The sequence below is a fragment of the Phoxinus phoxinus genome, assembly GCF_949152265.1.
Source record: "Phoxinus phoxinus genome assembly, chromosome: 18".
NCBI lineage: Eukaryota > Metazoa > Chordata > Actinopteri > Cypriniformes > Leuciscidae > Phoxinus > Phoxinus phoxinus.
In genome coordinates, this window is record NC_136893.1 from 21,257,689 (window position 1) to 21,329,777 (window position 72,089).

Below are 72,089 nucleotides of genomic sequence, written 5' to 3' on the forward strand. Positions count from 1 at the left end.
GTTAAAGACTTAAAGGGAAAAGTCCATATTGTATTTACAATCATGGGAACTGCTGCTAGCCTTGACTCAGTTGGACCTGGCTGAGCATTTATTAGTCGCTGTGTCCAAATCTCACACACTCTCTCTCTCTCTCTCTCTCTCTCTCTCTCTCTCTCTCTCTGTGTGTGTGTGTGTGTGTGTGTGTGTGTGTGTGTGTGTGTGTGTGTGTGTGTGTGTGTGTGTGTGCACGCTAGACAAAATTTTGTTAATTAATTAGAAGTACAATCAATAAAGGCAACTTCATGATTTGTCGATTTAGAAATTCTTCTTGGCCTTAACAGCAGGTTCAGGTTTATTGGAAATTCATCCACAGAATGTTAATGAACTAGCTGCCTATTGGAAAGATACATATGATAGTACAGTAAGTTTAAAACATTGCACATTTTTTTTGCCCCTTTCAAAGTCTGCTTGTGTGTGAAGCTAATTATTTAATGTCTAATGTCTTTTATGACAATTATTAAATATAATTAGAATTTTAAGGTACTATAGGACTCTGAAATTGAATATCAACAGATTAATCTTTGCACTTGATATTTTGGTATTCACACTGTTTAATGAAGCTCAGAGGTGGAATGAATGCATTTACACTGCAGCTACAATTTCATAAATAATGTTATGAGATTAATGTAAAAAAAATATATATTGTGGACGTAAAAACATGAAAACTAACTTCCGAAATACGAAATACGAAATGTGCTGTTATTGGTTAGCTGTCCCAGTTTGTTTTTTTGGGGGAAATATCCCGCCTCTTTTTAATCGCGAGATCTACTCAGATGAAAATATTAACGATGGCGTAAGACATACTTACAAGTTGCGATCCATAAACAACAGATTGTCCCCACAAAATGGGAATGGATACGTCTTCCAGGAGAATATTTTGTGCGTAGCTATAGCCTGCATTGTACTCTCTTCTGGAAGCTGTTCTCCGTAAAATATGCAGCACCAATAACCTCAGTTTGTCAGCTTTTGGACACATTTTTTCCGGAGTGTAATAGGGATCACGCTTAGGGAACCTGTCTTCTTCGTACTACTATTAAATTAAGCCAATTTAACATTGGCGTGTGCATGATTACACGCTCCGCAGCGCGGGTATAAACACGGAAGTGGACGCACACACCAGTTGCCTTTCGGATGTCTCTGAAGTGTACTATTGTTTACACAACAATCGAGTGTGTCGGTGTTCTTGTGGGAAGATCTCGCAGAGTTGGTGTTTCTACTGTCAAGCTCTCAACTGCTGTTTTAACAGGATCAAATTTCTTTTTGTTTGTGTTTTTGGCGGTTGGTTAGAGGGCGAGAAGTGAGTGCTTCACTGCTTCAGTTCGCTGATTCAGTGTTGCCACGGTCATTCCCTGTGTGCTCCGGCACTGGTGACGGTCCCATTTCCTAAAAGAGCAACACGGGTGCTTTGCATCTTAAAAAAAGAAAGAAAATAAAAAAACAAAGAAAAAAAGATGTCATTCCGCCTGTGCGTTTCTGGATACATTCGTTCCCTGTCTCTCTGTAACGGTCACAATTGTTGCATCACGTGTTTGGGCTTACAGCACGCTGAAGCAGCTTTTGTGGACAGTTTATGTTCTCATTGCGGGAATATGACTGTCGCGGTGTTGAGGTCGAGACTCGCCTTTGTCCGCGAAGCGCGAGTCCCCATTACCACGCCCCGCCTTCGGGTGCCGCGTGGGGTCGCCCGGTAACCATTCCCTGTGGGCTCCTCACTCACTCCTCCCTTCCACCGCACGTTCCACCGGGGCTCCCCCATAGCACAGGACGCCGATTGCAGCATCGTAGAGTGAGCTGGCCACTGGAGATGATGACTTGACTGCGTTATCTCCCTCTGGGAGTGTAACGTTGCTTGAACCGGATCCAGAACTGTCAGCTATGCTGATTTGAGCCGCGGAGGCTGTCGGGCTCGAGTGGAACCCTCCAACGTGTCCCGCTCAGTCTCGGTTGAATGATTGGTATCTTGGGGCAGGCCGTGCTGGTTCTCTGGTATTCCTGGGTCCAAAGAGGGCCAGTCTGGTGGTGTGTGACCCTGCATAGCCTTGCACCCCTCAGCCCCATCTTGGTCGCCAGCCGGCAGGTTGGTGCGGGGTCGAGGACATCCGCCTTCTCACGCATCCCCTGCCGCCCAGTGGAGACAGGTAAGAGTTTCACTGCACACTCACATCTTTGTCCTACACCTCGCTGCCCCACCTCGGGTACATCTGTGGTCTCCTGGGCCTGGGCTTGGTTTGTAGAAGCGAAAGAGCTTCCCAACCGGACCGGACCAGATTGTTATAGGCTCAAGTTCAGAGATAATCATCACACTAGGTGTTGAGCAGATATGCTCCTGAAAGCTCAGTGATATTCATCAAACCTAGTGTTGAGCACTGCTCCTGTCTTGTACTGCCTACTGACGAAGGACACGATATAGCCACTCTCTCTAGCCGATATGAAGGCCAGTTTTTAAAAAAATAACTTGTTCTTCATGTACCTTGAGGTGGGTCGTGACCATCTTGGCCCTGTGTCACTTGAGACGGCTCTCTGACACTTCTCGAAAGCCTCCGTCCAAGTTACTACACAGAGAGGCATCTCAGAAAGCCCGCCCCCAAGCTGGGTCTGCAGCGTTCGACCTGAATGACATGTACTTCAGATGTCCAAAAGAGGCACAGTAAAAATAAATATATAATATTATTATTAAAGACGTGCTTTTTTTCCAATAAAATTTCAAAGGTAGTAGTTATTAGGTCTATAGACGACTAAAAACAAACAAATATTCAGCAAACAATAAATAAGTTTTATTTATGGTTGCGGTTGCGTATGCTGGTTGCGTATGCAACCCACCGTTCCCTGAAGGAGGGAACGAAGGACGTAGTCCCCTGCCACTAACTGCTGGACCACCGCTGACTCCGGGGGCCGCTCGGCTCCTCAGTGAAAAAGCAACTGGTGCGTGCGTCCACTTCCGTGTTTATACCCGCGCTGCGGAGCGTGTAATCACGCATGCCAATGTTGAATTGGCTTGATTAAATAGTAGTACGAAGAAGACAGGCTCCCTAAGTGTGATCCCCATTCAGGGAACGGTGGGTTGCATACGCAACCAGGACATTCTTAAAAGTGATTTCTGTTAAATAAAATATATTCCTTTGCATTGACCTTTAAGCGTTGAGCAACATTACACACTAACTAAAGTTAACCCCTTTAAGCCTGGTCTTTGAAACCGGGGGTTTAAATGTTAAACTTAAACCACCAGTAGGTGGCGGCAAATCACAGTTTTAATGAGTGGCTCATTGAGGCGTTCATTCAACCGATTTGTTCAAAAACACATTTTTATTCAGCAACAAAACAACAGTGTGTTGCTCCGAGACATGCAAACTCTCCCTCTCTCGCTTTAAAAAAAATTCCCCCCTCTTTTCTCTTGTTGAACTACCTTTTTTGAACTAGCTTTTGAATCATAGTTTCCTCCGGCTCCCATCCGATACATATCTTATTTTTCCTCATTTGTAAATCACTATAGTTAAATAATTTTGTCAAGTCTGCCAAGTGATTAAATGTATAGCATAAAACTCTTTCTTAAGAAAGGAACTAATAAGCATCAATCTGTGAATCTTACAATATGGAGTCACAACAGGACACAAACTCGTATGTTAAAATGGCATTTAATGTATAGCTTATTTTATGTAAACAAAATATTATGTAAGAAATCAGTTAAGCAGCTTACAGTACACTTATAGCACAAACTCTGCCTGCAGTAACCTTGATGTAAGTGTTTGTTTCTAGGGCAAAATAGGGACAATGCTCTACACATCATGGTTACTGGATTGAGTTTTATTAAGATCAGTTGTGCAAAGAACCCTAGAATATAACTGATTATAATTTTTAAAGATAACTTATTAACCTTTTTTTTTTTTTTACAGTTCTAGCTTTCTTTAGAGTGCAATGTTGCTGTTTGAGCATGAAAAGGGTCATGAAAAAGAAAAAAATCCACACCTAATGGAGTTATTCTTTATAGAGGGCATGCATTGAACCTTCAGCCTGACTGAGTGGCAGAAGATAAGAGAAATCATAAATTCGTGGGTTTGCTTTATTTACTGCAAGCTTATTTTTTCGTGCTCAAATGGGGTCCGAACAGACCCCAAAGACAATATAAGGATTAAAATGATGTATCTTTTGAATCTCGTATCTTGCAGCAGGTCACACGGAACGAATTGCTAAATGTTATCATTTCATATTAAGTAGATGAATAGGCTATGCATTTAATAAATGCAACTGAAAACATAATGGCATTGTTATGACAATTGAATACAATAGAATCAAAATATTAAAGCTATGATTTTAATATTCATAAATAAAGATTCGTACACATTGGTACGTCTAGGTTGTTCGTAAATAATGTAAGTTTTAATGCTGTCAATAATCAGCAATACAATACAAAATCAGTATTGTACATTTCAGAGTCTATGGAAACATGAGAAAATGTATGTGTGGTACATTACACATAAAAATACATACAAAAACACATTATAGATCACGTTGGAAAAATTCGTTTTTTGAACATTCAAGCATGAAAACCTATTTTAGACCCCAAAATCAAAATCAAGACTTTGTAAAAGGGCATTATATGGACCCTTTAATATAATTAAAAGTCTATGCAATATCCTAACATCAGGATCTAAAATATTTTTTTAAGATATAAGGAGAAGATATAAGGCTCAACCTAAGGAATATCTTGATGACATGTAACCCGTCCTATTTGTCTGTGTAGATATGTTTTCTCTCTCTGTGAGAAGGATCGCAGGGTCATTTGAGCCGAAACACTCTCAGCTCAGAATAATAAACTGGAGGAAGAGGGCCCTCAGGGTAGCCAAAGAAAACAGCTCTCTGTTATGGATGAGTCGTGAATGCATGAAGAAGTGTGCATGATGGATGTTAGGCGCAAGAGTGAAAGGGCGAGCAAAGTTCAGCGACTCGAGGTACTGTGAGCTCAAACTTTTTGTGTTCATGTATGCGACAATGCATCCGTGCATGAGTTTTTAAAGGAAGAGTTTAACGTCTTGTGCCAAAAGGTTATTCTTTTGATTCATTGATATGTGTACTTATTTCTCCAACAGGAAATATTGTAATTCTAGAGTCTCACTCTCAACATGACCGCAGTTTACACTGGACTGAACACAAAAATTCCTAAAAATCGTGATCGTGAATGAGAGGTCACGGCTAAATATTTTGTCAATAGCCGACAGGTAAGTCAACTCTTTACTGTGACCAATTACAGAAGCTATTTGGAGAAAACATCTTTGAGTTGCCCAGAAGTGAGTGATTCATTTCTTGAGAGTGACATCTTTTATATTGCATTCTGTCACAGTTTGAGACACTAATAAATCCTGTCAGTCCCTGTAGCGTTCTCCTCACAAACTCTTATGCCATAAAAACGTACTTGACACGAGTACACAGACACGAATACTTGGCCAGCACATTGCAAATGGACAGTTGTACATTCTTCCACACATGTGGTTGTAACAAACCTCAAAGGGCAATAGAGTCTTCACATGCCATGGACCCTTTTCACCTTTCTGGGGTTTCTGCGGAGGGCTTTTCACACTTGAAATAGTTAACCCTGGGTCATTCTAAACCCCAGATAAATTGAATCCTGGGATATCTTGTTTAACGTTGCTCCACAGGTTATCTTGCACTCTGGGTTAACGTTCTTGTTTGCATATTTGTGGGATCAGTGTCATTGATTGGATGAACACAGCACGCGACCTGTTTACAGAATGCACATCCTCGTATTGTCGACTGTACTTTTGAGTTTATACTGAATGGATGCTTCGGATTATAAAGGTAAGAATGAAACGGTCTTCACTCAAATCGTCACGTTTTCTGTCAGCATTTGACATTTTTCTTCTCAAACGCTGAATTTACTGTTGATATAATATGTGCAGTGCTTCCGTGACTGTACAAAGCATGCAAATGTATACCCGTGTGGTGAAAAAAATATATAATTTTTGCTCCAGTAACATAAGAAAATATTCACAATAGCATTTCTATGACTTAAGAGAGAAAAATATTTAACATATTGATTACTTTGGTCAGAAAAGAGAAAATGTCAAATTTTCTGTCACTCTGAAAGTGACATGTTAAGGCTAAGTATGGTGTCCCATATTCGGAATTTGTCCTCTACATTTAACCCATCCAAGTTAGTGCACAGTACACACATTAAGAGTAGCGAGTAGTAGTACACACACACACACACACACACACACACACACACACACACACACACACACACACACACACACACACACACAGCGGGTTAGTCGGACTCTCTAACCTCTAGGCTCTGTCAGGGTTATGTTTATCTGTGTTTTAGATTTGGTTTTTCTTGTTTGACCTTGAAGGGGGTGGATTTTGGAATAAACTGCTGCTTCAATGTATATGTAATGAGTGATTATAATCAAGTTATTAATCAATATTTTTCCTTCTAAATATCAAATGAGTTGAGTGACTTCTCTAGGCTTGTGAGATTTTACTTTGTTATAGAAGTTGGCAGTGTAATTACTGAAATGTTCTTTTCATGTATTCTCTAATGTCTGTATTTGATGAATGCAGTAACAGTGCTTGCTCATTTAGCCCGGCTTCCAGAAATGAAATATGGAAAGATGTTTTGTTTGAGAAAGGTCTTCAACATGTGTCAATACATACATCTGTTTTTTTAGGGTTCTCTGACAGCTATGGTCACAGGGGTCAATGAAGTCTATAGTTTAAAAGACCATCTCTTTGTTAAAGCCTTACTTTCCAGTTAGACTAAAGTGTTTGAGAGAAAGATTGTTTTATCTTGATGTTTTGAGAAAACTCTCCTGTTTATAGTTAGAGCCTGGCCAAATCCAACCTTGGAAAAGCTGTCTGTTGGTGTGAGTGTGTTAGTCTTTTTGGTTACAGGAACCACTGGCATTATTGGAGATTGACTGAGTTGTTGATCGGGACATGCTGGCGCCTAGCAACCCAAATCTGCGACCTGGAAGGTCACGACGTGCCCAACTTCAGTGTCCGAGTGTAATCTGCATAATCGATGGAGATATGCTTCAGTCTATCTGATATGTGTGGAAAATTACTGTTTATCTTTTTCTTAGCCAATGAGAATCACTCAACCTGAAGCAAGGACGTAGCTTAGACCTAGGGTATAACTACTGTGATCTTTGTTACTGTAAGCGGGGCGGCCTACTAACTCCTGTGTGAGTCTTGAAGCTGACTTCTGCTGGTGAAACTGCAAACTATCTTCAGTAAAACTTTTCTTAAATGTATTATAATTCTGATTCCTGGTCTTCTTTCAAACATCTGGTCATTGGGTCCTAAACTGTTACCCCCTAACAGAGGGTACCTAATTTCTAGGTCTGTTTCAATGTGTGTGACCCAATTCGCATACTATCCGTACTAAATACTATTCGAAAGTATTTCATCCCAAATCGTAGTATGTTGAAATGATACCCGGATGGTCTACTATATCCAGTCAGAATCCGAAGTGCAGATCGCTGAACACTCTAACGGCTGATATTGCCCAACTTTAATCATATAAAATATATTACTTACAATAAAATGATCTCTTGTGTGAAAGGACAATAAAAAAAGTAAATGTAAAAGAAGGATTATGGTTTGGGAATAGAGGGTGGAGGGGAAAAGCACAATATTGTGTGTGGTTGGATTTGCTTTCTTTACCGAAGGAAACTTCCTTTCTATGGGCCGTCTCTCCCCATTAACCGCAAAAGCCAAAGATAACACTTGAGAGTGCTGCTTTTGGCCTCTCCTCCATCCGCGTGCTGAACTGATTTCCACTGGAGAAGTCATCACAAATTGTTAAGTGATCTTTAAAATAATAATTGGTTGATCATTTACATATTTTCATGCCCTTAGGATTATATTAAGTCAACTAAAGAGAGGATTGCACAAGTGAGTTTAAGGAAATACATTTTTTACTCAAATATTAGTATTTGATATTAGTACAGTTTACAGATACATTTTCGTATGTTTGGACATATGCTGCTGTGCATTCATATTTTATGAATCCATTACATGCATTAAATATATTTGTACAGTTACTGTTATATTGATATTGTAATGTCAAGTTAGGTAAACGTGTTAAGGTGACACTGTACAGTATATACACTACTGTTCAAAAGTTTTTGAAATAAATCTATTCTCAAGGCAGAATTGTATTTGTTTAAAAGATAGTAAAAGAGTTATTAATATATCATTACAATTTAAAATGGTTGTTTACTATTTGAATATATTAAAAAATGCAATGTATTCCTGTGATAAAAAATGAATTTTCAGCATCATTGCTCGAGTCTTTAGTGTCACATGATCCTTTAGAAACCAGTCTAATACGCTGCTCAATTAACATTTATTCATATTTTCAATGTTGAAACACTTTTTTCAAGATTCTTTGATTAATAAAAAGTTACAGTATTTGAAATATAATTGTTCTGTAACTTTATAAGTGTTCAACGCATCCTTGCTAAATAAAAGTTAAGTAAAATGCAATAATCTATGACTAATCTGTAAAGTTCAGAATACATAAAGCTGTTCATATGTTATAAGCTTTAGATGCTGTCAGTGTGTTAATAATGTAAATTGGTGTCTTCAACATGATCTCATGAAAGTGCGTATCTATACCACGAATGTTATTTCTCGTACCATTTATACGCGTACTAAATTTTTTTTTTTTGCGTGAATATGCTACGCACTGAAAACCCTTGGGTAGGATTAGGGGTGGGGAGTGCGTGCATATTACACGTCATAAAGTGCACATCATATGCACACAAAAAATAATTTTGCCGTATAAATGGCACGAGAAATAACATTCATCGTATAGATATGCACTTTCGTGAGATCGGGCTGGTATCTTGCACTTGAACCATATACTATATACTAATGTTTGCGATTGGATATTCCTAAATAACATATGTTTGTTTCAGACAGACAAGACAAAAGTGTGCCTATAATACCTGTAACAAAAACTCTAATGATGGCGTGTCCATCAAATGAATGCATGCGGCACATATTGTGACAGACTTGTTGGAGGCCCCTGGAGGGCCTCCTCTTTTCAAACAGGACATGCTCGTAATGGTCGTAATGTTGTGCATCTGTGCATGATCACCCCACCTCACCATCTGAAGAGTGTGAATGATGTATTACTAGGAGTAACACATTACCCAGCTGGGCTGTATTTGTCTGGAAGGTTTGGTGTTGACTCGTTCTCTGTTCTGGTCTTTTGATATGTCACATTCTTTGTAAAGCTCAAAGGCTAACCCCTAACCCAGGAGAGCTTTAGGAAAAGTTTGTTTCCGTACAGACTTTTGGAGAACTGGAGAACAGTGTTGATTTTGGTTGAAGAAGCAAAGATCCGCCTGATAAATGTATTCCGCGGTGATCCATCTTTTCTGTCTGTTTCCATGAATCACTCCCTGTTCTCCGGGTTCTGTAGTCAGCGGAGTCTCAACAGTCCACGTTCTGCTGTTGTCTTCTCCAAAAAGTCCCCTGTCCCCACAGTTCATGCTTCAAGTCACGTTCAAGTACGAGTAGATGGGAAATTCAAAAGCTAACATTTACACAAAGAATACTGATAGAGGAATAGCAAAGAGAGGAAAAAAAATTAAAGATCCGCAGTTTAATCCAAGTTGGAAAGGACACGGCCCAAAAGGCAGGTTGTGTAAATGGTGTTGTGTTGGTGTTTATAGGTTACTGGCATGCTGAAAGGTTACACGCTGCCATTTCCTTCTCCTTCTACAGCTTGACATTTCCTGACACCCTTGACCAACTGTCTATTAATTGCGGTGACATTTCAGGCTAAACTGGCTGTCGAAAAATGCCAGAGGAATCTTAAGGCATTTTACTGAATGGGAGGATTTTTAGTTGCAGTGGTAACATCAGTCTCCTCTCTGGTCAGATGATCAGTGATTAGAGACTGAAGGTCATTATTGATCGTCATGCTGAAGCTTCCTGTATTGATGTGATCAGTCAATCTTGAAGAACGATTATGGGTTTACAGCTCTGTTGACAGCATTTGTGGCATAATGTTAATTACCACAGAACAAAATTTTAACCGGTCCTTCACTGTTTTTAAGAAAGCAACAATTGCTATTACAGTAACTCCCTTTCATGTTGGAAGTACAGAAATAAACAGCGGCATCATTCCCGTAGGAAATGTGAAGCTCAAGGTTTTGTTAAAGCACTTATTCAGTAAAACGCTGTTTATTATTTGATCTGTAAAGTATTGTAAATCATTGTTTGGTTACACTTCATTATGTTACACTGTATTTACTCAAATAAGTACTGAGTAATATTAATTAACAACATGTAATTACTATTGAGTTTCCATACATCCATCCAACATCCATCCATCCAATCATGCAACATCCATCCACCCATCCACCCACCCATCCATCCATCCATCCATCCACCCGTCCATCCATCCATCCATCTATCCATCCATCCAACATCCATCCATCCAATCATCCACCCAACATCCATCCATCCATCCATCCATCCATCCATACATCCATCCATCCATCCAACATCCATCCATCATCCATCCAACATCCATCCAATCATCCATCCAACATCCACCCGTCCATCCATCCATCCATCCATACATCCATCCATCCATCCAACATCCATCCATCATCCATCCAACATCCATCCATCATCCATCCAACATCCATCCATCATCCATCCAACATCCATTCATCCATCCATCCATCCAATCATTCAATTCAATTCAATTCAAGTTTATTTGTATAGCGCTTTTCACAATACACATTGTTTCAAAGCAGCTTTACAGAAAATGCATTTCAAAAATATACATACAAAAATACAGTTAGTTAATCATGAAATTTAGGGCATAACATATCGCCGGCGTTGGGTCGTCTCTTCACAGGCGTCGAGTCGTCTCATCACAGGCGTTGGGGCATCTGAAGTCTCCATGAGAGGCTGGATACATAACTGGAGCTGACGAACTATTTGAGTTATCTCGGGACAGGCGTCCCGAGATAACAACAAAAAAGGCAGATGGGAAATAATTAGCGTAGCTGCTGTTCTTAATATGAATGCATTTGATCTGATTTAACTGTAGTATAAAAGGTATGAGATGCATCATGTGAATGCTTGGCTAAAGAGATGCGTCTTTAATCTAGTTTTAAACTGGGAGAGCGAGTCTGAGCCTCGGACAGTATCAGGAAGGCTATTCCAGAGTTTAGGAGCTAGATGTGAAAACGCCCTCCCTCCTTTAGTGGACTTGGATATCCTAGGTACGACCAGAAGCCTCGAATTTAGCGATCTTAAAGAGCGCGATGGAATATATGGCGATAGAAGATCTCTTAAATACACAGGAGCTAAACCATTTAGGGCTTTATAGGTCAGTAACAATACTTTGTAATTGATACGGAACTTAATAGGTAACCAGTGTAGAGATGATAAAATTGGTGTTATATGATCATATTTTCTTGACCTAGTAAGAACTCTAGCGGCTGCATTTTGGACTAACTGTAGCTTGTTTACTGAGGATGCAGGACAACCAGCTAATAGAGCATTACAGTAATCTAGTCTCGAGGTCATGAATGCATGAACTAACTTTTCTGCATCAGAAACTGATAGCATATTACGTAGCTTAGCAATGTTTCTAAGGTGGAAAAAGGCTGTTCTTGTGACATTTGAAATATGATTTTCAAAAGACAAGTTGCGGTCTAGTATAACACCCAGGTCTTTTACTGTAGAGGATAAAGTAACAGGACGTCCATCTAGATTAAGGTTGTATTGTAAGAGGTTTTGTGGGCAGTTTTTTGGACCAATCAGTAATACCTCCGTTTTATCTGAATTTAATAGAAGAAAAATTACACGTCATCCAATATTTTATATCTTTAACACACTCTGTCATTTTAGATAATTTAGTGTTATCATCTGGTCTAGATGAAATATATAATTGAGTGTCATCAGCATAACAGTGGAAACTTATTCCATGTTTTCTTATAATATTACCAAGTGGCAGCATATAAATTGAGAATAGCAGGGGGCCTAATACAGATCCCTGTGGCACTCCATAATTTACTGACGTTATCTTTGATTTTTCCCCATTTAAATGGACAAAATGGTAACGGTCTGATAGGTACGATCTAAACCAGCTTAATGCCTGTCCCTGAACACCAGTGTAATTTTGAAGTCGATCTAAGAGTATTTTATGATCTATAGTGTCAAACGCAGCACTAAGATCGAGTAAAACTAGTATTGAGATACAGCCTTGGTCAGAAGCTAAAAGTAAATCATTTGTAATTTTAACCAGCGCAGTTTCTGTGCTATGATGTGGCCTGAATCCTGACTGAAACTTTTCATAGATATCGTTTTCTTGCAAGAAAGAGCACAATTGAGCGGACACAACTTTTTCTAGTATTTTAGACATAAATGGAAGATTTGAAATGGGTCTGTAATTTGCTAGGTTATTTGGATCTAATTGTGGTTTCTTAATAAGAGGTTTTATAACTGCCAGCTTGAATGTTTTTGGAACATGTCCTAAAGATAGAGACGAGTTAATAATATTGAGAAGAGGCTCTTCCACTACAGGTAACACTTCTTTCAGTAGTTTAGTGGGTATTGGATCTAATAAACATGTTGTTGGTTTAGATGCAGTGATAAGTTTATTTAGCTCTTCCTGTCCTATAGTTGTAAAGCGCTGTAGTTGTTCTTGAGGGGCGATAATTGAGGCTGAATCATAAGACGCTGTCAAAGATTGTACATTTACAATTGTGTTTCTGATGCTTTCTATTTTCTCAGTGAAGAAATTCATGAAATCATTACTATTAAAATGTAACGGAATATTTTGTTCAGGTGATGTCTGTTTATTTGTTAATCTAGCCACGGTGTTAAATAAAAACCTTGGATTGTTTTGGTTATTTTCTATTAGTTTGCGGAGATGCTCAGCCCTGGCTGCTTTTAGAGCCTTTTTATAACGTGACATACTGTCTTTCCACGCGATTCTAAAGACCTCTAAATTAGTTTGTTTCCATTTGCGCTCTAAGTTACGAGTTTCTCTCTTGATAACATGCGTAGCACTGTTGTACCATGGTGCTTTAGTTTTCTCTCTAACCTTTTTTAATCTAATTGGTGCAACAGTTTCTAATGTACTAGAGAAAATGGTGCTCATACTGCTAGTCATTTCCTCTAGTTCCTCTGTTTGTTTGGGTTCACTGAGGAGCGGAGATAGATCAGGTAAGCTATTCAAGAATCTATCTATAGTGGTTGGAAGGATTGTTCTGCCTGGTCGATAACGTGGCGCAACATGACACATTTCAGCCGTACGTAGTATGCAAGTTACCATGTAATGATCAGTGACATCATCACTTTGCGGTATAATATCTATATCGGTTGGATCGGTTCCATATGATATAATTAAATCTAGAGTATGATTAAGACGATGAGTGGGACCACTAACGTTTTGCTTGACCCCAAAGGAGTTTAATAAATCTGTAAACGCAGCCCCTAACGCATCATTTGTGTTATCAACGTGTATGTTGAAATCTCCAACAATTATTGCCTTATCGGCATTGACCAATAGATCTGAGAGAAAATCTGCAAACTCTTTTAGGAAATCAGCGTAAGGCCCTGGCGGTCTATATACGGTAGCCAAGGCTAGAGATAATAGGGATTTCTTTCTTACATCTAGGAGCGTAACATTTAGAACAAGTACTTCAAACGAATTAAACGTGTGGCCTGTTTTCTGAGTAACATTAAAGGGGTCATGACATGGTTTTTTTTATTTTATTATTATGTTCCCTTAGGTGCAATTATAGTATTACTATAGTTTTTTTTACAAATTTTTTTTAAAATGTAGTGATTTATGACCTTTTCCCACCCTGTTTCTCATCCTCTGATTCAAACAGTCTGTTTTGGGTGTGTTTCCCCTTTAAGAGTTCAGTGTTAACGCCCACTGTTATGATTGGCTAACGTCAGTGCCTATGCATCTGACGTTAACGCCCCCAGCCAGAAGGTTTGCGGATTCGGCGTAACTGTTTAATAGCGGGTGATGCATGCGAAGCGATGGCTCTTGCAATGATAAAACCATCACCACAACAACGAAGACTGGATCAGCCCGTGTCCACATGGAAAGTGAAACTATTTTGAATTAATAAAAAAAAATTAACCCGAGACACTTGAAAACGGATTATTGTTGCCTAATTATCCTATAGCTTCATTTGCTAACAGTTTAACATTATTTAACTAATTCCAATGAAATGATAGGGTGTACCACGGACAAAAATGCACAGACAGGCCATCTTTGAAGATGCAGCATTGATAAAGGCAACATTTTTAATTTTCTATCACATGTAACTTAACGTTAGGATTTTTTTCTCAAAACAGTCATCCTTAAATGTATAGAACACTGCCGTGACTGAGACGTCCGCAAAAAATAAAGTGCATCCATTTTTCCCTGACGACTGGATCTTTCAGCGTATTTAAAAATGAGTTTAAAGTTTTAAATACATTAGCCTACTTACAGTTTGCGTCGTCGTTGTTGAGCCCAGAATAGACGGCACGGACTTATCTTTGAGCAACAGTTTTCTGGCAAAGCTCAAAACAGTCATCCTTAAAATGTAAGTTATAGAACAAACGCTTAAACTAACACAGCCGTGACTGAGATGTCCGCAAAAAATAAAGTGCATCCATTTTTCCCTGACGACTGGATATTTCGCAGCGTATTCAAAGATGTAGTTTGTCCACAGCCAGGAAAAGCACATCTGCGGCGTCGTAATCTCCCTGTACACAAACCCACTCGCTGTCCGTCGACTGAACACTTGTGAGGCGCGCGGCGCGCGGGCGCGACAATGATACGAAATGAGCGTAGTTGTCTTGCGCTTAAAGCGTAGTTGTCTTGTGCCTGGAGGCGGTCTATATGCAAACGCTGGTACGTCACTTCGTACCGTGACGTCACTTCTTACCATGAATCCAGAACGAGCTGTATTTAGAGCTTGATTAAATAAATGATTCGTTTATAATGGGGAGGACGTCTTAAGCTATGAAACTTGCAGGACGTTTTAATGGTACAAAGACCTCTTATATACCAAAAGATCAAGGCAAATTTGGTTTCTCATGTCATGACCCCTTTAAGAATATCTCTATAGATTGTTGCAACACCGCCGCCACGACCAATCAGACGGGGCTCATGTTAATAACCGTATCCTGGTGGAGTGGACTCATTAAGACCGAAATAATCATTTGGTTTAAGCCAGGTTTCAGTAAGGCAGAGTACATCAAAGCTATTATCAGTGACCATTTCATTTACAATAACCGCCTTAGGTGTAAGCGATCTAATGTTTAGAAGACCTAGCTTTAGAAATTGTTTTTGTTCACTAATATTGAGATTTTCTGGTTTAATCACAATTAGATTTTTCTTAGATCCTGCAGTAGATTTATTGTTTGGCCTCACTAAACGAGGAATAGACACAGTTTCTATCAGGGCCGGCCCGAGGCATAAGCAAACTAAGCGGCTGCTTGGGGCCCCGTGGCCACCAGGGGGCCCCCAATCGAGTTTTTATTTTATTTTTTACACATATTAGATAACTTAAACGAGTGACATAAATGAATGAATGAATAATTCATGACAAGCGAATTCTGATTTTACTATCAATAGGCTATACCTGCTACAACTGCTGCTGTGTCTGCCAGCGTTTGAGTCAAGCGCATAATCTCTAGACACCTCGCGTGCATAGACAATTCGTGGGTGGGGAGACTTCTGTGATGAAAATAGACTTTAACTTTATTAATATGGTTTTAATAATCTTCATAATGTAACCGGGCGTTCGTATAGGGTTCACCTAACACTAACAGAAATAAGAAAATAATAAACGATAGCAGTTTGAAGTCTTCTCCACTTTATTATATTCCACACATCAGATCACTAACTCCAAACCCCCGCGACACTCCAGTACCAAGTGCGCATCTACGGCAAGCCCCGAGGGGAAAAATACATTGCATAGGCACACATATACAACTAGCGCCAGTACATCATTATTATTGTAACAGACTTTGTTGGATTCTGTCATGATGCAATCCAACAAAGTCTGTTACAATAATAATCTATAAATAAATTAAAAAGATTTTGAGGACAGTTACACTGTCAATAATTGTTATTGTTGTTGCTGTTATTATGTTTCTGATTTCTAAGTTTTGTCATTATTTTAGCAAATAATTGAGAGAGTTAGTAAAAGATTAAAGTAAAAGTTAAACGTTTTAAAAACAAAAGTGAAAAATGTATGCATTTCATTATTTAAGTATAATTTTTTTTGTAACATTCTATTTTTGATTATATCCATGTTTGTCTATTTTGGTTTTATTTTGTAGTTGAAGACTGCACATTTATTGCACATTTATTGCACATTTGTAAATAATTTATTTATGTTTTGTGGCAGTGTGTTTTCAGAAGTTTCAAAGAGTTAGTAAAAGAGTAAAGTAAAAGTTAAAACTTTTTTATTTAAGTATCTATTTTTTGTTAAGTATTTATTTTGTATTAATACATAACCTCACTGTATTAATTTATAATGTCGCATTATAGCGTGACATTTGTGTCAATAATCGTCAAGCACAGGTGACTCCGTGTGGTGGGAGGGGGCCCCCAAATCAAATTCGGCTTAGGGCCCCCAAAAGGCTCGGGCCGGCACTGGTTTCTATATAGTGTTCTACACTGGTACTTATATCAATTAATTTGGGACAGCAAAGAATGTGATTTGGACTTTGACTTACTAGTCATATGGTGTGTAACGTCTTGGAGATGTTGTCCGACAGAACAGCCGCTCCGATTCTGCTGGGGTGCAGGCCATCAGCACGGTAGAGCCTAGGTCGCTCCCAAAACAGATTCCAATTATTTACAAAGAGCAGTCTCTGTTCATTACACCATGACATCAACCATTCATTTAGTGCAAACAATCTACTGAACCTTTCTTGTCCTTGTCGGTACGTGGGAAGCGGTCCAGACACGACGATCTTTGCTTCAGGCGATGTTCTGCGTACCGTCTCGATCAGGCTCCTGTAGTCCCTCTTCAGAACCTCCGTCTGCCGCAGCCTGATGTCGTTCACCCCCGCGTGCAGCACGACAGCTCCGACGCGCTCGTCACTGTTCAGGATCTCGGGGACCTGCGCAGCGACATCGAGAACACGAGCACCAGGAAAGCAGTGAGTGCGCACCATACCTTTACCTGAGGTAGCGCGGACATGCCGGACCATGGAACTGCCGATGATCACAGCGTCGTCGCGTTCCGTCTCGCGAAGAGGGGAGAAGCGGTTCCGGGTGGACATCTCGAAGACCGGGAGGGGCGGAGAGGTCCTTGCTCTGGTCCTGGCTCGTGTCTTCCGCTGTGGCATCATCCAGGGTCCATGGTGCTGTGTCGGTGTCGGGGTAAACGAAACCAGGGGTGCTCGGGTCCTGTGCAGAGAAATACACGGAGTAGAGGAGGCCGGAGTCGAAAAGTTACTAACCACTGACTTGTGAGCATCGGCGCGTGATGCTTCAAGCGCTGATCGTCGGTCTCGCAGCTCGGCCTGCCTCCCCAGCAGATCACGGATCTGCTTCTCCACGGACTCCAGCTCCAATGCAGCTCAAACGTGTCCTCACCTGCACTCAGAGGTAGACACACATCCGATGTATTCGCCATTATGACAGATGAACAATAAATTAGCAGTGATGCTACCAATATCACTACTAATTTAGGACTGAAATCATGGATAGAACCCGTATCCTTCCAGTGATTCGAGTGTAAATAAGACGGTCGATAGGCGAGACCACGCGTGCAAATGCTAGCGGGCTAACTTAACGTTAGAGATAGTAACGGAAGTTCGAAAAGTTGGATATAACCAGCGATATCAAAGCAATCCGATTGTTTTTTATAGAGAGTAACGTTAGTATCGGAGATATGTTCACATGCTCACAAACTAACAGTTAAGCGATTCGAAACACAAACTCCAAACACAACCAAAGCGGTTCGAACACAGACACAAACTTCAAACACAAACAGAGCGATTTCAGTGATTCGAGTGTAAATAATACGGTCGATAGGCGAGGCCACGCGTGCAATGCTAGCGGGCTATCGTTAGAGATAGTAACGGAAGTTCGGAAAGTTGGATATAACTAGCGATATCAAAGCAATCCGATTGTTTTTTTATAGAGAGTAGTATCGGAGATATGTTCACACGCTCACAAACTAACGTTAACAGTTAAGCGATTCGAACACAAACTCCAAACACAACCAAAGCGGTTCGACCACAGACACAAACTTCAAACACAAACAAGCGATTCGAAGCACAAGCACAAACACAAACTTCAAACACAACAAGCGATTCGAAGCACAAGCACAAACACAAACTTCAAACACAACAAGCGATTCGAAGCACAAGCACAAACACAACAAGCGATTCGAAGCACAAGCACAAACTTCAAACGCAACAAGCGATTCGAAGCACAAGCACAAACACAAACTTCAAACACAACAAGCGATTCGAAGCACAAGCACAAACACAAACTTCAAACACAACAAGCGATTCGAAGCACAAACACAAACTTCAAACACAACAAGCGATTCGAAGCACAAGCACAAACACAAACTCCAACACAAACAGAGCGATTTCAGTGATTCGAGTGTAAATAAGACGGTCGATAGGCGAGGCCACGCGAGCAATGCTAGCGGGCTATCGTTAGAGATAGTAACGGAAGTTCGGAAAGTTGGATATAACTAGCGATATCAAAGCAATCCGATTGTTTTTTATAGAGAGTAGTATCGGAGATATGTTCACACGCTGGAAAAATAGAAAATGCTCGTTTCTAAATTAGTGTAAAGAACAAAATCAACGATTTATGAATCAAGTCGACGGAGCTTCAAACACAAACACAGCGCTCACTCGCGACGCATCATCCAACAATCCATCCATCCAACATCCATCCAATCATCCATCCATCCATCCATCCATCCAACCAACCAATCATCCATCCAACCATCCATTCAACCATCCAACATCCATCCATCCAACCATCCATCCAACCAATCATCCATCCATCCAACCATCCAATCAACCATCCATCCATCAAATCATCCATCCATCCAACATCCATCCATCATCCACCCATCCATCATCCACCCATCCAATCATCCATCCATCCAATCATCCATCCATCTATCCATCCATCCATCCATCCATCCAATCATCCAACATCCATCCACTGACTCACAGCCACATAGCCTTCACCTTGTTCACTTTTATCAACCATTTTGGCTTTATGTACATGTATAAAAGATGGCTCCATTATGATGATTAGTGTTCCCATAAGTTGGGCACTTGGCCCTTGACTTTGGTTGAATTATCTTTTAGCAACTGATGAAAGTGCATGCTATCAATATTCCCTACAATATGTCATGCTTCTGACATGCAATTGTAAATTTTTTGGAATCAGTGACTAACAGCTGGATTTCGACACGCGAGTTCTCAAATGAGCATGAAAATCTCTAAAAAAATAGCACACTTTTCATTTTGAGCTTTCATTATTAAGTTGAAACTGTCGCATTGAAAGAGCTCTTCTCATAACCCATGCTAATGAACAAACTGCTTATGATCATGCTGTTATTTGGCATTTTTCTTTGGGTTTGCAAGCTCTTTTTAACTTCAGTGATTTGTGAACAGATCCTTTGAAGCAGGAGACAAATCCTTTAAAATGTTTGATCAGTGTGAATTTTTATTTTGTTATTCAAAACATCAGATGACATTGATTCATAATGGTGAACCAGCTTCATCAGCTCCAGTTTACTTGAGAACAGCATCACCTGACCAAACAGGTTGCCGGAAAAATCCGTCAATGGCAGGGAAAGAGTTAATCAGAACCAAACCCTATATAAAATAAAATATTTGAAATATAATTTTTCAAACTTTGAATTGACTTTACAAAAAAAATAGACAAGTGAAGATTCAGTATAACAAGAACAAATAATACATTAAACAGAATAAAGGTGTACATGAAATAAATAGCATGTTACAAGTATCTAAGTATTCATGTAAGAAATAACACAGAAATTGAATAATCAAATATAAAATAACACTGCATAGTCTCAACTGTATAAATAAAATATAGATTTATCCTTATTAAAGCAACAAAAGTTATTCAGTCAAAAGCAGTGAGTGATTTTCTCTTTTTTTATTTTGTTGTTTGATAAAAATGTATTGATAAGAGTGAATTGAACACTACTTAGCCTTAATATACTCCTGGTAATGCATGGTGATTGCTTTGTGCATTCAGCAACCACAATCACAAACAATATGGCCTCGCGAAGGAAGGCATACTAACTGTTTCACACATTCTTTGGAGCAGAATTTCACAACAAACATGGCTAAACTCCAAAATACATGTTTTTCGGTGTTGACAGACCATCAGCGCTTTTTGCAGCCCAGAGAAAGCATGTGCACAGTAAGAGAGAATAATAGATCATTAAAAACATAACTTTTGATTTAAACAAACTAAAAAGTAAATATTTCAGTGACTTCTTCTTGGGGGGGGGAAAAAAGTCTGATAACTTTTCGTATTTCAGTGTTGTTTGCACAGGAAAACTAAAGTTGATCCTAATAGAAGAAAAACATTAAATGGGTTGTAATGTATTTTCAACCGCAAACCAGAAAATTGACTTTCCTGCCGGGTTGCAAACAGCTATAAAGATAAAATAGGAAATATAGAGCCAAGGCATTTATGCACATCATTAAGCTACTGCATGAAGTTTATTAGAGTAAACAGTGTGCTAAAATAAGGTAAAGCTGCGGTGCCGATAATCATGTTTACAGTTCGTTTAAATGTGACTCATGCCGCTAATTGGTTAATTCTCTCTGACATCCAACATTTCGTTTCCTCCAGAAACGAAGGCACTTAACCTATGTGACAAAGCAAATATATATAAACCTATAAATGCACCCGCTGTGTTTAAATTAGTAAAACGGTGAACTAAAGGGGGGGAAAAAACGTGCTGTTCAGATAAATTAACATTAAGTGTTCATGGTGGAATGTGTTCATGATGTTATCAAACAATGTCAAAACATTTAGCAAAGTTGATGTATTTTAAAGGGAAAGTTCCCCAGAATGAAAATGATGTAATTTGCTCATCCATGTCGCTTCAGACCCATAAGCCTTTCGTTCATCTTTAAAGCAGTAATAAAGATATTTAATGAATCCAGGGAGATTTCTGTCCCTTCATCTAAATATTCAACCAAAATGTTGATGCTTTAATAATTCATAAAGCCATGGTAAAAAAAATCCCTATGAACATAGCAGTTTAAGACACAATCTTTAGATCTCTTTACACAATGAACAGATTTAATTTAGGCTTTTGTTCACATATAAACATTAACACACATAAGTAGAGCATATCAAATGTGGTAAGATCAAACGTAATTGATGAACTAAACCTGATTAACTAGCTTTACAACAAAAAATAATTTATATTTTATAACTAAAGAGCTTAACTATCCTCCGTCAGATAGAACAGCACCAAACCGGCACTAGCCACCATAAACCAGCATTCATGCTATAGTGTAATCTGGTCTTTTTTCAAGCATTTTGATCTTCTTATACATTTTCCTATTTGACTAGATTTCCAGAAATGGAAATTCACACACTATATTGGGCAACTGAATATATTTTATGCAGTTTGAAAATGTATTTAACAATTTAACCACATCTCATGTTGTTACTATGGTGAATGTTTCTCAAAACAGCCACTGAGTAAAATGCCGCAAGGCAGGGCCATTTGTTCATCCTAATGAGTAGATGAAGTAAGGTTAGATGAAGGTTCATACACACACGGTTGGGAAAATTTGACTTTGAATGTGTGTTCACTCTTTTCAGCCCCTCTTTTACATTCACCTATACGTTTCTGTGCTCTAGAGGGTTTTGTTAGATGATTTTTAAAACCCTCGTAATTCCGCCTGCTCTTTCTCCTGTTAATCTCCTCAGGGAATGATCTGATTAGCATCTCTGCTAATACAAAGATGTTGTTGAACAAACCGGTCACATCTACATACAGCCCAGGCTGAAGGAAAATTAGATGTGCTCTGAAGACAAACGCCCCAAGCTGCAGCTCTTAACGCTTATTAAATTCAGGAGGGCAAGGTAAAATAAATATATAAAACTAATTATCATGTCGCATAACTATGGTAATTTTTGCAGCAGCGAGTCAATGCTGTGGCACAACGGTTGGGTAGATGGTGCATAATGTCCATGGGCTTTTGTTTTCATTGATACAGGATTTTAGTTGAAAAAGTATATGAAAACTTCACTATTATGTAAAGTTTAGGTGCTCTGACTTGTCACGTTTTCTTTTAGTCACCATTTTTACCTCCTAGTTCATTTTAAATGGCCTTGCGGTGTGACAAATACATTTTTAACAGCATATATTTTCCATCTAGTCTCTAAATGAATATAATGAATCACTTTATATGTATATGCATGTGTGTGTGTTACAAAAGGTATTACAGCTAACAGTTACAGACTGCTTTCAACCATTTTTTTCAGTTGGACTGTCGAATGAATGTTGTGTGTTTTCATATGTTTTTAATAGTTGCTTGTGATGTCATACTTACAGTGGGGAGAACAAGTATTTGATACACTGCCGATTTTGCAGGTTTTCCTACTTAAAGCATGTAGAAGTCTGTAATTTTCATCATAGGTACACTTCAACGGTGAGAGACGGAATCTAAAAATAAAAAATCCAGAAAATCACATTGTATGATTTTTAAATAATTAATTTAGCATTTTATTGGATGACATAAGTATTTGATCACCTACCAACCAGTAAGAATTCCGGCTCTCACAGAGCTGTTAGTTTTTCTTTAAGAAGCCCTCTTGTTCTCCACTCATTACCTGCATTAACTGCACCTGTTTGAACTCGTTACCTGTACAAAAGACACCTGTCCACACACTCAATCAAACAGACTCCAACCTCTCCACAATGGCCAAGACCAGAGAGCTGTGTAAGGACATCGGGGATAAAATTGTAGACCTGCACAAGACTGGGATGGACTACAGGACAATAGGAAAGCAGCTTGGTGAGAAGGCAACAACTGTTGACACAATTATTAGAAAATGGAAGAAGTTCAAGATAACGGTCAATCTCCCTCGGTCTGGGGCACCATGCAAGATCTCACCTTGTGGGGCATCAATGATCATGAGGAAGGTGAGGGATCAGCCCAGAACTACACGGCAGGACCTGGTCAATGACCTGAAGAGAGCTGGGACCAAAGTCTCAAAGTAACCATTAGTAACGCACTACGTCGTCATGGATTAAAATCCTGCAGCGCACACAAGTTCCCCCTGCTCAAGCCAGTATATGTCCAGGCCCGTCTGAAGTTTGCCAATGATCATCTGGATGATCCAGAGGAGGAATGGGAGAAGGTCATGTGGTCTGATGAGACAAAAATAGAGCTTTTTGGTCTAAACTCCACTAGCCGTGTTTGGAGGAAGAAGGATGAGTACAACCCCAAGAACACCATCCCAACTGTGAAGCATGGAGGTGGAAACATCATTCTTTGGGGATGCTTTTCTGCAAAGCGAGAGCCCCGAAACCTGAAGGATCTGGAGAAGGTCTGTATGGAGAAGTGGGCCAAAATCCCTGCTGCAGGGTGTGCAAACCTGGTCAAGAACTACAGGAAACGTATGATCTCTGTAATTGCAAACAAAGGTTTCTGTACCAAACATTAAGTTCTGCCTTTCTGATGTATCAAATACTTATGTCATGCAATAAAATGCTGTATTTAAAATGCAATAAAATGCTAATTAATTACTTAAAAATCATACAATGTGATTTTCTGGATTTTTTTAAATTCCGTCACTCACAGTTGAAGAGTACCTATGACAAAAATGACAGACCTCTACATGGTTTGTAAGTGGGAAAACCTGCAAAATCGGCAGTGTATCAAATACTTGTTCTCCCCACTGTACATCTATACACTTAATCACATTCAGTTTCATTAGATAAGCTTCAAATTATACTAAATATTCTCTTTTTCCCAAAAAAACTATTTTCACTTGGACTATATGTAGCAAAATTCATCTTCCGTGGTCTGTCACTGGACTTTGAAAGTCCTAAAGCACAGCTAAAACTAATCCACCCTAATTCAACTCCCAATTGGACTGTAATTGGATTGGAATATTTTTTTCGGGATGTGGAGCGAAAATAAAAAATTATCATAGGAATGAGGCACAGAGATATGGATTGGGAAAAGTGAGACAGTCTCATCCTTTCACAAAAAAAAGTTTATATTTAGAGGACGTATTGAGTTTAATTACCTGAATATCTTTGAGGTAAAGGCAGTTTAGACACATTCCTTTTGAGTATGTTCTGCTTCCAAAAACAACTCTTTTATATAGATGCATTGTCAGAATGCTATGAGAAAGACAGTCTGGATGCTCAAGTTGGAACATTTGTGAGTTTGCCCATGAGAAAACCAACAAATTCCACACAATTCAGATAACTGCTTATTCCTGTGGCCAATTATACTCCTCTTTTTCGATCGGTCTCAGTCTCTGGAGATATTCGGTGGAGGGCCTTTCAGCTCTATTGCACAGTGAAGCGAATGAACGTATCCTCAGAGAGAGGCTGCTTTTACTTTCAGACCTGTCTCATAGGAACTGAGCCAGAACCCAGTAACTTCACCTCCAACTGTCCCACACTCAGGGTTACTAACAAACCTTGACCTTGATTTTATAACACATTCCCACGCTCATTCCTCTGGCAATAGTCACGATTTGAAGTGATTTTGAATGAAAGGCCACTGCAGATTCCACTTAAAGTCCTGAAGGACTTTAAAAAAGCACTTCCACGGATTTAACTTTGAGGAAAATGGTTTTATTGTCAGACATAGAGGCATTGAAAATTAAAGGCTGAGACCTTGTTCAGTTTAGTCAAAGGTCTGTCTGTGTGACACTAACTTGAAGGTGATTGTCCTGTTGGGGTGCAACTGAGAGGAGCTTTAGGTTGGAAAGCTTCAAGGCTAGACTGTGAGCCAAAACAGAGTCAAATCTGTTAAAAAAATTATCACAGAGTATTGAATAAGATCAAATGGAGGTGATGAACAGAAAAATCAATGAATCTGATGTTAGAGAGAATAACAAAAGAAATCATGTAATTTTCAGAGAAGAGTGTGGCCCAATAGCAGGCTTTCTGCAGGTTAAATCATCATGTCTTTATGAGTAAATAATTGAATAATTCACTCAAATGATTTGTTTAAAACACACTGATTACCGTATTTTCCTGACTATAAGTCGCTCCGGAGCATCAGTCAAAAAATGCGTCATGAAGAGGGAAAAAACATATATAAGTCGCACTGGACTATAAGTCGCATTTATTTAGAAATTTATTTCACAAAATAAAAGACCAAGACCAAGAATAAACGTTTAATTTGGAAAGGCAATTTATTCAACTACACAATAGCTCACAGAACAACAGGCTGAATACTGTAGGTGTCCAGTATGTTAATGTAACACATTAAAAGTTATTCAGCTACACAATACCATAAAGAACATATACCTGGGAGGCTGAATAGGCTAAATAACATAAGCCAGCGAGTCCAACAAGTTACCGGTAAGCAAGTTCACCAAGCTCCCGCGATCTCATTCCACACAACACTGAATCCATTGAATTCTTCCTCGGTGTCGTTTCTGAACAACTCCGCCAACTAGAGCGCCCTCTCGCGGCTGTAGAGGCTAATGTTTTCTCTTAGTTCATCTCAGTCAGTATGAATTAGTCTTGATATATAAGTCGCAGGACAAGCCAAACTATAAAAAAAAAGTGTGACTTATAGTCCGGAAAATACGGTAGTTAAAAAAGTGCATGTTTAATGAGTGTTTGAATCAAATGATTCCTTCAAAAACGCTGATTAATTCAGAAATGAGAACAGTTGACTGTCTTTAGGAGCGAGTGAGTGATTGAGTCATTCATCCGATTCTTTCACAAATTCTGATTCGTTCAGAAACTGAACATGTGAATAGGTGTGTACGACTTCATGCGGCGCTGCACAGACCGATCGCCAAGAGTTGCCGCTTGCTGTCGGGGGCGGAATTGAAAATGCAGCAGTTCAACTCGGACACTCTCTGCTTCCTGCAGTGACGCTCCATGGTTTTTCCTTGCTTTATCACAGACGAAGTGGATTAGATGCAATATTTGTTAAATACACCAACGTTTCAGATGTTTTCATGAAGCAACAGAAGCACTTGTCATGTACTGCTTAATACAGTGCCATCTGTACAAGAATAAAGTAAAACATAAGCCTATTTAATGAAAAGAGCTTTTACTGTTATAAAAATTTGTGAGCATTGGAAGAACTGTCAGAATAAACATATAACACGTCATTGTTGTCATCTGTGAATCCAGCAAATCGTGGAACATTTTTGTCGTGGAACAAATCATGGACAAAATTGAACCATTGAGTGAGTTATTGAACCATTCATTCAATTGATTTGTTCAAAACCGCAGATTCATTCAGAAATTAAACAAGTGAAGATCTTTATAGTGAGTCATTCGCTCAAACAATTTGTTCAAAAACTTTTAATTTACTCATCACTATTTCTAGTTAGTTACTATACCCAACAGTGATGGCTAATCTTAGGGCTGGCAAGTAGATATTAAACCACATTGGTAAAACATTGAATTCGTTGGATATACTGGATTCATGAAGCTTAGTAAGCATATGTTCTTGCCTGCAGAGAGCACAAATGGATTGTAGTTCTCAGCAAATCTGTCTCATGTGCTGAGCTGTACTATTATCCATAATGGGCAGGTGCATTATGGGTAATTTGTTTGGGTCAGACCACATAGACCTTGGCATACTGGCGTAAAGGTTCCATTAGTCTGGAAATTGAGCATAGCATTGATCATTGAGATAAATACTCCATGCTCTTACATGCTCCTGTTCTTTCCCCTGAATAATAACTTTAAACTATGAAGGGGGGAAAAAAGTTCTTGAGCAAGTCAGTGAGTCTAATGATTAGACTCACTCTAGAGCATTTCATTAAAAGTTGTAATTTCATTTAAAAATTGCAATGTGTAGCCATAATCAAATTTCAGGGCTGAAAGTTTTATTTCTAGCTTTGATTATTTTATTCCTTCATGATTAATGCACCAATCCCATCACTCTTTTGAACTCAGCACCTCACTTCTTTTTGAAGGTGAAGGAGTGTAAATGGCTTTTTATTGGGTAATGGGATTTGGGTGACAGTTCTCCTGACCACATGAGTGTGTAAGCAGTGCCGTTCTGGTGTTAAGGTCAAAGAGTTGATGTCATAATTATTGTGGACTGAAGCTGCATGTCACATTAAAGTGCAGTGAAGTCAACACAAGAGAATGAGCTTTCAGGATGAGTGCTTTCAGCTGCTGTGTCCATCAATAACAACATCCTGACACTGATATGGCAGATGTATGCATACGCTTCCACATTGCAGCCCAGAAGCAACAACATTGCATTTCTGCTCTATAGATGCTGTAAATAAGAATTTGAGTTGTGTGACCTTTAGTTCATGTGGCTTTTGGTTTAGTCCATTTGGAGGAAGTCAATACAACTAACAATCAATAATATTTATTTAAGCATTTATTAATCTTGGTTAATTTTAAATGATCAAAGTACATTTGTTCAAAAAAGAAAAAACATTAAAAGTAAAATTAACTATTATGAACTAACAACATATAATATAACCATAAATTATTTAATAAATAATTAATCTGTTGTGATAAATGCAAAAAAAAAAATAATAATAATAATCTGTTTATGGTTGGAAAGATTGTTTAAATGTTTCTGAAAGAATTTAAAATAACTTTTTTTATTTTGATATATTTTAAAATGCAATTTATTCCTGTAATATAAATACTGGTATTTCAGCATCATCACTCCAATCCAGTCTTCAGTGTCACACGATCCTTCAGAAATCATTCTGAAATGTTGATTTTCAAGAAACATTTATTATTATCATTGTTGGACATTTTTTTGATTATTAAGATATTTGTGGAATCCTGGATACATTTATTAATGTTAAAAATACTGTTCATTGTTCAATATAAGTAGGAAACCATCGGGGTCATTCATATTGTCACAGTTATGGACTTTTATTTTGATATTCTGTTTAGTTTCCTTTAGTTACTGTTTCCCTGCTCTGTTTAGTTTTGGTGTCCTGGGTTTCTGATTATGTCCTTGTTTGTTTTTATAGTTACCAATTATCCCCAGCTGTGTCTCATCTAGTTCTCAGTGTATTTATACTCCCTGTTTTTTTATGTCCTTTGTCGGTTATCGTGCTTTATTTACATGTGTAGTTTGCAATTGATTGTTCTCCTGTGTTATTCTCTGTGTTCATTAAATAATTTGTTTTTTTTATTTATGTATCCTGCATTTAGATTATTACTACACGCAGTTACAGAATAACCAAACCTTAAAAAACAAAAACATGGACTTACCAGCAGTCCGTCTCCTTCACCTCGAGAGAAGAACTTTAGTGGAGTATTTGAGGTGGGTGCTCCTGCACAGAGGTTGCCCTCTCACCGTCTGTGAGGCAGAGCAGGAGGAGCCCACCAGCCCCACATATAGTCGAGCCAGAAACAGCCACCCAGTTCATCCCAGAGCCAGGAGCAGACCTCTGCATGATAGACCTGTGGTCCGTGGATCCAGTTCCCTCTCGAGTCCCCACTCTCGAATTGACGCCTTCTCCACCGGTCCCATCCGGTTGTTTGGATACTCCAGTCCCGTCCGGATATCTTCCTACTCCCATGTTCCCATGTTCACGCCCGACTCCCTGATTCCATCTCCTCCTCTGGTTCCATCCAGTCCCATGGATCCGCCGTCTCTGCTGGTGCCGTTCGGCTCTTCGGCTCTGCCCCGCTAACTCTGTGCAACTCTCCGGCTCCGCCTCGAGCTTCCCGATTTCTAGCTCAGTACGATATTATGGATTCCCCAGCTTCACCTCAAGCCTCCAGGCCCATGTCTCCACCTTGGCCCGTCAGCTCCGCCCCGGCTCTGCGCTACCTTGGCTTCGCTATGGTCCATCAACCCTAGAACTCCTCCGGCTCCCTCGTCCCTCCGGCTCAGCCTCAGTCAGACTTCCGGGTCTCTGACTGTGCCTAGACCCTCCACCCCATCGGATCCACCTGGCTCCTCTTTTCTTCTGCCTTCCCCGTCATCCTCACTCCCTCTGTCGTTGCCCTGGTCTGCCAAACCCTTGCTCGCCTCAGTCCCGTGAGCCAGCGGCTTTACCTTGGGCTTCCAGGCCGTAGATGTTGCCCTTGTCTGGTGATCTCTCAGCTCCACCTGGATCTCCATCACTGGATCTCCATCACTTTGACTCGGCCTCAGTCCCCAGGTTCCTCCCAGACCTCCACCATGGTGTCTCCCTCTACCGGCTCCTCCTGCTCCACATCCCTCCACAGTTGGAATATCAGTTACGCCACAAGGACGCACCTTCCGAAAGGGGGTTCAGGGTTCATGTTTGGTTCCTGTTAATTTCCTCCCTGTTTGGTTATGGCCTTCGCTGGTTAGCATGCTTAATTTGTGTGTAGTTTGCTATTGATTCTCCTGTGTTATTCTCGGTGTTCATTTAATACGTTGTTATTTCTGCGTCCTGCGTTTGGATTACTACTACTCTCTGTTACACATATAAAATAGCTTTGCTGAAAGAAATAGTCTAGACTAGATTCTACTTCTCTTACTAGATTATTGCCATCATGAGCAGATCAACTTACTGCAGTATATTTTGTGTTTTATTTTTATGTACTGTATGTGTATGCACTGATATTTTTAACACCTTATAAAATAATACTCATTCAAAAAAAAAATTATATCCAGCATCATTGCACAGGACCCTCGGATTTTATTAAATTGTTCTACAATGAAGCTTTGGAGATTAAACTACTATCACAACATCAACTTCAAAATAGGAGGTTATATTATTGAGATTATTATTAAGTCAACATGATGTCTGGCATTTTTTCTCTCTCAGCAGACCTTGACGCGTCTCTGAAATGAGAAACTTATTTCCGCTTTACCACCAGGAAGTCATAAACCTGTCAATCAAATCTGATATATATTTGCCTGGAGGTTACTGTAAACCTGCATGTGTCTCAATGAGAGGAGATATGGTGAATTATTACAGGGATTGTGACGGATATATAATGCTCTGTAACTATATTCAGTTGCATTCAGAATCGCAGCTGTAATACGGAGACCTCTATTAACCTTCAGTGAAAGTCTAATGCTCGCAAACACTACCAAAAGAAACTCCTAATATGAGTAATGTGCTGCATAATCCCATCCTCCTTTCGAAGATTGGACAAAGGTTTGTATTAAACAGTATAAGCCAGGTGGTGACACTGTGGATCATCGGGGTTTATAAATGTATTTGTTCTGTTTGCAGTAGAATAATTCAGTGATGGGAGAGAAGAAAGCAGAAAGACACGCTGGACGATCCTCAGGCTCTATTGGCTGCACAAGCACACATTAGGGCTGCAACGTTTTTGAACATTCACAGCTTAAACCTTATGTATTTTTTATTTGATTTTTATTGTGAGCATGAAACATTGAAAAAAATTAAAAACTGAGGAACAGAGGAAGACATTGCTTTGTGGCCTTAACACAAATTAAATATGGCTGACTGAGGTCTATTATGTGGTCCCATTAAGAAAGACGCTGTTGCAGAGCCAATGGGAGGAGCTTGACCAAGTCCAGCTCCCCCTCACTGGATGTAATGGGTGGAGCTAGATGGTCCAACCATAGCCATAACCCTATCGCTAATCATATCTCAAACAATTAGGTCCACAGAGGTGGAGCTGGACTTGATCAAGCTCCACACATTACGTCCAGAGAGGGGGAGCTAGACGTCATTTGGCTCTGCAGTGAGTGGGCGATGAAGGGCGCATATGTATAAAACCTTTCAGAATCAGAAATGTTCTTAAAGTGATAGTTCATAAAAAAAAAAAAAAGTCGTTTCAAAATGGTATGAATTTCCTTATTCTGCGGAACACAAAAATAATATATTTGGAAAAATGTTGGTAACCAAAAAAATGCTTAACAGTTGTCTCTCCACAAAAATGAGTTTTAATGTATGAATTTTACCATGATAGTTAATCCTGAGTTATCTTGCTTCAAATTTCACACTACTCATAATTTACCCGGGGTTAACAATTAATCCTGATTATTCACATGCTGATGTTTAACATTCCTAAACCCGGGGTTTAAGTTCATATTCTTTAAAGCAAAATTATGTAATTCTTAAAATTTTGTCACACTTAAAACTACAATTTTACTGGCCTCATAAAATGGCTTCATAAATACCACCCGCATTTCAACCCCAAATCTAATGAAGAGTTGAAGTTTCTCATGAAGTTTTTTTGCTGCATTTCTACTTTATTTCCATTAAGCATGTTTACTTTTCTTCAATATATTCAAATGATTTAAATTATATAATATTTAAAATAATTAATATTCAGACTCAGAGAGGACGCACACAATTGATTAAAAGTGACAGTAAAGACTTACATTGTTACAAAAGATTTCTAATTTAATTTCTAACTTTCTATTCATCAAAGAATATAATCCCGATTCACACAACAACAGAAGATGCCCATTACATGTTAAGGCTTGAATAAAATGTACACTTAACAATTCACTTGATCTTTAAACTCTAGTTGGTCCTGACACGCACGCACGCACGCACACACACACACGACTGCTTCAGGCTCTTTCTGTGGTGACTAACACTTTCTGCTCCTCAAAGCTTGCTTGCTTCACAGTGTGTGGCACCACAGTACAGATTCTCATGCAGTGTGTCGCTGCTGCTGTGGGCTTTGCTGCACTCACAGGCTGATGAAGCAACAGAGGCCAGTCGCAGGGGTCTAAGCTTTAATTCACCACAGGACTCAAGTGCTTTTCACATTTTGATTGAGGGCGAACGGGGCCATGAAACAAGAGAAACATGGTGAATAAAAATGAGTGACGCAGCCTTTGGCTTGACTTCCTTCTCTCTCTCATTCTGTTTTCAAATCTTTTTTTTCATGCACAGATTTCCCTTTTGACATTGTTTTTTTTTAAACATTCTGTTTCTTATATTGAGAGGCAAATGGTTGTTTGGCACAGACCAGAATTTTTTTTTTTTTTAGTAAATGGATTGGACTGATATAGGATTACACATTCATACAAGCCTGCATCAGTTGTGTGGTTTCAGGAGAACCTGTCAGAACATCACTTCAATGCCTAAACTGACATTTTGTTGATTTGTTCCGAATCATTCAAGCAAGACAAATATTTCAAAGAGACCAGACACGGGTAACCATATAATTTGCAGTTGGCATGTTTCACAAAGAAAAAAATCTTCCTGCTGAAGATGATTAAGTCTCTGTACATAATTTTGACTGCGGATGTTTAATATCTATTGGTTTACAAGTAGATAACTTCAGGAAGAGCTTTTGATAAATTGCTGGATAATGTCTTGTGATGTCGTTTACTCCGCGCTGACATTTTGGGGTTTTATTGACCAAAATGCTAAACTAAAAACTGATTTTTTTTTTTTTTTATGTGTTTTGGTCGTTCATTTACACGACCTCTGCATTTTGGGGGCCTGAAAAAGCAAACTTGAAAACGGGTTTCAAAGTGGAAGTTTTTTTAAACGATACAGTTCAAGGTGAATTTGTGAAAACAGTGACGTTGTCTATAGTGTTTCTTTATAAAGTTACATCGCCAACTTCCGGCCTGACTTGAATAAAACAGGCTTTTTAGCCGTTTTCGCGGATCGTTTTGACAACATTGTCGTCTGTGTGTATTCACTTTTTTTGTTTATTTCAGAATTATTAAAATCATTAAAGCATTCAGTAATGTGTATACAAAATAAATAAATATTTATTACATTTACTTACCCTCAAGTTATTCCAAACCTGTATGCATTTCTTCCTTCTGCTGAGCAAAATGGGCCCCATTGACTTCCACAGTATTTCTTTTTTCCATAGTATGGAAGTCAATGGAGACCGTCGTCAACTGTCTGGTTATCAACATTCTTCACAATATCTTCTTTTGTGTTCAGCAGAAGAAAGAAATTCATACAGGTTAGGAACATTTTTGTGAAAAACTAGTATGCGTTTTCATTAATATGTATTGATACACAATATATAATTTTACTGCAGAAATGACTAAATTTCTAATAACAAATGTCCCTGGGAATCAATGTCAGTCAGGCATATCACAACATACACGTACCATTACCATGAAGCAGTTTCTCTGAAAATCTGAAAGGTTATTATGACAAACACCTCTCAGATGTTACAGTCTGCCAGATTTTCGTTGTGTTGCGCCATATTGACCTTCAGTCTCTTCCACTTAAGCAGCATGTTGATGTTGAGAAGTGTGTGTGTGTGTGTGTGTGTGTGTCTCATCTGTGCTGCCTCATTTTCTCTGTAGGAATGTGCAACACACCTCATCAACGGATCCTCCATTATCTTCACTGTTTGACACACACACTAATACTCTTGCTCTTTAATTAGAAGGGATTTTAACGTTCAGCAGGTTTCATCTCCTCCAAGGCCCCCTGACATCCATCTTTCATTATAGCTTGTAAACCGCAAGTAGTGTATACGTGTGTGTGGTGCGTGTCTGGGCTTAATCAGTTTCCCAACTCTGAGACTAAGAACAACACAAAATTACACTCTCACTCACAGTCAAGCAGTCTTTCACCCAAACAAAGCCATATATAAACTTTCAATTTGTGCAACATGACACTTTCAAATCAAATATAACTGCTGAGGGCATCTACCTCAGTCAGAGAGAGAGAGAGAGAGCGAGTGAGAGAGACAGTACTGAAGAGTTTACCATGCACACCATATGATTTCTTAACTTCTGCAATTCATTTAGCAGGAACCACTAGGTAAAGACCTCCTATCAAACTTTATTTTGTAGATCAGTTTTTCAAGCAATATAAGTTTGAAGTTTAACATTTTGAGAGTTTAAGAAAATCTGCTGTTGTCTTCAGTTGATCTTCTAACCAACAGCGATGATGCAAATAAAATATTTTCATACTGATCTGTGATTGGCCTTCTTTCTTACATCTCAACTCTTTGCATTCTATATTGTTATTGGTTTTGACTTCCTCGCATATACCGTTCAAAAGTCTGGGTCGAAAGATTGCATTTATTTGATTAAAAAAATACAGTAAAAACAGTAATATTGTGAAATATTACAATTTTTAAATAACCATGTTAAAATGTAATTTGTTCCTGTGATCAAGGCTGAATTTTCAGCATCAAAACTGTTTTCAGCGTCACATTATCCTTCAGAAATCATTCTAATATGCTGATTTGCTGCTTAATAAACATTTCTTATTGTTATCAATGGTAAAAACAGTTGTGCTGCTTAATATGTTTTGTGGAAACCACGATTAAAAAAATTCAGGATTCTTTCATTAATAGAAAGCTCAAAAGAACAGCATTCATTTGGAATTGAAATCTTCATTATAAATGTTGTTACTGTCACTTTTGATCAATGTAATATATGTAGTCTAATAAATGTAGTCCTTGCTGAATAAAACTATGAATTACTTTTTTTTAAATTAATCATACTACCCCCCAAACTTTCGAACTGCATTTGAACTTTATGAGCACAGTGACTATGTGTTGATTCTTGATTTCCAATGCAGATTGAGGCACAAAATCATAAGCCTAAAACCTAAACTTATCTAAAACTTTAGCAGTATTTGTTTTCTTCCTTACAAGCGCTGGTATTTCCCTCTGGAAATCTAGTTTTCAATTTCACTCCCGCCAAAGACGACAGCAAGGGCTACATGATGGATTTACTGCCTTATTTGTGATAAACCCTCCCACCATCTTCTGTTGTATCGTGAACAGAAGGTTCATTCACCGCCTTCAGGTCAGTGGATGAACATGGCAATGGCTGGTGTGTGATGCTTGTGTTTGTTTAAACATTATTTAGCTGCCATATAGCAGAGAGTTCAGTCAACACAAATGGTCGACTGGCAGCGAATAGGCAAGTGAGATTTGCAGTAATCTCTCTCTCTGATGATCATGCATTTCTTTTAGGGCACATCAAGGTTAAATATGGTGGTTGGGAAACTTGGCACTTGCTCACCTTTTGATTTAATTTCTGCGAAAGGAAATATCTGAGCAGGGAGGAGCGTGTGGATTTGGTCACATGTTCTTCTTTAGTAACTTACTGTGTATGTGGTTTTATATATATATATTTGCACTTTTGAAAGTTGTTTGGCTTCTGCTGCACGTCTTTAAAGTGTCTCCTTCAACCTCACATCTGAAATAAGAAAAAAAACACGTAAACTGCAGACCGAATGGCTTTGACTCCATGTTTCAGAAATATCTGAAGGTGAATCCAGAGGTTTTAAGATAATATCTTACCTTGCTGAATATGCTTTTTTGTAATACACACTTACAAAATTAGTCTTTGTCTTCAATAGAGCTTAATAGCAAAATCTTTTGTTTGTTTTGTTTTTATGTGCCGTCTATGAATTAGACTTGTAATTGAATGTTTTCACTGTTACATCAGTATACCAGCAGATCGGTGAGTCGATGAGTCGTTGAATCATTCATTCAACCTATTCACTCAAACCATCAATTCATTTTGGAACAAAACAGTAACTGACTTTATGAGCAAGTCATTGAATCATTCAGTCAACCAATTTGTTCAGAAAGACAGATTCAGAATAAACAAATGTTTGTGAGTTATGTCTTTATATTAATTAAGACTTTCATTCAGTAAGGACTTATTAAAATTGATGGTAAAGTCATAATATTACAAAATATTTATTATTTCAAATAAATGGTGTTCTTTTAAAAGCAGCACAGCTGTTTTTTAACATTGAGAATAATAGGAAATGTTTCTTGAGCATCAAATCATTTTAGTATGATTTCTGAAGGATCATGAAGAGTGAAGAGTATGATGCTGAAAATTCAGCTTTGATCACAGGAATAAATTACATTATACGATATATTACAATAGAAAACTGTTATTTTAAATTGTAATAATATTTCAAAAGTATTTTAGATCAAATATATGCAGCCTTGGTGAATATCAAACTTGCTTCTGTCTCTTAAAACCTTGTTTTCTTTAGTATCACATAAAATGCGACATCTGCTCAGACTAAAATCTTTTGCTATTAAAACCTTTTTTTTATTTTGCTGTTTTACTTTCAGATAATGGTCAGGTAACAGGCTAATAGACAAAAAGATAAAGAATTTGTCATTTATCAGACACAATACGTTTCCGCCATGTTGAATCGTTCATTCAACCCATTCACTCAAACCATCAATTCATTTAGTAACAAAACAGTAACTAATCTGCCAGTCTCTTGTATAAGAGCGGTTTGACAGCGCTTTCTTAACCCGTTTGTGACCTGTCTCTAATTCATCTGCTTGCACGCAGGGCGAGTGTACCGTCATGTTGTAACAAGAGAAACTGACATTTCGTGCAGAGGGGGGAGGGAGTGCGCTGCTTGAATTCCCAACGTTTAATGTTCCCCATCTGCAAGCGTGATCGCTGTTGAAAATCATTTCATGACAAGTCACTGTGGTTGAACGCGCGGCAGCTAAGCCATGGCTCATAGTTTATGTGTGCTCCGCAACGTCGCAGCTTGACAAAGTGTGTGTATGTGCAAGAAATAAAAATGGAAACATATCTGTGGGTCCAATCGTTTTCACATCTGAGGCCACAGGTGGAGTATTTCAGGCTTTGTCATGGGCTCCATGGAGACAAAGAATATTAATCTACAAGGTTTTTTCTTTCATTGCCTTTCTACCCCTCTTTCAAGAAAGACCCCAATTAAAACACTAGCTATACGTGTGTTGGGGATGACACATTTCAAGTAACGCGAGTTAGGTAATCAGATTACTTTTTCAAGCATTAAAGTAACAGATTACTTTTGGATTTACAACAAAATATCAGAGTTACTTTTTCAAATAAGTAACTTTGTTTTCCCATGTATTGACTGACAGCTGTTGAGAGGCATCATTCAGGAGTACGTGCACATGCGTTGTGTGTGAACATGTAGTTACTCATCTCACTTACACAAAAACAGATTCAGTATTTCTCAAAATGAATAAAAGCAGTGAAATGCAAACTCAATGTTACGCAAACCTGTAATAATGAAATGTTATATAACACTAATATGCTTTATGTATCTCACTTTATGAAACAGTATCTTTGCTTTTGATCTTTGATGGTCCAATTCAAACATACTAATAAGCAAAAATTATTTTAGTTAAAACCACTTTTTTATTATTATTTTTATTATTGGTAAAGAAAGAGTGTTGAACTTTTTTTTCTTTTTCAGAGGCGAAAAGTAATGCGATTAGTTACTTTTTTAGGGAGTAACACAATATTTGAATGCATTACTTTTAAAAGTAACTTCACCTAACATTGTTTAGTTGCTACAATATTGTATTTTGCTGTATTTATCTACATTTTTAATAAGTATAATATAGTATAATATTTTAAAACATATTAAAATAGAAAACAGTTATTCTAAATTATTATAATATTTCACAATGTTATTGTTTTTACTGTATTATTGATCAAATAAATGCAAAAACTTTCAAAAACATTAAAAACATGTACCGACCCTTAACCTTTAAATGCTTCTTCCTTTGTGTTATATTGAAATATTTGTGTTATGTTAAAATATAAAAATAATTCCCCCAAACCACATTCATATCCGATCAGGGGTGCGTTTCCCGAAAGCATCGTTAGCCAACTATGGTCGCAAGTTCCGTCGTTATCAGCATAGTTCAACGATTTGGTGTTTCCCGAAACCGAAACGACACTCTCGAGCTGTGGTTAAGTATAGTTTCTAGTTTACATGAGATGTAGACTGAATAAATCCTTATCTTTAGCAAAATAAGCAAGCTGACATCCAGTACAACCCGTGTTATTTATTTAGAATACATACAAATATAATTTACGTCTTTTAGTTTGTCAAGAGATTTAAAGCACCGTTTTTGAAGACTGCGCATGTGCGAACGTGCTCAACTATGTAAGAACGAGCCAAATATTGAGTCTGGTAATAAAGCAAAATAACTGAGAAAAATAAGAATTGGTCTTCAGATGCCATGTCTGTAACTTATATGACAAAATCTAGCGTTATTTCGATCTCAAACAGATTAATTAAAATAAGTTATTAGTCCACCACGTGCGAGACGTCATAAACCAACGTGGTTGAACGATACTTTGCGACATATGGTTTCGGGAAACAGTCGTGACTAGCTAGTTGATTTCTCCAACGATACATCATACTATGTTAAGCAGCGAGCTATATAGTTGTACGGGAAACGCACCCTATAGCTACTGCTGTGAGTCTGGCTCTTCTTTACGGATTACTTATCCTTATCTTTACCTTATCTTAATTCACACATTTAAAGTCACTAGAGTCAGAATGTGACACGATCCTCTGTGGTTAAAGAAAAGTCCAAAACCACAGAAACAAGTATTGGATTGAACTGTATATGTACGAGTGAGTGAATTAGTCCAGTGTTATCCTATAAAAGTAACAATAAAAACAGAGGCAATTAATCATGTAGGCCTACATGCATCTCTCTTTCTGTCTCTATAATTGTACATATGTTCCAGTTGTTGTTTATGTTCCAGGTAAACAGGAGGAGGGTCCAGCTGCGGCTTGGGCGTTCCCGTAATGACACAAGAATGCCCTTTGGGCGTTCCTGGTAGCGTTTCATCGACCAATCGGGAAGCGTTTCGCAAGGCACACTGGGTATGATGTCATTTCCCCTTCCATATTTGCAATTTTACCTCGTAAGTTTCGTCGAAGAAGAAGTAACGTTTGTCAAGCGGTCATGCGATGAGAGATTATGTCAGTAAGTAGGCTATTGTTTATTTCTACAACATTGACTGGGAAGTATTCTCTTTTATATCACTGATATAGCTGTCGTGTCTTCTTAATCTTGTATGGTAACGTTATGTATCCGAATCCGATATTAATAATCGCGGCAAGCATGGTTCGGTAGCCGCTAATGTCATGCTATCTCATTTTAGCCATAGCTACTAGCCAGAAGAAAGCAATGTATAAGAATGTTTGTTGCTAGAAGCTAGAGTTTGTAGCGAAGACTAAGTTAACATAACGTTACATTGTTAAGTTGGATGTTAACGTGTTAGCTAGATGGTAAGAGGTAAGAAGTAACTGTTAGCGGCCAAGCTGCTTCGATATGGTGACACAGATAACTTTGGTGGGCGCGTTGCCTCGTTTTGGTGGTAACTTAGTAACGTTAAATTTGTCTAAAATAGTCTTCTACAGAATTTGGTTTGACGTTGGAAGTTTGACATTTGTCAGAGATTCAGCAACGAAACACTTAAATAAGTTACATCAGTACGATTTGGCATAAGAATGAAAAACAGGTTGTGTTCGAACTGTTTTAAAATGTAGACGATAACACAGTGTTTGTTTTAATCGCCTTTACTGTATCGCAACCTATACATTTTGTAATGTAAAACAGCAGATAGGGATCGTCTACAAAGTAAAAAACGAAGAGGAAAAATCTCAATCTCACCCGACTAAACACCATTCATTTTCGATCCCAAAATTCAAATAGTGTTATATTGTTAAAATAATTAAATAACTGCTTTGTTTAACTGTCAAAAGTGATGCAAAAAAATATGCTGATTCAGATGTGCAAATACATTTGTGTAAAAACTTTTTTTTTCTGAATATAGAGTTGCATGGACCTAAAAGATTTTCACGTAGGTATTTTTCTCATTTGTAATCAACCTGATAATAAATGTATTTAAAAATCATAGTTTTTCATCTCAACTTCAAAGGGTGTGTGTTACTGGATTCTAGAATATATTTGATCTGGATATTGGTTTTAGTAACAGAATATATATATATATATATATATATATATATATATATTCAGATGCAAAAGCCTTTAAGTGCCATCAGAATTTATTTTCTAGAATTATCATTTTTATCAAGCTTGTATATAAGTTAGTAATTTCCCTTAAATGACAATTAATAATTGTCATTGCCATTTAAGTGAAATTTTATTTTATTACATTTATTTCAATATATGAAATGTATTATCAGGTTTGAATTTAATATTGTTAACGTGTTCGCAAAGAGGCATGATGTAGCGTCCACGCTGATTCTTTATGGTGACAGATAACATTGGTGGGCGCATTGCTTTGTTTTGGGAGAATTTTGGTGGAGGTAGGTAACTTTGTGTAACAGTCTTTTACAGGTACAGAATTTATAAACACACATTGTTTACTAACTTCGTTTTTCACGTAGTTAGTTTTTTAACAGAGTTTTAGCTTTCTCACCTGAAGATTCCTTGGATTCAACGCAGCAGGTAGTAGCTAGTGCTAGGAGGGGGAGAAAAGTAAGTTGAGCTTGGTTAATGTGCTCCATATATCTCTTATCTATAGCTACATCTGTCAATTTTGCCGAGCGGTCACAAGCCCCAGCCCACAAGATGTTTTGAGCAAGGATGCCAATTTCTCCACTGCCCCTTTTGCCCACTTTATAAGGGTGACTACTCAAAAGTGGAAACACATTTACAGTCCCATCTGAAAACAGTGGTACAGCATGGAGGTATGTTTAAGGATTCTTTGGCTGATTCATTGGTTTAGATTAATAACCTTTGTGTTGATATGAATAAGTTGAGGACACTAGCCGTGGTCAAGAAGGCACTTGTGTTTGGACCAGTTATTAAAGCCTGCTTTGTTTTTTACCTTCCTTTCAGAGGTTGTGATGTATACCTGCAAATGGGGCTGCAGAAAGGAGTCCCACTACCACTGCTGTGCTTGTATTCTAATGTTTCAAAGAAAAAAACAACTGCTTAGACACCTCAGCACATGCCACCGTCAGCCAGCAGAAGGCCAACCCCACCCTCAGCCAGCAGAAGGCCAACCCCACCCTCAGCCAGCAGAAGGCCAACCCCACCCTCAGCCAGCAGAAGGCCAACCCCACCCTCAGCCAGCAGAAGGCCAACCCCACCCTCAGCCAGCAGAAGGCCAACCCCACCCTCAGCCAGCAGAAGGCCAACCCCACCCTCAGCCAGCAGAAGGCCAACCCCACCCTCAGCCAGCAGAAGGCCAACCCCACCCTCAGCCAGCAGAAGGCCAACCCCACCCTCAGCCAGCAGAAGGCCAACCCCACCCTCAGCCAGCAGAAGGCCAACCCCACCCTCGGCCAGCAGAAGGCCAACCCCACCCTCGGCCAGCAGAAGGCCAACCCCACCCTCGGCCAGCAGAAGGCCAACCCCACCCTCGGCCAGCAGAAGGCCAACCCCACCCTCGGCCAGCAGAAGGCCAACCCCACCCTCGGCCAGCAGAAGGCCAACCCCACCCTCGGCCAGCAGAAGGCCAACCCCACCCTCGGCCAGCAGAAGGCCAACCCCACCCTCGGCCAGCAGAAGGCCAACCCCACCCTCGGCCAGCAGAAGGCCAACCCCACCCTCGGCCAGCAGAAGGCCAACCCCACCCTCGGCCAGCAGAAGGCCAACCCCACCCTCAGCCAGCAGAAGGCCAACCCCACCCTCAGCCAGCAGAAGGCCAACCCCACCGCCAGCCAGCAGAAGGCCCACTGCACTCTTTTTCACCTCAAGCCTTAGAAGGCCCACTAAACCCTATGGAGGCCATGGTAGAAGCCCGGCTACACCCTGTGGAGGCTATGGTAGAGCTTCATCAACCAAAAAAAACTGTTGGCTTACGTTCGAGGGTCAGAAAGGTTAAGTGCACAAAGTGTGAATTAGTGCTAAATAAAAAAAATTTAAAGCAGCATATGAGACGACGCCACTCAACTGTCAAGGAGGACATTACAGCCGACCGTCATCTGGCATGTCAGCCAATAGAGATTGAAAGGGGAATATTTGCTGTTGTAAAGTCCTTCAGCAGCAATAGCGCACCCATCCATGTACAGAAGCGGACATCGGGGCCAAGCCATCAAATTCGTTGTGAGCAGGATGCCTGTGTGCGCAACACTGAGGTGATGCATAGGAGTGGGTTTATATCCTTTGATTGTGCCCATCTGCAGTCCCTGCAATACTGCCCACCACCCCTCAGCCCTCAGATTGAACTAAGGGAGGATGTTCTGAGGGACATTGTCAGTAGCAGGTGGTTCAGCGAGGAGCGGAAGAGGGCATGTCTTCTGAAAAAAACGGCGGCAAACGCTGAAGGGATCCCCTTCAGTGTTGATGTTGAGGTGGGAAGCTCTTCCTCAAGAAGATATGTTTCCATTTATGAGGCAAATCTGTCTTACTATAACAAGTTTGGCAGAGTGATGGTCATGTTTGACACAGCAAATAACACCTGGCATTGCCATTGTGTTAAAGCCAAACAGGCCTGTGTCCACAAGGCCATTGCAAAATGGCACTTTTTCCAGACAAGAAAGGAGCTCTTCACGGGAGATGAGAGCGAGGATACTCAAGATAGTCAGGGCTCTGAAGACAAGGTGGAAACTGTCACCTCAAGTGATTTTCAGTATCCCCCTCGAGATCAGGATTTGGGGAGAATTGTTAGGTACATTCACAACAAGAAAAGGCTTCCTGCAGACTTGCCAGCAAAGGTGTATGGGTTGACAAGTGAGACAGAAGTGCCTAAACATCTGATGCCCAAAGAGTGTGTTTGTCCTGAATGTCCTGGTGATCTTCCCCTTGGTGAACCCCTGATCATCAGCAAATCAGCAAAAATCATTACTGTCAAGGGAATCATCGAGGGTCTGTATCATGTTTAAACTAAAATTGACATTTATTCTTCCTTTTCCAAGTTGTATATACCACTAAATGCTCCAATGATCTCATTTCAGGTGTGACAACTTATGGGAAAAAATGCAGTAGATGTGGAATGATGGTGCGATACCAGGAATGGGAGGATGGCTTACATAACTTTAATGACAAAGTCATTCTAACCCTCCATTTTTGCCTGTATCTTCGGAACTGCCTCCAGGTCAAATGTTCAAAAATTCAATACGTGTGATTTTTGTGATTTATGAATATGATGTGACCATACTGTATGTTAAATGCGTAAATCTCATATTCCATATCTTTATGCACAGTAGGCCATTAATTAAGTAATTAGAACTAAGGTGCAGGATGAGACTTCTTAGCTGACAGTCATGACATTAGGCCATTAAATACATAATTGGAACTTTCCCAGTTGCACACTTTTATGGAAGTACATTTTCTAATTTATTATTGATGTTTTATTCCAGACTCACACAGCTCTGGGTCGAGCCATCGAGACATGGGAGCTGACGTCGGGACAGCAGTACCCAAACAAAAATAGCCTAATACATGGATACCTACATTTTGAAGCATTGACAGACCATGATTATAACTTCTCCTGTGTCCGCTGTGGACATCACCCTCCTGTGGTGGTCATGGATCTCCACAAGAGCTGTGTCTTCAGCTTGGCAGGTACAATACGGGTTTTATTTGTATGGTGAACCCCTCCACCCCTCCAGGTGGTCTAACTACAGTATATTGATATTTCTTTTTATTTTAGTCAGTGAACTAGAGGATCCACCAGATGGATTTGATGGGGAGGTGGACATTGATGAGTTCTGGGACTCTCTATGTTTAGAGAGGATTGCACGTGGTTTTGTTCCAAGTAAGTGACTTTTTAAATATAATGTTTCCCAGAGATATATAATTCCTTTGTTACCTTTTTTCCCCTTGTCTTTCTCACTCCACTTTAAGAATTACAAAGTTCATTTCTAGCCATCAATGCAGACTGTTTTTCTTTCAGGTGATAAACAAAATCCTTTTGCCGTTAAACCTACGTACCACCACTGGGCCCCGTGGATTGGACCTCACACCCGCAAATCCAACAAGGTGCTCAATACGGAGCATGAAAAGGTCCACACAACAAGGCACCCAAAAGAACAGACAGAGACTGACATAACAGAGGACAGGCTATTGGATGAAGTATCCAATTTGAAGGTAAACAGGTCTATGTGTTTTTTGTTGTTGTTGTTTATTCTATATAATCAATATAGCTAGTATAAATGTGTTTACAGTGTACACCTTTATTTTGGTAATCTATTACAGGTCCATGCCATCCGAAAGCTCTGCAGGGAGTGCGGAATTGATTCCCAAGGTTCCAAAATGGAATTAGTTCTAAGGCTGAGAGAAGAAATGAAAACCCGAAGCAAATTTGATAAAATTTTTCAAAAGGTTTGGGGAGCATCTGGTAAGTAAAAAAAATGTCCCAACAATGTCTTTTCTCATTGGGCTACTGCTGGTAATTTAGTTTGACTTCCTTGAACACTTGTTCTCCTCAGGTGGCTGGGCTGTTGTTATGTGCCCCTGTGGGCAGGTTGTCTCGCTGAAATTTAACATTAGGGCAGAAAGTCCAAGGGACTTCACTGATTTATTGTTATCTTGGAAACACATGCCCAACATATGCATATATGATTTTGCAAGAGGTCTGGCAGTGCATGCTAACCTTAGAGAGCCCGAGACGATGCCTTTCAGCCCTCATGAGGGTAGGCTGTTGGACCCCAGCCATGAAAACTTGCAGTACGCATCTAATGGTGGTATGGTCAATTTACCATGGCTTAACACTAAGAAAACTGTGCCGGACCCGGGTGGCCATCCATTGACTGGGTCAGCAGACCACTATTGTCTCTACGACAGATTCCATGAGGGAAACACTAAAGACCCGAAAGATATCCTCCGGAGGATAAAGATGGTACCTGAACTGGCAGGGAGAATTAACAGCCAGGTTGCAGAACAACTCTTCTCAACCATGAAAAAAAACAATTATTACATGAACATGCTCTCGCCATCTGCTCATGTTTTCATGATGCGTAATGTTATTCACAATTACAATCAGCGGAAGAACAAGAAGATCAAGGAGGAATTAAAGAAGCTTGTGACTCCTGAAATTCAGCTGTGTCTCAATGAGCATGGTCAGGCAGAATTCTGTGCCTCTCAGCCAACAGGACTTAGCCCCGACCCAGTTGTTGCCGCCTCCTCTCAGCCAGCAGAAACGGGGTTCAGCTCAGACCCAGATCTTTCACCACCCTCTAAACGTAAGGAAATCTTCTATATTTTATGCATTGTATTAGTGATTGTGTATATTTATTCAATAACACATTTCCTCTCATTTTTGTCTCATCTCTTTATTTTGAATTAGGTTCAAGGTTACAGTCGCTCTCCTCAGCTGTTGACCGTACTAATCCCAACTTTACAGTTGCTGATTGGAAACAAGAACCAAACGCAAGACTCTGTGAATTAGTAAGTTTGAGATTAGTTTTTGTGAATTAGACATTTTAAATATACATCCATTCATAATGTTCTGTATATTTCCCCAGCTGGACTATGTGCTGGATAGTAAGGGTGACCCTAAGGAGGAAATTGTTCAAGCCAACAACTCGATCCTCACAAGGTCTGACTTTTGGACTCTGGGCCTAGAGCGAGATGTTGAAGCAACGGTAAATCTGATCCAAGTGTTTAACTGTATTTCCTATGGTGTGAGATGATTAATTGTCTTACTAATTAATCATTGTTTTTTTTAGATTGCAAATTGTTGTTTCAACATTATCGTCAAGACTGCAATTGCACATGTAAGTTACATTTAACATAATCTGTGCATTCAAGTTTCCTGACTGTATACTTTTGTTGCCTACACAAAGTGTGTTATGCGTCTGTTTTCAAATAAAGGGCATTGCAACCGTGACTGTGGATGCCTATGTGGTGGTCACCTGGCTTCCTCCATATGAGGCTTCTCCCATTGCTAAAATGATTGTGAGTAGTAATGTAACAGAACTTGTACCTCAGCTTTAACCTCACGTTCAAGTTCCTCTTTGAACTCTTTTTATTTTCCTCAGTGTGACTTTGCATCCAAAGACGTGGTGCTTCTCCCTGCCTGGCAGCCTGGGCACTGGACATTGTGTGTGAGTAAACTCACTTTGAAGTGGCTTTTTTATCTGAAATACTGTGCTGTTATTATTGAATCATCATTCATGCTTTGTTGGTACATTTCATGCAGTACATAACAACATTTTTGATATGCATAACGATTTCAGGTCTAAGAATCTAACCCAACCTTTTCTGGATCAATTCCAACTTCTCTATGCCCCCTATTTTGGATTGTGTGTTGAAGACTCTTACCATACACTCCCACCTCCCAATGAAATTAATGTTTTTGGCCATGCTGAACATAAATTTGAATGATATTTTGTTTCAGCCTCAAAGAATGGATGAATGAGAGCAATCACTTGTAAAGCACTTTGTATAAAATTATATTCATTTAATATATATATATATATATATATATATATATATATATATATATATATATATATATATATACACACATGCATACATGCATGCATACACATATACATATACGGTACATACATATATGTAAATGCACTATTTACTATAACTGTTTTGTTTGACGTAAGATTTGGGTCTTTAACCAACCCTTATCTTGCCATTCCATGAAATAAAACTCTTAACAGGTTCTCAAACCAAGACAGAGGATTATGCAGTATTTTGATTCAAGACACCCTAGTGGCTTTGGAGATGGCCGCTACCTAGAAATCTTCAGGTTTTTCATAGAAAGCTGAATACTGGTTCCCTATGTTCATATCTAACTCTGGGTCTTGCAGCAGTAACTATATTTTTCTATTCAAAGCAATTTCCATGTTTACACCCCAAAGTAGTTCTTCATTGGTTCACTAGAAACCTCATCTGCATCTTTACTTTAATTGTTTTTTTAGTTAGACCACCCAAATACTGCTTTGAGAACCCAAAAACTTAGATATGATCATGTTTTTTGGAAGTATGGTAGTTCTGTTTTGGACTATACTTCCTTTTTGTTTAGTTCTGCATTTATGGTTTTGGTTCATATGTTCCATACGTTCTAAGTCCCTACTAGGAATTGCTGCTACTCCCAGGTCACTTTTTAGCATGGGAAGGTGTAGTTCAACCCCATTTTTAAACCATGCTCTTAGGGCTCAAGGTGGGTATGTGTAGTCATGGTAGAGATTCAGCAATTCCTAAAGGGGTTCAATGTTAAATTTGAAAGGCATGAATTGCAATTAACTCGTCTTCCAAACCTTTTCAGTAACCTGGCTCATGCGGTGTCCAATGGACCATGGAAGTCATTTTACTTGGCTGATGAGGTAAAACGTGTGGCTGGAGCACGATTCATTGCATTTAGTAAAGTAGCGTACATAGGCAGGTGTCTTGATTTTTATTTATTATGATTTTATAAAGTGACGCTGATGGACCCTAGTTGCTGCTAAATGCAAGTTCAAAGCACATTGTGTTGCACTTTTTGTATGATTTAAGGCTACAAAATGAGTGTGGATATCAGTAGGCATCATATAATAAGAATCATTGATAATAAATCACACACCCCTTTTACCACCACAGGGCGCATCTCCCCAGCATCAGAGCAACAGCTGTGGTGTGTTTATGCTGATGGTGAGATGCAATAATTTCAGAAGTGATAACTGATTACTAGTTTGCAGAACAACTAACACATTTGTATGTTTATTTCAGTATGCAATGTATTCTACCCTCCAAAAGCCATATGATTTCAGTGAGGTGAGTTCGTTCAAATCTCAATCAGATTTGTAGTGTGAAATATAAGGCTTTTAATCATTTTGTCCTATCTGGAGGCTACAGTTAACATGCACCAATAGGCCTTACACTTAACTTTGTCTGTAGGTACTGTACTTGCTGAAGGAGATGGCAACATCTGTAAAAATGTACACTGCCATAGATCCCATCAATGAGTAAATAGTACTGTAACATGGATTTGTATCAGGCTATGAAGACATTTAAAGCATAACTTTATTTTCAGGTGGACATGCTCTCTATCAGGAGGTGGTGGTGTGGGCAGCTGCTGGAGACCTTTACATTAGAAAGGTGTTACATACTGCGTCCATATTTTGCCATTTAATTATATTTGGTGCTCATGAAGATGGAAGCCAATATACTGATATCTCTCTCTCTCGCTCTAGCCCTGCAGGACTAGCTGGCAGACCCATCTCACCCTCTCCCCATCTCAGCCACACCTTACAATCTCCAAGCAGTGAAAGGTATTATATACTGTGTTCATATATTGCTATTTATTTATATTTGGTGCTTATGACGATGGTAGCCAATATACTGATCTCTCTTTTCTTTCTCTAGCCCTGCAGGACTAGCTGGCACACCCATCTCACCCTCTCCCCATCTCAGCCACACCTTACAATCTCCAAGCAGTGAAAGGTATTATATACTGTGTTCATATATTGCTATTTACTTATATTGGTAGCCAATATACTGATCTCTCTTTTCTTTCTCTAGCCCTGCAGGACTAGCTGACACACCCATCTCACCTTCTCCATCTCCCCATCTCAGCCACACCTTCCAATCTCGAAGCTGTCCATCAGGCACACCCATTACAACAGAGGACAGTCCATTCTTACCACCTGTAGTCCTTCAGCGTATTATTGAAGAGACACTGAGTATGGACATGGCTATGCTTGGCGTGTTCAACAGAGTTTCGAAAACTTTCCAGGAACTCACAAAGCCATTCCACCCCTCCGTTTATATTAATGATAGTTTGGCAAGGGACCTCAAACTTAAGAAAGACAGTCTGATGCATATAACTGTTAGAAAAATTTATAAGACTGCAGGCCGTGGCAGCGGCCTTGCACTACGCCTCAAAGGCTTTTCCAAAAGAAGGAATTGGCCGAGCGCACGTCTGGGGCTGAGGCACATGGCTTATGGCAGGTATCTGATTGAAGATGTCTGCCTACCATAGTGTTGTTCTCTGAGTCTGTGTGGTTAGAACAACGTCAACACTTTTATTACTCATTTATTTTATTTGTGACATGTTTTATTTTGTAATCCCTTTCATTTTTGCATGCCAATAAATCTGTTTGTTTTATACTGTATGTACTACAATGTTCAAGAGTAAATTGTTCAAGAGAAATTACTGTATTTTGTGTCTTTATTGAAAACATCAAAAGTGCCTGTTGGAAAAGTAAGTGAATCCTTGGGGTCAAATAGCCTACTGTTTGAGCCTTCATTAAGTGCATCTGCTAACTGGACTGCAACAGCACAATGTCCCAAGTGTTAATTTAATCGATTCATTACTTAATTCAGACATTAAGACGACTGTATTGTTTTCGGAATGGATCTCAAAGGGTTCCTTTATTTGAAGCAACAAACTTATATCTAGGGCAGGGCCATAGAGAGATCTGTGTCCTCAACTCGTAGAATATAATGAACGTACTGCACAACCACAACATTCTCATTATATTTAGCTACCATGGAGCCTCCCTAAAATTGTGTTGTAATATCAGTAAATTAAACTTAATCAAGCCGCTCGAAAGCTGGCTTAGTCATCTAGTTCGATGCTAGCTGACGTCTTCCTATGCTTAAAGATAGGACTGAGATAACTTGTCCTACACGTAAATGTAATTTTATTAAGATGTAATTGGACTAACGTTAACGTTCTGTAGATGGCTTAGCTTGCTAACGTTAGTTTTATGCTAACCGTAACGTTACAGACTTCTTTTTGAGAAAAATTAACTAGCGAATGTTGTTATATTAACCCGGATGTTGACAGTTAGCAGTTCAGCAGAAGAGGCGAAGAAGAGGAGGCCGGATGTTGACAGTCAGCAAGAAAGGCGAAGAATAAGAACGGGGCGTTTCAGTCTGCGAAAACGGGAACCCCCACCAGCACGAGAACACCCATTTGTGGCCGCAGTTGGATGATATTGGTAAACAGAGACAAGGCTTCTGTACCAAAAACAAGACGTGTATGATTGTATACGTTTATAATTGGATACAGGATGGTTATGTGATGAAGCGCAGCGGCTGGTCTATTAATAACAGCTCTCTGTACAGTCTATTTGTAAATGTTGAGACATGAACACATAACAAAGTGCCGTTGTTTGCACCTGACATTCATTATGGCTCACATCTGACCGAACAGAAGTCCAGTTTACGTAAACATCACATGTTAGTCTATCAGGAAACACTGGCTCGTTGTATCAGCGTTTTCGTTTAAAGGAATATTCCAGGTTCAGAACAAGACAAGTTAAGCTCGGCATTTGAGGCATTATGTTTTACAATACTAATTCTGACTCTCTTCGAAAAGCAAAAATTTAAGTTACACAACCTGGAATATTGCTGTATAGAATACATCTTTAAAAACAGTCCTATTGTTGCAAGCAAGCTTTTTTTGTTGCTTGCGAGTAGACAATCTCAACTGCATTATAAATAATGCCGCATTATCAAAAGAAATTGAGTCAAACCTGCATTCATATCTTTTGATACATGCTTATTTGTGAAAATGCTTACAATCTGTTTTTATAAAGGTTGTATTCAGCCAGTTTGGTGGTGGTCTGTTATCGACTCTTCAGGGATGAACAGGATTTATGAAAGGGTTTAAAGAGTTATTCTCTGTGTATTGTTACGACCTTGTTGGCCGTCCTTTGACCATCTGCGATTAGGGATGGGGTCAGAAGTTGACAGGGTGATGACGTGTCCTGTGTTGCCAATACTTAAAGATATCTGTAGTTTCTTCATCTACGGGCACTTGAAGGATGCGCAACATAACTGTGAAATGTCCTTTATCAAGACATTTTATTCAAAAAATTTTGAAAAATGTAATTTCCATCACAGAATGCGACTTGGACATGACTTTTTACTTGAATGACTTTTAATAGAAAAGTAAAAATGAAAGATTTGTCCTATGATGGATTTTTGTCCACAGTTGGACATTGTTAGTGGACAAAATAAAGTATTGAAAGTGTGAAAATTAAGAGAATTTCTTTTCTAAAGTTTCACAGGACCAAAGGTGCCCATAGCTGAAGAGGAAACACATTACACAGGTATAGGCCTAAACAAAACAACTTTGATGACGACAATCTTCTGGCAGTTTGTTCTGGGGTTCCAGTAAAGGACATTATTACGGAATCTGACTCATGGATCAGGGTCTGGCTGGACAGATGTGTCTTATCAGAAATGGAGGCATTAAAAAGTGTGCGCGTGTGTGTCTGTAAGACTTTGTGACTTTAAGACTTACATCTCAGTGTGGACTGCCAAGACTTTCCAGTCAGAGACAGAAGATGAGTGTATTATTAAAGGTCTGGAAAGAATGAACGCAGCAGACTGTAACACCAAATGTGAGTGTGTGTGTGTGTGTGTGTGTGTGTTCAAATATGAGTGACTGTGTCTCCATTTCAAATGGCAACTGCCCGAAATAAATTTCCTTGCTTGAAAATCCAGTTGAAACCAGCTGGTAGGTGATTTTTACATGTACATCTTTATAGGCTGTATACTTTATTTTCCAGGATTATTTGATAAATTGGAAGTTCAAAAGATCAATGCGTCTTTGCTGAATAAAAGTATTAATTTCTTTAAAAAAAATCTTTGACTGCAGTGTATAGTAATAAAAACACACCAGTTAATAAAATAAAAGTTAAGTTAATAAAAGTCCCCTAAAGGACATTTCTGATGACCCTAAGGGTATATGTGACCTTAAGATTGAAAACTTAAGTTTGTAACATCGTGGTCAAGCTGGACCAGCAACAAATCGGCTTGATCTGTATTTTTTTCCAGCAGGGAAACATCTCAATTTATACCAGTGTTGATTGTCCTTGGGTTGACGTGCATGTGTGTGTCCTTTCTCTGCATTGAGCTAATGTCATATTATAAACACAATCACAGGCCGTGTTTACACTGCATATATGCATGCGTCTTTTCACCGAGCCGCCCAAAACAACCATCTGAACACAGTCAAAAGACCGGCCAATAAATCGCGAGAGAAGCTTTTCACAAAGAGAGCAAGCTCCCGTCAAAGCAGTCCTAACTAGCATGACTACAAACACACTCATTAATTAGTCAACAGCTTAGTGATCTAACCACCCGCTGAGAGGGGGGGGGCAGGTCAAAGTGAATGACCTTGTCTTCATCGGTCGTCGTGGCGACCGAGCCACCCGATCTGTCAAGCACTGCTTTTCAGCACGGTGGGAAAGCATGTTTGGCCCACGACCCCCAACATCCCCGGCTCATTGGACTACAATTCCCAGCCATTGGGCATGGGAGTCAGGTTTGTTCAAGAGCCGCCAGTCAGGGCTAAAGTATAGCCATGCACAAAAGCAGGCTGGAGCGGACACAGTGGGCTGGAAAAACTAGAAGTCTGGAGATGAATGCCCTGCTTTTCTTTCCAATTCAGCCGAGGAGGAAGAAAAGGACGGAGCAGAAAGGCACAGAATTGAGTGGCAGGAAATGTTACTCTAGCTTCTCCATTTTAAATGTGCTCTTCCCCTGTTTTCCCGTCTCCATTGCTTGCTTGCTTTCTTTGCTCTTTAGCCTTTTTCTTCCTCCATTGCTGTGCGTTGTCCTTTTCATGCCTCTCTCTCTCTCTCTCGCTCGCTCGTCGCATTGCTCCATCCTAATGGATTTATCTTTAGCTCGGCGCTGTGTCTGGAAGAGGAACATTGTGACATGGCCTATTTTGCTACAACAAGGCTCTTCCATTAGCTTGGAGTCTGTAAATAAATAAATAACAGCTACAAAAGGTGCTCTGGTAGGGAAGAGGGAACAGTCTCATGTTCAAGCTCACGCGGTGTGTTAAAGTCGCGCACAACTATACACGTCTTTCAGCTCTTTCCCTGGGGCGACTAACCTTCACAAAGAATTGCGAGAACTCATGGTCGAATGGTTTAGATACTGTATCAGTCTCTAAAGGACAAAATGATTTGAACAAAGTTTCTCCTTGAGTTATAGTCTCAATATCATTCCCCTATGGCCTAATATAAAGGTGACGGGGGAAGCAGGAGGACTTTAAAGTGGTTGACTGAGCACATCTTGACTCCACAAGTTATATTAAAAAACAATGTGCTTTTAATCGTTTTCCGTTTAATTGATTCAGTTAAGCTGTACTGAGCGGCTGGGTGATCCAGAAGTCCCCGTGATTGTACATTTCAATCATAAACCAGTCATTTCGGCATTCTGGGAACACAAATATAATTGTTATTTGTAATCAATATAGTTGGTTGGTATTTCATGTATTATTTTAGTGTGATGTTGTTGTCTGGCTGGAGAGGTTCATTAAATCATTTTAACACAAGAGATAACAGCCAGACAATTAATTAGAAAATAAAATAATGTCTAAAATACCTTGTTGATTCATTTGTCTACCACTAATGAAAAACAGAGAGAAAGTACATTTGAATTGGTTTATTGAGTTTATACATTACTTTGGGGATTTGTTGGATTAAATGAATTAATTGCATGTATTAATTATAACTGTATTATTTCAGTTTTCTTTCCTACACCAAAGGACATTTTTTGTTATTGTTGTTTTAAGCACAATATTTAACAAAATGAATGAGGTTTGTATTTAAAGTTTTAAGAAAGCTACATATTTTATTAAAATGTGTAGTAGTGGTCGTGAATAAATATTCGAAAAAGTTCCAAATTGCAAAGAAAAAGTTCAGTTATTAGGTTAGTTTCATGAAAATAACTTGGTGTGCTTCAATTGAAATTAGACCAGCTTGTTGTTCAAGTAGAAGAACTTCATTTCCAAATCTTAAATCGACTTTTTATAGAATCAGGGAGTTTTCAGTTCTCTGAGATGTTGCAATTGCTTTCCTCTTGTGTTTGTGAGTCAACCACGGTCAAGACTTTGCGAAATAACTGTCACGCTTTGTGAAGTAGAGACGAAAAGACTCTGTTTGGGCTGCCGTGATTTCAAACGCTGCAGAAGGGATTCAATCTAAGATCTCCAGGCTACAAGTGTACCTTCTCGTGGTGAAGCTGACGAAAACAGATAAGACTATGAACTCGTTCAACCGTTCCCCTCCTGGCATTCTCTCGCTTTTCTCAGCATTTGCATCTTCCCCTTGCCTTCAATTACCCTTACCCACAATGCATTTGTGTGGCATGAGGTTATCAGGGCCACTGCAGACCAAAGGCATCTTTAAGAGCACTTGGCGAATAAAACACTCCCCGCACAGTCCACTTGCACACTGTCAGGACAGAGCGAGCGAGAGTCTGTTTACCCAGAGCAACGTCTCAAGTGTGCTCGCCGCACCGGCGATTACAAATGGATAAACCCGGTGAACCCGTCCCAGCTGGACCGTTTCAGAAAGCAGCTGTACTCGCGCCACTGACCCGGGCTGAACCCCGGTAGCTTTCCGCAGCCGTGTGCGCATTGATCGAGGTCCCCGGGAGGCGCTGATTTAAGGTCAGCCGTCCTCCTCCACTTACAGATCTTTATCAGCACGAGCTGGGAAGCAGAACTGATCCGGGAACAGCGTGGCACTGCAGTGCAAACACTCACGTATGAGAGGAGAGGTTCACATCTCTCCTGTTCGTCTCTCCCTCTGTCCTCTTTCTTCTCCAAGCTGTCAAATCTCCATCCATTACAAACATTGGCTTTTTCCACCCTCACATTCATCGGTCTCTCCTACACGTCTCTTGCGACGTCCTCGGCAGTGCGTGGTGGTATTAACTGCAGCGCTGGAGAAAGAGGCCTGTGCAGGAAGTGTATGTGGGTGTACGCCAGTGAAGATGGTTGCGTCCAGACTGGCTTTAATATAAAGCCAAAGGCTCTTCCTCTGGGCTGTTTATCCACCTCTCTTCTTCTCGGGCTCAATCTTTATCCCTCATCTGTTGATCTGTTTGTCTTCTCCCTCTGCTCTTCATTTGAAATCTCTTTGACCCTTCCTGTTTGCCTTGCCATCCTTGACTTCATGTAGATCCACTATTTTGCAAATAAGCAAGACTGAAAGTCCTTTGTTTCTATATCTTCACCCTGTTGGCCTACTTTCACTGTAATTAAGACATTTAATTCATACTAATTTTATACATTTGTCTTATTAAGTGTGAATGCAGCTTCATGATTCGCTAAATTTGTCAGGGGGTTCTAACTGTTTAGCTGTGCATGGACATTGTGGAAATGTACTTTAAGGTTATTCAACGGCTCATTTTTGTAACGCTCCCTGTAGAACGTTTCGGTCTACGTAAAAGACACACAAGTGCAGTTCCTCTACTTGAATGGGGAAAGACTAGAATTTGCTTCTCAAGGTCACATTTCAATGACAACATGATAACTCTGATAACAATTGCATCATAAATTTAGCTCGTTTTGCTCAAATCACGCTAAAAAAACCCCACTATTTTTCAAGCTGGTTCAGTGCACATTTACATTCTATAATAAACAGGAGATATTTTTCATACTTCAACATAAGGATATGCATTAGCTCGTTTGTTAATATGTAAGATAAAAACACATTTCCATCCCAAACGCCCATATTCACCAAACATCCAAAACAATAAGTCAAGCAGTCTGCTAATAGATCAAGACACACACTGGTATGTGTGTACTGTTAGTATATTGTCTGCTGAAAAGTAATATTTTACTATTTAAGTATTTATTTAAGTATTTAGTATTTAAATTACACTATTTTTAGATGCTTTGCTTCATTCAAATTCAGCTGGAAAAAAGTGAAACAAACTGTTTCTGTATATAAAATATAATTCGGTTTGAATTTTTTTGAATTTCAGTGGAGGTCAATGGGAACCAAAACTTTGGTTTGCAACATTCATCAATATACCTTCATTTACATTCCACAGAAGAAAGGAAGTCATACAGGTTTGGAACGACTAACGACATAAATTATGACAATCTCATATCCATCACTTAAAGCTACTTGCCTGAAAAACTTGTAAGCACAGTTGCTTGTTCATGCTTGTGATGTCACTGGAATTACATATACAGTATAGAGAGAAAAAAATGGGAATAGACATTGTGTGCATTTTATTTTTAACCAGTCTTTATGATTTGAGCTCCTCAACTCTCAGTAATTTTCAGATTTTGATCACATTGTAAAGAAACAAAAGCATTGTGTCTCAGTTCATTAGAATCTCTCTCATCTCTGTCCTAAGAGGGAAACTATTTTGAGTCACTCACTTATAAGAAACAATGGACAGAGAAAGACATCTTTGTGCAACTGGCTATCTGAACTCTGCTATAATTCGCCATTGGCGTGTTCGTCTTCCCAACACACAATCACTTCTTTATGCTGCAAAATTCTTGGACAGGCATGTGGTTTGTTACTTTTGAAGTACCAGGCGAGAACGTTTTTTCTATGAATGATTTGAATTGTAGCGAGAGAAAGATCGAAATCGATATGAAAAATGTAATTGGGGTCAGTAAGATTTCTTCATTTTGAAAGAAGTCTCTTCTGTTATTTGAAACTGAAATCTTTTGTAACAGTGTAAACGTCTTTGCTGTCACTTTCGATCAATTGAATGCATCCTCGCAGCAGTCTAGTAGTGGAGTAGTGGAATATCTGCCCATCCAAAAACACAAGTTATAACTGAGCGACCAGCCAGAACATCTCACAACCACACACAGTAGCAACCTGCTAAAAACGGTCCAGAACATCTTAGCAACCTCATAGCAACACCCTAGTAACCACCCACAAGTAAAAAATCTAGTTCTCTTTTGTTGGGTTCTTTCTATTTTTATCTAACCCCAGGTTTTTGCATTGGGTTACACAAAGATTACACCATGCCTGTATACTTTTTCTTATAATGCAGAGTCGCCATGAGAAAGAAAACCCCAATCAGCTCTTTAAACAATAGCACACACACTTTTCTCGACCTTGCTGAGGCGGCATGATTTCTCCCCGTTTCTATCGTTTAGGGAGCGCTGGTGTTCCATGAATATATATTGTCCACATGGGATTCAGCTCTACGCTATAATGGTGTTCACATAATATATTCTCAGCTTACACCAACAAACAAAAGAAATGCGCATAATAAGTGTTGTTGAAAGCAGCACGATGACTAACACTCGCAAACACTAACAGCACTCGCATTTATTTTGCACAAGATCAATATATTCCTCCTTTGGGCCTGAGACCTTGAGAAAGACATTTTGCATGTACGGCCACTCACATTCGGGCCGTGGTTCGGTTTAGGGGAGAGCTTTTGTGTTGTTTTACAGAAAAACAATCAGTCTTTAAAAGGCACTGCCTTGTTTCCACGGGCAATTAAAAAATCGTATGTCAGTTGACATGTTTCTCTCAACAGCTGTCTACAGATCTGTTTTGAAAACAGCTAGTGCTGATAGATATTACATGGTTTAAAGTGGACCTATTATGCAAAATTCACTTACATGGTGTTTGAACATAAATGTGTCGGGAGTGTGTGTACACAACCACCCAATAAAAGTAAAAATCCACCCACTCCTCTCTTTTTAATCCCCATAAATCATAAGCAGTGTCTCAGAATGAGCCATTTGCAGATTGTAGCTTTTGTGAAGTCACAAATGCTTAGGCTCCGCCCACGACTGATGCGGACTCTGTCCTATTAGCATAAACCCATATTACTATAATTTAATTTATTGATCAAATTTAGGAATTTAAAATGAAAGATGAAGCATATACATTTAATACGATTTTGGGGAGGAAAATGCCCTTTAAAAGGTGCAGTTATGACAATATGCAGATTTAAATATATCAAAGCTGATTCGAATATTGCCTCGTAAAAAAGTATATTTACAACACAATTTTTTTTTTTTTTTCGGTCAAGCAACTTTTTTACTTGGACAAGTGAATGACAGATTTACTTGTCCGAAAGACAAGCACATGAAAAGGCTCAATGTCGAGCCCTGCACATGTAATTTCTGAACTTGCTTTTTACGTTCGCAGACATATTCGATTGTGTGTATGTGAACTGTGTGTTTTTGACATAACCTTGTGTGTATTTGCCAGTTTAACCGCAATAAGACAGCCAGCTTTCTGTGTGTGTGCTTAGGATGTGTGCGCTCAGAAAACAATATGTCAGAAGTTTAGACTGCTATAGCTTTAAAACGCATGCAGATAATAATCTTTCATGATCATGAAGAACTGCAATGTCACATGAGCGTGACCATGATAGAGATGATGTTTTAGTTTTTGGCACGAGCTGTACAGGCTCCGCCCCCTTCTGGAATGCGGGGTGGGGAGCAGCAGCTCATTTGCATTTAAAGATACATGCATGAAAACGTTTTTCCTTCCACTCAATAATGTATATTGTCATGTAGTTTTTGTGAACATTTTCCCCTAAGTTTGGAATGATTTAAAATGAAGCCATGAATCAATTTAGCAGCATTACATTTTATTTATTAGAGTAAAGTGTGTCCCCTCTACATTTTTAAATACACCCTTTAGTAATTCACCCTTCAACTCTAAACAATTGGGCTTATATTTTGTGTTACCGGGCATAATTCGCCATCTCCTTGGTGTCACAGACTGTTCAACTCTTCTTTATGTTTATTCATCTGTTTACAAACCCATTTATAATTCTACCCTGAACCTTCAGCATGACATAAATTCCAATTAAAATTTCACAGGCCCTCAACTTCCATATTCCCTAATTAGTCTAGTGCAACAGAGGTGCCAATCTCTGTGTCGAGGTTGGCAATATAAGTGAAGAGAGTAACATTTTCCTCTAACCTCTAACCTAAAACAACAAGAGTGAAACAGAAAGCCGTTTTCATTACGCCTGTCTATTCCAGCCACCAGCATTTTTAACTTTCTCCGACAGCGAGATGAGAAATTCAAGCGGTTTGAGGAACTTTTCGGCTGTTATGAAGCAATCCTCATGACCCTGTCGCAGGCCTTTGATATTTCACCTTTTATCGCATTGGCAGTGTTTGAAAGAATAAAGAGAAGAGAATGAGGCATACAGAAGGAGGAAAGGCTTGAGGATGAGAGAATGAGAGACCATTTCTGAGAAAGATGGGCAGCCACAGACACACACAGCACAAAGCACAGCAATTTACCACTTTATATTGTGTTTATAAGGCAAAACTGAGATAGAAAAGAAAGTTGCATCTCAACAATGCATCAGTATGAGTCCTAGCTGTACAAAAAAAAAAGAGAGAATAAAAAATAAGCCCAAATCAATGTTCTTCTTTGAAAGGAAAACTAACCAGACAAAAATCGAACAAAATTCTAAGACAGTCAAGAGAGGACACAGTTAACTGTATACTATTATCATAAGTACCATGGTTCTCTCAGAGAAATGTTTAAGATTCAAATAATATGAGATTGGAGGAAAAACTACAATTCAGTACGTTTGTACTTTTCAGTGCTTTTGTATAACTCAAAGTTTCTAGGGGAACGCAATACTTTTGTGACAGAATGCAAAAGCGGTATAAAAAATCTCATATTTTTCCATCAATATGGGACTTTAAAATCTTCTATTCATTTATTGATCCATTAAAATATATATCATATTTTAATATATTTAAAAAAGTTTCTAAAACTAAAATTGTATTTAAATCTTTCCTTACCTCCAAATATTTGCCAAACTGAAACTTATGGAATATAAATACTAATATAAACAAACAAACAAAACATAATACAATATGTAATTATAAAAAGTAATTGTTAATAAATATGTAAAAAGAAGCAATTAATGCTAGAAAGAAGTCTGTACACTGTGAAAAAAAAATTGGTTTAACTTAAAAAAGCAAGTTACCTTGTTGCCTTAAACTTTTGAGTTCGTTGTAATTAAAAATTTGAGTTAATACAATGAAGAAGAATGTTTTAAATAAACAGAAACTCAAAATAGTATGTTATCTTCACACATTAGTTATCAAAGTGTATTCATGATCCTCTAACAACAAGCATGGTGTTCTTTGAAGTACCTTGGTGTACCATGTTAATACCATGGTCCATGAATATGGTTATTACACCATTTGTACCATAATACCACCTCTAGAATCTGTTCGCCTTTCCTCCATTTTTTGCTATTTTCTTGTTTGAGTCCATCAAGTTCCATTTTAACTTTAGTTTAAACACTTCTAAGTCTAAAGTTTAATAGTGCAACTGACAGGCGGTCTTGAGTATGCTGGCATCAGTCTGCTTCACTTCATAACTTTAATATCTGATGACACTTTCCCACAAATTTCATCATACTTTCAATATTCTCTCTTATACTCACACACTTTCTTTTTTATCTGTCATTCTTCCTCCCATCCATTTAAAATGCAGTCAAAAGAATGAAGCCGCATCCCCATGGATCAACAAAAAAGTGTGTTGTTTTGTCCTTGAGATGCCCACTTCAAATCCGTTACGTATGACAGTTACTTTCTGGAATACACCCATTCGGCAAAATGGCTAGCCGTTTGCTTTGCAATATTTGGATAAATAGCCCTCAAAAGAAGATGATTCATCCCTTGAGTAATGAAGGCATATGGTTTTTGACTGAATTAATGCATTATGATCCGTTTCAGAAAATGTTGGGTGGAAATACTGTGGTACAATGGATTCAATAATAGCGCTCTCACAATCTGGCCTTGTTAGTAGCATGTTTGTATTAATGCATGGGAGGGGATGCGATTACGGTCCGCCAAGCCTGCCAATAGAGTATTTAGCTGAGACGAAGAGTGGGTGCATGTCTGGCGGCAATACACAATTGTGCAATGAAATGCCGAGTATTTGGGTGACAGTAGCGGCAGCTTCCAGTGCCAGCGTTGGTTGGCATGGCAAATTGCATCACTGAGTCCATCAATTTTAGCTCCCATCTAACATTACAACCACTTAGTATAGTCACTCAGACCATTAGCGATTACACCCCAGTATAAAATTCACTTCCTCTATGGGTAAAGAGGTAATGTTTTATTCACTGTAGTGTTCAGACAAGTGGAAATGTAATGCTTTTCAAGGTTTCATGTCTGCATAACACTCTGATGAATTTAGTCTTAAGTGAAACACTTCTATTTCCTCCAAACTCCACAAGAATCAACATATGCTTCCCAGTCCACATATAACATCACTGTTTTATGTTGTAGGATCAGTGCAATTAGCATGACCAAAGACAAAATGACAGAATTAGAAACTGTAATGAGACCTTTGGAGGAATGATACAAAATGAACAACAAGTTTGTACTATAGGTAACTAGGGTTGGGATACAGTATGTTCACATTTTAACCGGTAACGGTACTGGTGCCGGTACCCAACGGTACCTTTTTGTGGTAATTTAGGCATGTTTACCTCAATAACTGTAAATAAACTAAGTCATTTGTACAGTAGAAGTGTTATTGACATTATGCCAAAGCTGCCTTGGTCGCTGTCAGCTATTGTCTGTGATGCTTGAATATTAATAAAAACAACCATTTTAGTAATTTTTTTTTTAATTATATGAAATGTTTTGTTTTCCACAAGTTCTGTGTTGTGAATGTTCTAGTAATCAAATGCCAAACATAAAGCCTTAAGTTAAATGATTTTTATATGAAATTAAACTTTTTTTGTCAAACAACATGCGGCACAACTGAGTTAATATTAGTGTTAGTATTATTATTAAATTGAGATATCTAAAATTCTACTGTACAACAGTAATATATTATCAAGTTAAACCAAACTTGTGTGTGTGTGTGTGGTAAATTAAACTGCGCGTCTGCGCCACTCATTCACACAGAGACACGAAGAACATGCAGGATTCGTATTTACTATATAGTCTTACTCTCGCGCACAGCGTTCTCAGGTACCGAAATTTGGCACCGATCGATTTAATGTGAATCTGTACTCGATAGTACTGACTTAATTCAGTCGGTGCCATTAAAAGTACAGAGTTCTGTACCCAACTCTATAGATAACCGAGGCCAGCTAGTAGAGAGCTGTGGAAGTAAACCTCACTCCCCTGGCCTCAAGTGGCGCACTAGTGAATTACCTTAGAGGCTGCGGTCTTTAGCCTCCTTGTTTGCGCGCCTGTCTTGCATGCCGGTGACACTTGTGAGAGCGATTGTGAGTAGCACCAGTTAGATTGGTCCCGGGACCCGGATGGGAGTGAGGTTTAGGGGGTGAGTGTAGCAACAGTTGCTGTGGGAATTCAACGTTTATGCAAATAGAAGAGCAACACGATCACGATGGGGCAAATACTAATGGAAGCACAGGAAATGATCAACCGCTTAAAATAGTAATAAACTGAGAAATTCTAATATTTCAGACAATCTGCTTATACCCTAATGACGGTTAGGTTTAGGGGTGAACATTCATGCTCAATTGTTTTATTTTTTAAAAATCTTACATTTTCAAATCTGCATCATGACTTCTGAATCTCATTGAAGATTGCAATTCGTAAAATAATCATGTTTTCCCGTGAGATCAGGTTTGAACGCCAACTAGAAACCAACAGTACAGCAACTGAAGTGCTGTCAGTTTGAAAAAACATATTGAATTAACTACTTTAACTTTGACAGCCCTTCATTGCAATGCTAAAAATTATGTTGGAGGTATGGTTGATGCGTATTAATAATGTGAATTTCAGTATCATCAAGATTAAATTCTACATGTTTGGTAATGCTGATTTTAGCTCTAAATCTTCAGGGAACTATTTACTGAATAACTAGGGGAATGATTCACGGAAAACAGTCGTTAACCTCTCTCTATTAAAAGGGGTCTGGAAACGTGACATTTAGAGTAAATCAACACTTATGGATATATAAATAAGAAATGAATAGAAAACAAACAAGTTGTGGGATAAATAATCACTCTTAAAGTTCATAGCCGGCTGTGTTTGCCACCTCAGGGTAACAGGCCCAATTAATATTTATTAATTAAAAGAACCCTGATGATTGCAGTTCTGTAACCGCAGGCTACACGCAAAAATATATGAATATGTGTGCGACCAAACAAGGCATCAATGCAGCCTAAATGCCTGCGACAGAAAATAAGCATTAAAAAGTGCAGTGGCTGTATAATTAATCATTATGATTTCCCTCAGGGATCTGTAATTCTAGGAACAGCATGTGTTAGTATGTGGTGTGCAGACAGGCTGTATTTCTTGTAGACGGCATTGCTGAACTTTCACTATTATTCTGCCAGTACATTATTTTGCTTCACATAAGGGTAATAAATATATTTTTTAGTGTATTTATATCTTGATGGAAACGGTCTTTCATCATATAAACAAAAATGATTTTATCAAACGTATTAGGCTATGTCATTTCACCTTGCTGGAGAAATCAGGTTAAATCTACTGACAGTGCTTCAGGAAAACCTTGTTTTTTCAGGTTGGTTGAAATGTTACCACATAAAATACATTTTCTAAGTTGAACTTTTTTTTCTTCTTCAGTGCAATCGCCAGACAAACCGAGATTTGCTCAGTGCTTATCCAGTCTGTCAGAGCGCAAGTCTTAGTCATTTTTCAAAACAACGTCCGTGCATTATTCATTATGATACATCTGCTTTTACTTTCTCTCTTCCAAACGTCTCTAAAAGAGCTAAAGGAGTTATCCGAGGACTAGTTTGGACAAAATTAGGACAACTGTTCCGCCCCTGCGCCCACTTCCAACGTCTTCCCATTTCACCCTCTCCATCTATCCCTCATTTGCATTGTGCTCTGTCCGGCGATGCCTCTCTCTGGGGGCCGGAGAGGGTTTCCATGGCGACTCAGTGGGTGTCTGAGCGTGAGGGTGGTCTGAAGGATGGCGACTTCCTCTTTCAGCTACATGACACGAGCACAAAAAGAACAGCTCTGAAAGAGAGGGTCGGGAAAAAAGGAGCAGAAAGGAGGTGAGGAGGGGCGGGCCATCAGGGGTCAGGAATAGGGGTCAGTGTAATTTGCACAGCGCTGCTTCTCTTTGATAAAGGGCGGTGAGAGGGAGCGTGGTTCATCTGTAGGGTTCCTGCCTGCCCGTGTGAGGGGAATATCCATCGCTCATTCAGGGCTTGTTGAAATACAAAGAAGCATCAGGAGAGTACAAAAGTAGAGGGAGAAAGTTACCCCAGGAGATAAACACAGATCTGCCTCTCTTATGGACCACAAATTCTCTATAGAGGTCTGGGGCTGGGTTCAGAAAACATTCTTAACTGCCATTTTCTTCTTATTTTCTAACTTAATAAAGTTAAGAGAATTTTGTATTCCAAAAAAGACATACAAATGTTTTCTAAAATAAAAGACTTTTCTAAAACAAAACCTAAGAAGAGATTGAATTCCTGTGAAAAACGTTCTTAAAAATCTTCGCAAATTACCTCTTAAAGTTAGGACAACTTTCAACTTGTCTTCAGTGTTGGGAAGGTTACTTTGGAAATGGAATAGGTTATGTAATTTAACTGATTACATGCGATTACTTTTCTAAATTTCTAATGAATTTGAATAATGAAACTGTTAATCATTTTCAAACCAGGCAGGGTTAACCTGCGAAATCAAACATTTATGCTAATTAAAAAAACAGCGCTGCAATTTCAAACAAGAGAACCAATCAAAAGCATCAGAATAGCATTGCTTTTCTAAACGGCCTTTAAATGGCAGGAGGCTTCGTGCACATCAAAAACAGGCAAAGCAACTAAATATTATCATTCAACATATCCTAGCTTTTTACAGAAATTATTCAGATGTCACCCCTTTTGTAATCGTTGACATTTTTATAAGTAACTAATTTAATTACACTTTTTTTTTCAGTAATTGTAACTTATTAGAGTTACATTTATTTTGTAATTAAACTGTTACGCCATTACATGTAACTGGTTACTCCCCAACACTGCTTGTCTTAAATCCATAAAGGTAAAATGTTTAATTTATTGGGATATTGGTAACACTATTTCGATAGTCCACGTTACACATTCTACTAACTATAAGTAACTTTGCAACTACATGTTAACTATCAGTCATTAGATTATTAGTAGACTCTGCTTAATATCTGCTAACAACACTTTATTTTGTTGGTCCCCCAACAGATATTCTACTGACTATAAGTAACTTGGCAACTACAAGTCAACTTATTCCCCTAACCCGAACCTTAACCATAACCTAACAGTCTACTGACAGTCTATTACACTCTATAATGACAGTTAGTTGAAAAAGTTACTTAGTGTAACAGTATGTGCACAAATAGGCTACTTTATGACATACTTTATCATAAAGTATTTGATTATACTTTACTACCAATGATTGATAATTTAAACATGGTTGACAGTCATGATTATGTGTGACATGACGCGTTTCTGGATTTGAAACCCTACATAAACAAGTCAAATAGAGTTATATTTATGACAATTGTCACCAATATTCAGCACTATAAGAGTGCTTCCTCTTGAGAGAGACCTTTTAAAATAACTATTAAAAATACAAGATGCATTAAAAAAGGCGATATGCCTTTATTATGATTATTACAGTAATCTGCACAAAGCGCAAAAAGACGGGGTGTTTCTCAGCGTCGATCAGCGAGTTCAAGAACCACCGTACAATAAGATAACACTAAACACTGTCATTTTCTTCATAAGGGAATAAAAATGTTCTTAAGAAAATATTTAACTACTTATACATTTTACAAGAATCACATTTAGGAACATTTATGACATTTCAGCCATGACAACTCTCGGTGTAGTTTGAAACGCAATATTTATTAAAGAGAAGTATTAATGTGAATGTAAATAGTTTTGGTTTTGGCATACTACATCTTCTACGCTGCTGCAGACTCTGCTAGACCAGAATAAAACAGAAAGAAAACTTGCTGCTGCTACAGAGCAAGTACGAAGACTTAAACTGACAGTAAAAGTGCTGCAGCAAATAGCAGATCTAGACAGGTGGTGCTGGGGGGGAGGAGGGTTAAGACAAGCACACAATGCAGTCTATGGCTACCTGGTCAGACCGGAATATAAAAGGCAAGCCTATAGGAAGAACTAAATATTTCTTTATCTCTTTCTTAAAAAAGATTGTCATAAATCTGTTTCTGGACCTTCATTTTTAAATAAAGTGCATTGTGGGAACGTTTTTTTCTCCCTCCAAACAGATACCAGCTTCTAGAGCATGAATGTGGAACATCGGACCCTGAGAGACATCCTACCACAATGTGAAAATCTTCTATTCTTAAAAATGCTCACAGGGACAGAAGCCAATGACAAAATTATAAATGGACTGCATTATTCTTAGTCTAACTTTACATACGCTTACATAAGAGAGCAGGTATTCAGATGCCCAGCGTCCACTCAAACTCTGTGGATCCACTGCAACTTTTTTCCTAAGTGCTTGATAATGTTTTTGAGTGCATTTACATTTATGAATAATTGATGGTGTGAGTGGTTCAGGAAAAGTGTGTTGGTTTACATAGTGTAAGCTACACATGTCAGGGAGCGAGCTTGTGTATAATGTAACAGGGAAATGTAAGTCAGAGTTACTGCATTACTGTAGTCCTGCTTACCTCTGTATCATTTCATATGATACTGATTCTTACGCACACACACACACACACACACACACGCACTGTACAGTACGTATCCCTTGTCTGCGGGTCTGATCCTAAACGCTGTCGCTGCCTTCCTAACTATCAAGGTACTTCATAGGTAACCGCATTGGAACGCTCTACAAAGGCTGCACAAATCTAGCATTATAATGAGAGACATGACCAAATTAATTTTAATTGAGATTATATTAGCATGTGGCTAATTGAATTATATTTAGCCTAAAGTATATATCATATTATATATATATAACATTTTTTATTTATTCCTGTGATCAAAGCTGAATTTTCAGCATCATTACTGCAGTCTTCAGTGTCACATGATCCTTCGGAAATCATTATAATATACTGATTTGATGCCCAGGAAACATTTCTGACTATTATCAATGTTGAAAACAGTTGTGCTGTTTAATATTTTTGCGGATTTTTTTTTTCTTCAGGATCCTTTGTTGAATAGAAAGTTAAAAAGCACAGCATTTATTTGAGATAGAAATACTTTGTAAGATTATAAATGTTTTTACTGCCACTTTCGATCAATTTAACGTGTCCTTGCTCAATAAAAGTATTCGATTCTTTACAAAACTTTCCCAAACAGTAGTGTATAGTAAGAGGCAGTCTATTTTTATTATTTCAATAGAGTATGACATTAGCATGCTGCTAAGCTAATGGCAATAAATAGGTTACATACAGCTGCACAAACAAGTTGTATTAGGTGAAATCTTTTTTTGTAATCCATTTTTATTTACATCAAACTATTTGTATTGATACTTTTCAGTATGTAATAAACGTAATGTTTATTTATAATAAATGTATTGTTTCATCCGCCCCCTTGGATTTATTTTTTCACTAGCTATCTTGGGACTGACTTTACTACAAAGGATACAGTAAGCAATGCTGCCATATAATTTGGCTAAAAGTAGGTATCTTAGGAGGCAGAATGATCAACTTGCCTACTTTTTGGAACGTGCTTCAAGTGAGTTAATGCATTAAAATGTTGCCTAAGAAGGCACTTGAGGTTTTGAAACACAGCATGCGTCTGTTCATACTGCTCCAGTCTCAGTGGCAGCATTATCCTTCATCCTTGTCTCTCAGTCAAAAAACACATCAAATTTCAGCCAACAATTTCCACATTTGACTTTTTTTGCGACTAATAAACCGACTTCCTCCTGTCTGAGGGGCGTTTGAGGCGCTCTGAGGTCACATAATTAAAGGAGAGCGCGTGGGCTCGCTCTTTGTGTCTGGATGCTTATTTGAGGGAACGGAACAGGAACTTAGGATTCATTTGTTTGGAACTCCGAGTACATCTATAATAGAGTGTTGGGATTGACTTATATATACACACCGTTCTCTTTTCCAGTCCTCTCTACTCCATCATCTCACTTCACCCGTGTCTTCATATTCATACATATCTGCCTCATTATTTTCTCTCTCCCTTCTTTTTCTCTGACGTGGTCATGGTGACTTTCTCAATGTCAGTTACACAACAGTGAAGAAGAAGGTAGAGGCAATTTTTATGACAGCTCCACCTTATTAACCTTCTCAAGTCTGAGCAGGGTGTGTGTCATTCAACACTCTCTGTTTCACTTTCTGAGACAGTTGGCCTTGGTTAACAGGTACAGACAGATCGCTGGGAGACGTTTGTCACCGTTCTGTCCTTTTTCACTTGCATTTTACAGTAAAGCCGAGTTTATCTCTGCCGAACTTATTCTCAGAAGCTCACCACAGCGCAGGTTCCCAGCATATCACTGACGCAAATTATTCGCGGTTTCCTGCCCGAGGAAGAAATCTTGTTCTATGGGGTCACGTTTGAAGTTACATTTTCCTGTCTCTCTCTCTCATATGCATTTTCCTATCCTTTAGTTATTTTAATGTCACATCTCAAAGGCATTCAGCTGATTTCATCCCTCATGACATTCAGTGTGTATAGCTGCCAAAAGTGCTCCCCTGTGGCAGAAGGCGTCAAACGTGGACTGAAGGGTGTGCCGAAGATGCTGTATTATATTTAGGTTGATCCTGGCAGCTGTTAGGATTAAATTTCTGCTCTGAGTCTTGGCATGTTTATGGGCAAATTCTTCAAATAATTTAGCCATAAGGGAAAGATGATAACACGATTATGCAAAAATAATAAATGAATAACTAATAAATAATAAATAAATAAATATTATTATTTTCATTTCAGTTTACTCATATACTAGAGGGAATAAAAAAAAAATGTTTACATTTTTTTTTTATTAAATATGTTTTATATTGGTAACACTATTTGTTATCATTAGTTAAGTACTTTTATTTAACTAACAATGAAAAATACGTCTAAAGCATTTAACAAACTTAGTTCCTTTCTAATTTCTAATACATTATTAAAATCAATATTTTATGACTTGAGCTGACATGAACTAACATTGAATGTTGCATTTTTATTAACTAACGTTAATAAAGATTATTAAATAACAAATGTAATGCTAATTGTTAATGTTAGTCTTGAGAATGTCGGTAACCATCTGACGGCACCCATTGACTTGAAGAAAAATACTATGGAAGTCAATGGGTGCCGTCAACTGTCTGGTTACTGACATTCTTTAAAATATCTTCTTTTCTGTTCAGCAGAAGAAAGAAACTCATACAGGTTTGGGACAACTTGAGGGTGATTAAATGATGACAGAATTTTCATTTTTGGGTGAACTATCCCTTTAACTGCTTTCACCTGAGGGTTCAGCATTATAGCGTTTTTGGTAGTAATTTGTAAGGGATTTTGTATAATTATAATTCATCCGTGTAGATGCAGTTGATAGGAGTGGCAGAGCTCAAGCCTGAAGCTACTGGGGCAGAACCTGCTCTGTTTGACCGTGCTGATAACGAATAATGAATATTATGATTAGCCTTTGGTTCAGCCTAAACACACACACAGTCAAAAAGTGATTACAAAAGCCGCTGCATTGGAACAGAAAATGAGGTAATAACCGAGAGTGATAGAGATAGCAGTTGTTCTCAACCAGCAGTTTCTTCTCAACCAGGGAGCCGGGGCCATAAGGGCCTCAGCAATCCTCCAGGGGGGGCCCATAAGTCTTAAAATTATGTAAATTGTTATATTAATGAATTAAAATGCTACAAAATAATAAAATAATTCATCATTAATGATTAGTATCAGACAGTATGCGATTTCAGACATAGCTTGAGTCTTTATGAGTGATTAATTTAATCATTCATTCAACATAGCCTACTATTCATTCTAGAAAAAAAATCTCCATGTTGCTCGATATGTTAATTTAGCTGTGGCTTTGTTTGAACATATTTTCGTTGGCAAAGCAAAAATTGGCAAAATACTAAGTCTGGCAAAATTGTGTTTAAAATGTAAGTACAATATTAATGTCTTGCATAAAAATAACAAAACAACAGCTTTTCAGTCTTTTGTTTACATCACAGTCTAGCAAAAGCATGAATTTCTACTTAGTAACTACCTGTCGGTGGAGATAGTTTGAGCTGGTTCATAAAAATGTTTTGTTTTGAGTTTCACTGCAACACTAAACTTGAACTGTTTACCTATAAACGTCGTCTTCGACAGGCAGCGCGCCGCGTCTGTGAATCACTCAGCGGCTCGTCGTCCGTGTCAGTTTGACAACAACAGTGGACCACTCTGATGAAGAAGTTAGGGAAGGACAGGATTCGCGACCGATGGTTTAAGCAACTGTGTGTCATTTGCCGAATATTTTTGTCTTATTTAATATTAGTTCACACTCGCAGCACGTGTCTCATAGCGCGTCGACGCTGCACTTTTTACTAAGCGCTAGCCTACGTCTCGCGTTTTTAAACGTATGAACGCGTTGATGCCTTCACGTGCTATCGCAATTATCGTGTTCCCTTACAGAGTGCACATGGATGCACTCTCAAGTCGTATTTGCCAGTTCGGAATAATTTTGATAGGCCTGGACCCGTTCCGAAACTGGGCGGGCCACAAACAAAAGGCGGAGAGGGGTGAACGATTAGCTGCTGTTTGAATGGTAACGTTATTCTTTATTCGTTTTTTTCCCCACAACAGCTCTTCGCCTTGTCTTGTCCGACCTTAAATAGTGCATATGTACAATAATAATAATTTGTTGTAGTTGTAATTTGTGTAGCCTAGCCTATACACAGCAAAAATAGCATGTATTTGACAAAAATTCCAGAAGTGAGGTGAATATTGTGGTTCTCAATGATGGGACATGTAATTTGGCTTTAAAGGAGAACTCCGGCGCAAAATGAACCTTTGGTCTAATTACACATTGTTACCTAGTCAACCGTTATCTGAGATTTGTTTTCATGATTATCGAATGTAAATAGTTGTATCTCTAAAAACAGTTTAGCCTATAACGCTAGTATAACGCTAGTATATTGGGCATAGAGTAATGACAAATAAAAATCGCTTGTTAATACCACTAACAAGGCTCAAAATAGCCCCACACTAACACGGCAGCATAATGAGGGTCCCTACCTTCAAACCGAAGCATTGAGAACTGTGTAAGTGTCCAGACAGTTTAATAAGAAGATATTTTATACATACAGTCAACTTCACGAATACAAGCAGAAGCCATCTTTGAAAAACAGACTCGATCAATCGATCTACGAACCACCGATCCAAATGCGCTGAACTGTGTAGAATCTCATATGGTCCAGCGCATCGGATCGGTGGTTCGTAGATCGATTGATAGAGTCTGTTTTTCAAAGATGGATTCTGCTTGTATTCGTGAAGTTGACTGTATGTATAAAATATCTTCTTATTAAACTGTCTGGACACTTACACAGTTCTCAATGCTTCGGTTTGAAGGTAGGGACCCTCATTATGCTGCCGTGTTAGTGTGGGGCTATTTTGAGCCTTGTTAGTGGTATTAACAAGCGATTTTTATTTGTCATTACTCTATGCCCAACAGTGTTGGTCAAGTTACTTGAAAATAGTAATTAGTTACTGATTACTGATTACTTCTCCAAGAAAGTAATCCAGTTACTTTACTGATTACTTATTTTCAAAAGTAATTAGTTACTTTACTAGTTACTTTACTAGTTACTTAAAAACATGATGCACGACCTGAATATGCTATAAAAGCAGACCTTTCAGCCTAATTCTATTCTTTCTGCATATTCCATCATCTAAAATTGAATCAAATTAAACATTCTCTTTTTTAAAACTTGTTTAATTAGCTTCAATATTTTAACTTTATGCACATTGCATCAACCAAAAATTTAATTAAATGCAACAGTCTCAGACTTGAAGAAAAATGTTGAACATTTAACCAATTTCTGCAGTCCACCATATTTTAACGAAATACACAAAGTCCTTCTTCTGTTAACTTATATTTCTGCATATTCCAGCATATAAAATGCAAATATTTTTTTGTAAAATCCTCTATTCGATTAGATTCAAATAAAATACAGCAATAAACTAATTAAAATGAAAGTCTCTCATGACTGTATTCCAAATTATTAACAGTTACGTCTTTTAACATTAAAGAGCAGATTCGTTTTGTTTTTGTAAATCGTCAGACATGTTTTTACCATTTCATTGAGTTTTCCTTTGTAGAAAGCTTTTGTTTAAAGTGAATTTCGTTTTGTATAAATTGTATCTTAATTTTAATAAATATTGCATCAACCAATTGCATGTATTTAATAAATAAAAAGCAAATATAGCAGACAATATAATAACCGTGACATTGAGGCGGTAGCGCGCCGCGTTCACTTGCATTGCATTGTTAAAAGCCTTTCTTTAAAGTGAATTTCGTTTTGTATAAATTCAATTCTTTTTGTATCTTATTTTAATAAATGTTTCATCAACCATTTGCATGTATTTAACAAATAC

The 72,089-nt window shown here is 38.7% G+C and overlaps 2 protein-coding genes and 1 long non-coding RNA gene across 4 annotated transcripts in view; all 3 read left to right on the plus strand.

Annotated features, from left to right (window-relative positions):
- The first annotated feature begins 2,140 nt into the window (after positions 1 to 2,140).
- LOC306985899 lies at positions 2,141 to 6,204 on the plus strand. 2 transcript variants are annotated; one of them, XR_013794888.1, is made up of 4 exons: positions 2,141 to 2,177; positions 4,778 to 4,985; positions 5,124 to 5,252; positions 5,691 to 6,204. It is a non-coding gene; the product is annotated as an uncharacterized lncRNA (long non-coding RNA). The 2 variants fall into 2 exon arrangements; XR_013794887.1 differs by having other exon boundaries at positions 5,124 to 6,204.
- A 35,354-nt stretch (positions 6,205 to 41,558) lies between these two features.
- LOC306985860 (uncharacterized protein) lies at positions 41,559 to 48,960 on the plus strand. The gene is made up of 20 exons (XM_079588593.1): positions 41,559 to 42,776; positions 42,866 to 43,005; positions 43,271 to 43,475; positions 43,564 to 43,668; positions 43,807 to 44,000; positions 44,109 to 44,250; positions 44,342 to 45,094; positions 45,199 to 45,299; positions 45,377 to 45,496; positions 45,581 to 45,628; positions 45,726 to 45,809; positions 45,893 to 45,958; positions 46,529 to 46,617; positions 47,137 to 47,194; positions 47,448 to 47,498; positions 47,577 to 47,621; positions 47,881 to 47,945; positions 48,041 to 48,118; positions 48,213 to 48,290; positions 48,369 to 48,960. Exons 1-20 carry the CDS (start codon positions 41,690 to 41,692, stop codon positions 48,826 to 48,828), a joined length of 3,969 nt encoding a protein of 1,322 aa, XP_079444719.1. The 5' UTR covers positions 41,559 to 41,689; the 3' UTR covers positions 48,829 to 48,960.
- A 21,173-nt stretch (positions 48,961 to 70,133) lies between these two features.
- Positions 70,134 to 72,089, plus strand: part of sulf2b (sulfatase 2b) — a 165,273-nt gene continuing 163,317 nt past the window's right edge. The window contains exon 1 of the mRNA XM_079587986.1: positions 70,134 to 70,260. The gene's annotated coding sequence lies outside the window, so the exon portion shown is untranslated. The remainder of the gene's footprint in view (positions 70,261 to 72,089) is intronic.

What these genes read in the sequence shown, in the direction of transcription:
- LOC306985860 (XM_079588593.1), top strand. Translation starts at nt 41,690, where the DNA reads ATGGAGGCCATGGTAGAAGCCCGGCTACACCCTGTGGAGGCTATGGTA. An exon ending in AAAGGTTTGGGGAGCATCTG is followed by an intron (nt 44,251 to 44,341) that starts GTAAGTAAAAAA and finishes TGTTCTCCTCAG; the next exon opens with GTGGCTGGGCTGTTGTTATG. An exon ending in CGCTACCTAGAAATCTTCAG is followed by an intron (nt 46,618 to 47,136) that starts GTTTTTCATAGA and finishes AAACCTTTTCAG; the next exon opens with TAACCTGGCTCATGCGGTGT.